The sequence below is a fragment of the Polypterus senegalus genome, chromosome 1 (genome assembly GCF_016835505.1).
Source record: "Polypterus senegalus isolate Bchr_013 chromosome 1, ASM1683550v1, whole genome shotgun sequence".
Classification (NCBI taxonomy): domain Eukaryota; kingdom Metazoa; phylum Chordata; class Cladistia; order Polypteriformes; family Polypteridae; genus Polypterus; species Polypterus senegalus.
The window spans coordinates 124,527,274-124,599,362 of record NC_053154.1 but is presented as its reverse complement, the minus strand read 5'-3'; the positions used below and the strand labels follow the sequence as shown (position 1 = coordinate 124,599,362).

Sequence of the window (72,089 nt, the reverse complement as noted above, 5' to 3'; positions counted from 1 at the left end):
TGTTGTATTGCATGCAAAATGCATTAGGATGGTGCTTATTCTTAAAGGTATGATATACGGTACAAAATTTACTCAGTGATAGTCTGTCAACATCTGATGACTTATCTGTTGTTTTCTGTGAATCTTTTATTAATGTTATAATCAGATATTAAATGCTAACTGGATTAGGAAAAATAAAATTAATTTGAAAAGTAGCTGTCTACCAATCAATACATATTTTATTTTATTCAGAGTCATTCATATTATGTACCACTATTAGGAATGTTACAGATGTAATAGATGGGACCTTGCCCAATCGGGACACCCTTTTGAGGAGTGGACATATAGCCCCCCCGATTTACATCAGGGCCACGGAAGTGGAGATTAGAAGCTTATCACTGTGGGGGCCCACGGCCACCACCGGGGGTACCTGGACAGTTCTGGAGCTGTGGCCTACAGCACTTCCGCACATCTGGAAGTGCTGCCAGAAGAGGAGCCGGATTCCCATGCAGCACTTCCACCACAACCGGAAGTGCTGCCGAAACATGATTGAGGAGCTCCTGGAGCTCTTCCTGGTGTGGCATAAAAGAGGCCGCTTCACTCAACTCGGGGAGCCAGAGTCGGAAAGCGGTGGACAGAGCTTGTGGGAGAGAAGTGGAGGTGGCCAAATAAGAGAAGATAAGGACAGAAATGAGCATTGTGGGTGGTTGGTGCACTGTGTTGTGTGTGCAAAAGAACTGCGAATAAAAAGTGTGTGGTTTTGGACATTGTTGTGTCTGTGTCTGTCTGTAGCTGGGTTGATCTTCTGCATGGAGCAAAACTGATTACAAGGAAGAATCAAAATGACAAATTCAGTACAGAAATTATACAAGACAAGGCAAAAAGAACATGTGGTATTAGCACAGGGAAAAATGATACCTGAGAGCTAAAATAATCCTTTGTAGAAATTATGAAAAATCCAACCTATAGTAGAGTTAAGATGGAGTCCAGTTTAGAGCAAAGCTAGAAAAATGATTCTACTACAGAACACAAAAGTGAAGTGGGTCTGTATTTAAATATAACAATGGACAGTGTTTTGTAAGCAAGACCTTGGTGAATTAGTAGATGCAAAACTAAAAAAGTATCTATCAAAAGATCTGTAATAGAAATTTTTAACCACTAGAAAACTGGCATTGTAAAGTCATGTTTACGTCTCATGTTTAGAGCAGTGCATATATATATATATATATTTTGGGGTGTTGATGAGGAAACATTTTCAAATAAATTTCATATTATTCTGTCACAAGCAGGAAGTCAGCATAGGTGGAATATAATCACTGTGTTGGGTCTAGGAGATGAATTCTGTCAGTACATTCAGGTGGAAGAAGATAGAATTACAGCCAAGATAAGATGAAATGAAAGAGTGGCAGACACTGAAAAGGTGATACAAGGTGTTAATACAAGTATTTTCTTGCATTTTAGTAAAGCTACTTTATAAAATACTATTTGATTTTTTGTGAAAATTTCAAGAAAAGACAACAATCAAACACAGAGTCATTTTTGCAGGTTAGTTTTTTTTTATTTTCATGCTTAAAGTGACCATTAATTGAAACAAATCCTTTGATGTAACATGTCTACTACAGCAGGAATACCAGCAAACTTTCTAAGAAACAACTCTGCCCATTAGAGCCTTCTTAGTATTTCTTTCTGGCTTAAGCAGAATGATGTAACATTTTGGTGCAAAAATTGCAATGGTGACACCGAAACTTGAAGCCAAAATAGCAAATATCTCCACAGCTACTGTGTGTTTCCCAGGAGAGCTGATATAAGCAGGTATGAAAGTGATCCAGACAGAACAGAAAATGAGCATGCTAAAAGTTATAAACTTGGCTTCATTAAATGTATCTGGTAAATTTCTGGCCAGAAATGCTATAAGAAAGCATATGCAGGATAATAAGCCCACATAACCCAGAGTGCAGCTGAAGGCAATAAGTGATCCAATATCACATTCAAGTATAATTTTTGTGTTCAAATATTTGCTGTTCTTAGTTGGAAAAGGTGGGGCTGCAACTAGCCATATACAACATATCATTGACTGAATAAAGGTAAGAAAAAAAATAGTTCCTCTCTGCTGAGCAACCCCAAATAGCTTCATAATATTACTTCCTGGTAGTGTGGCCTTAAACGCCATTATTACAACTATTGTTTTCACAAGGATGCAGGAAATACAAAGAACAAAGCTGATACCAAACATTACATGCCTAAACCTGCAAGTTATGTCTGATGGCTGCCCAATGAAGCTCAATGAACAAAGAAAACAGAGAATCAATGAAATCAAAAGAAGAAAACTTAGCTCTGAATTATTGGCCTTCACGACTGGGGTGTTCCTATGGTGGATAAATATAATTAATATGCATACGGAAATGCTGGCTCCAAACAATGAAGCTATAGTTAATATTACTCCCATTGATTCATCATATGTTAGAAACTCAATTTCTTTCAGAACACATTGGTTCTTTCCTGCATTTGACCAGAGATCATCAGGGCACTTAATGCATTCTGTGGCATCTGTAAGAGACCAATTAGTCAATGAATAAAGTCGGTATTTGTCAAACACTGCAGCTTTCACCATGGATTTCATCACAGCATTTAACTTCAAATGAAAGGGTTTTCAGTGAAAGGGATACTCTTTGAATTTATACTACTAGATTTACTGCTGCTAAGCTAGGGTGGAGTTCCTTATTTTGTGCTGCTCTACTTCTTTGTGTACCATCCTGTATAATCCATAAGTTGCAGTCAAGTTGCTAAGATTGAGAAGATCCATCTGTTTTAAATAACATATTAGTTGTGCTAGCATGTCAGAAGAACAGACCTACAGCAGTATTGCTCTGAATACAAAATATGATTCTGTCTCTATAGAAACTTTGCAATTACAAGAAATGTAACACAAATATGTGAATTTCCCCTTGGGATTAATAAAGTATCTATCTATCTATCTATCTATCTATCTATCTATCTATCTATCTATCTATCTATCTATCTATCTATCTATCTAAATATTTTGTTCAAGGAATTAGCATACTGCATGAATGCATTTCCAGTTACAAAATATCCATAAAGTGATTAGTCAAATTTTGTTTGGTTACATTTTGTTCGGTCTTTGATTTGACCATAGCAGTACTTGATAGAAAAAAAGATATAAAAAAACTATGCTTACCAGTTATGTTGCTGATTTCTCCATCTGCGCAGGGTACACAATCGAAACAGCAAACTGGCTGGCCTTTTCTAGTCGTTTTCCTTGTTCCGGGAAAGCAACTTTTACTGCAGACAGACTCTGGAACCTTTAAAACAAACCTGTCAATTAGTTACTCTTTAACATTATCATTGCTTTAAATATACAACATAACATGACATTCTCAAACTTATTTAATTCACTTATGGGTCATGGGAAGCTGGCAGCAGGGGAAGCAAGGCAGTTACCAATCCTGGACGGAGGCTAAGTTCATCACATAGCCCACATATACACATGCCCATCTCTCTTGGCCACACAGTGTTATTTCACAACCACCAGTTAACCTAACAAATGTCTTTAACATATCTTTCAGTTCAGATGATGACTTGAGAAATATATTCAGGTCCACTTTAGAAACTTCAATTTTTTAATGCAAATTTCAGCAAAGATTACAGTTTTGCTGATGTTCATACTTGGAATGAGAGGACATTTAAAGAACAAAAATAGTACACAATGGAATTAGTAATGTAATTCATTTATTCAAAACCATAAAAGAAAAAGTTGGCTGGTTGGCACGGGGCACAGAGTGACACTACAGTGCTTTCCTCCCACTAATTTCACACTCTTTATCTGCTGCAGATTTATTAAATCAACAAATGATCTTACTGTTAAAGAGTTTGAATTCCAGAATATAAGATCTTCAGAAATGGTCAGTTTTTCTTCATCTCGGCTTGATGCATCAAAAATGCCAACAGTCTTAACAAACACTGTTCCGTCTTTAGTACGTTGCCAGTTGACTATGTCATAGAGAGCAAGAGGATCACCATTTTCATCAAAAGCAACACGTTCACCTAAATGGTTTGTAAAGTTCACTTTCCTCAGATAATGAGTGAGCTTGAAATAGAAATCAAATTTTTGTAATTATATCAGTGCAATGATTTTGTGGCTACATCAAATGAAAACAGCTCTATTCAGTTAATAGCCACATTAAATACATGACTACATTTTCATAACGATAGGTTACTATTAGCATACATTGTATTTCTTTTTTAAACTGCTAGGCTATAGAGTGTTCAGTTATTTGTACATACCGTGAAATTTAACTAAAATAAACAGTTTCCAAGCAACAGAAAATAGAGTGAATACATTGTTTTATATATGTACTAGCCATTAAATAATACTTTTGCTCATTATTTAAATCAGAGCATTGAGTGTGCCTCTAACAAAAATAAATGTTTAAGAAATGCTTAAAAAATTGTTCATGCACATTTCCATCAATCTATTCCCCTCTTCTTTGCTATATCCTGATCAGTATGTAGCAGAGGAGCAATACAGGTACCAGCTCTTTATTGACATTTTCTTAAATGTTTCTTAGTATGCAGTATGTAGAAATTATTTTTGGATTTATAAGAGACATTCTTCTTACCTGCCAAGGTTGCACATTATCTTTGTCTGCACAAGTATTGTTTTCAAATGGACCTTTTCCATTTTCACACTTTATCAAGTTATGAAGAGCGTGTGCCAGGGCATACACTGCTTTATAAATTGTATATGTAGATCTCTCTGCTGTTTCACTATATGCTGTTTTCATACTTTTTATGTCCTCTGATCCTGTGCATGGTTTACTATTAGTATTTTCTTGGCTAAGGTTTTGCTGAAATTTGCACTGAAACATTGTTTCCCAAAACTGAACAACTAAATTATTTTCAGGTCTTAAATTGGGACGAACCTGAAGAAAAAATTGTTCAAGTCCTGGGATTTCTCCGCTGCGGATGGCAATGCCTAAAGTCCCACCAAATGAGTTGTAGAATGCACTGCTCGCTAAAAAATTTGACGTACTCCATGCTTCACTTGCAATCCACTGTCTGCCAGTAATATTTTGAAGAACAACTTCATTAACCAAGTAATTTAATTCTTCTTCTCCAGCAAATGCAATAATAACATTGGCACTAGATTTTTTTATAGTTTCAGCAATCAGAAGAATTTTTGCTTTTTCATAAACTGTTGGGAGGGTTTCAACAAAAGAAAGGCAACCAAAAGATTTAAATTCTTCAATAAATAATTTCAGTGCATATTGACCATAATCGTCATCGGTTGCTATTACACCGACCCATACCCATCCATAATGTTTCAGAATTTTTATTATGGCTTTCACTTGAAAAGCGTCACTTGGGATTGTCCTGAAGAATGATGGGAACTCATGTTTAGCACTTAAACATGTGCAGGTGGCAAAGTAGCTGACCTGATGAAGATGAAATAAACAAACAAATGTATTTGTGGGCTTATGTGTCATCTCATCTTATCTCATCTCCTCTTCTATCCTGTTTTCCGAATGATTGGCACAGGACCCGTTGGCCAAGTTGATCTGACTGTCTGTTTTTCGTATAATTCAATTATATTGCAATTATATTGCAATTATATTGTTTACTCAAATTCTAACACCAATCTGTATTAAGCCTTCATAATGTGCATACTGTATAATATTTATAACTAACGATGAAAAACATACTCAAATTACAACCTCAAAGGAAATCTGTTCCATTCTTAAAGCTGTGATCATAATTATAAATGATTTTTTGTTTCATTCTTATCTAGCTTGCTCAATGCAGGCTACACTAATATTGCAACTGCAGTAAGCCAAAAGCTTGAGATCGTAACTAATGAGTCACCAGGTAATTGCAGAAGAGAAATCCCAGGGATATTTAGCAGTGCCAGTTAAACAAACCTCTTAGGTTTACACTTGAGCACAGTGAGAATATACTCAGAAATATAAGGCAGTCACTTCACTTCCATTCCATTCACATTTCTTTACAAAATGCTTAATGTCCAGTTTGTAATGTTTTTGTTACACATTAATATGTGTGACTTGTCTTGTTTTTTTGCACAGTAGATCTATTTTTCTAACACATTAATTTCCATTTACAGCAGCTATTAAAAATGTGGTTATTACACAAACAAAACATCCAGGTTTTGGCTCAGAGCTTTACAGAGCTGGAAATTCAACAATTTCCTTTATGACTAGCAGACGCTGGTTAGCTGACTTGATTCCCTAAACAACCAAGATTCTACCAGAGTGTAATTGTAAGTGACACAGCTACCAATGACAATAACTAAGATATTTTTAATTTGAAATAATATGTATGTACTGAAAATCAAAAGGCTCACTGCAAGATAATACCTTATTATTGTTGAGTGGCAAAATTATATTTTAATTCAAATTCGGTTAAAATTAATAATAATATATATCAAAATTAATGTAATTTATTTTACATTCAGTTACTAGGAGAAACTAATATTATCTCATATTTCACTGTGTGCTCTCTTTTACTCAATGCCTATGGAAAGATGAACATCACAAAAGAAAAGAAAGGATGGAAAATTCTATGAATTATGTAACAAAGTGTGTGGAAATACTAATAATTGAGTAAATAAAGTTATCTTTAAAACAATAACAATGTTCATATTATAGTATATTAGCTTGAAGAAACGTATCATACATTAAATAAGTAACACTTGTTGAACAATTCTAAAACTTGCTCCTAATTTTTTCAACTTCATGAAGAGTTCTGTACATTACCAGAGGCATGTGGAAGACCCCCATTGTCCTAGATATAGCAATTGAATGTGAAGACCTGGCATCACCAACAATGGCAAGCACAGGAGGGCTCCCCAAACAGTTATCATCAGAAGCAGTGTTTGTACCGCTTACTCCACCAAACAAAGCGGTGCCAGCTCGATGAGCAACCGCAATGTTATTGCAATTGTCATATATTTGAAAACCTAATGTAATATTAGGAAGAATATTTGGATTTTGATTAATCTCCTCAATAGCAAACACCATTGCCTGGGCTCTTTGAAATACTGACACTTCATAGCTGAAATTAGAAAAAGACAAAGACAAAAGCTGAGAAAAGTTATTAAGATTTGTTTTTGCTGAATATTTCACCATGTCAATGCAAATGTTGCCCATATTACAGAACAGATATGGATTTATCTGCAAGAAGGTATCTGTGGATCCAAGTTCTATATGTATTGTATAAATGGCATGAATAACAGAGAAAGGTTTATTATTTCATGGATCTGCTTCAAAATACTAAAACATCACCGATTGCAGTTTCTCTTTCTTGTATGTTATGATTAAAAAAGAGACATTTTGTTTAGGATTATAAGTAAATTAGCCAGTGGCTAGAGGCTACACTACACTACACTATACTTAACTGGTGTATTTTTATTTATGCTAATGGCATAATATAATAAACATGATTTAATTCATGGACACCTTCAATACATTCCACTAACTATACAGTACTTTTGCATAATATCTACAAATTTACAAGCTATATTAATAGATGTTACCTCTCACACTTCCATTGTTCAGGCTTTGCTTTGTAATGTAACGCTGGAGCTTTTGTTTCAAAGTTCATAACAAATATTCCTCCAAATATAAAATCCCCAGCTTTAAACAGTCCATTCAAATTAAATTCTTCTAAAAATTTACACTTGGATGCAGTAACAGAAAACAGAAAAAGAGCAAATACAGAAATCACTAATTCCTGCCTCTTGAATTGCATTGTTGTCACTTAAAAACAGCACAGACTTAAGCAGCCAGAGCTTTTATATGCAAAGTTGGATTCTCCAGAGATAAAAGTGTGAATCAGACATTTAGACCAACAACAACATTTTACAGTATATTCACTTTACTGTATATCAAACTGCCGAATATCACATATTCCAGTTCCTCTGTGAAATGTTTAATAAATGTTCTATTTTCGGTCTGTTCAAATAGTGAATAAACTTGGGTTCACTGCACTATGCTGAAAAGAACTTATATTTTTTCATGTACAGTTTACTTCACTTCAGTGCATTCAAACTTAAAGTTAGGAATTACACTATATTTGGTCCCCAAAACCTGAGGGCAATTTTGCTTTTAGAAGCCATCCAGTCAGCATCATTATATTACAGTATTTATGTAAAAGGGTAACCAAAAAGCACACATTAAAGAAAACACTGATGAAGAAGGAGCATTCAAATACCTTAAAGCTTTCAAATGCATGTTTATTACTTATACAGTATATCTTTGTATTTTTCTGACTCATTTTTCCTTTCCCCCAGCAGCTCTCTTATACAGTATAAACTAATGGGAAAAGTAGCTCTTCTAAATAAAAAAATAACAAAATTATTTAATATTTTTGGAAAATTTAAAGAGATTTAGGTTTAAGTCAATAAATCTAAATATCATTTTCAGAAAAAAAAAATTAATTTGGCTTTATGCTGTTTAGGACTTTTGTAAAAATATTTTTCTTTTTTTCAGCTTTTTAACCAATAATTCTGACAGTGCCAACCTAAATCTATTCCGTTTTGTGTATAGTTTGGATTAGCCACTGGGGGGAGCTATGACTTCTTTTTACATCAGGAAACCAGTGCGGGGTTTAGTTGCTAAATATTTGTTAGTCACAATGTGATCATTTTTTTTACTCTACTTATTTGTAGCAAGTTTTTATATTTTTTAATTTTTTGTGTATGTGTTAACTAAGGCTGTTATGATAATAAAGAAACAGTTTGAATAGGCTGACAGAAAGTAGTAGCAGTAGCTGTAGTTGTAGTAGTGCAGGCAGTAAAAATAACCTTGAACTGTAACTAACGTATTAATTTAATGAATTTATTATTTTTCATAACTTGATTTTTATCTTTTTACTCATTTTCCAACCCGTATATCCTAACACAGAGTCATGGGGGTCTGCTGGAGCCAATCCCAGCCAGCACAGGACGCAAGGCAGGAATAAACCCTGGGCGGGGCGCCAGCCCACCAGAGAGCTAGAAACATTTTAACTGAATTGAATTTGAGTTTATAGTTGAGATTCAAAAACAGGGCATAGTGCCCAAGAATCATGCACAAAGGATATTAAGCTTACACAAAGTGTTCAACAAGAATTCAGAGTCTGGAAAAACACAGATTAAAGACAAGACAACAGGACATTTCTTGAACTAGGGAGAAGAAGATTCTTAAACATTGGATATGAGGAAATATAAAATTACACTGTGCAGAAGGTTAAATGTAGCTGCTGACTACACCAACAGGAAGAAGACTGAATGGCTGCCCATGCAAAAGAATAAATGGAATATGTAAGTTGACTGTGGTCCAGCAAACCTCAAGAACAAGACAAAGGAGAGGCAACTGCTGTGCTTAATAGTAGACCTGACCATCGGCCACATATTCCTGAATGGTGCAGCGGTAAGAACTGCTGCCTTATAATCCAAAGGTCCTGGGTTTGAGACAGGGCACTCTGCGTTTTGAGTAGTGAGCTGCTATTATTATTAGTATAATATAATAAAAACATAAATTTGATTTGAGTCTGTAACATCCAATGTAAATTTTAGGTAGTTGTAAAGGTTTGCACTTGTTTTTTTTATTATTCAGTTTAATTTTCTTAGTGACATTCATGTGGTACAACGAACTTGCCTCTCCCTCTTTGAGTTGATGGCATTTATTTCCATTCTTTTCAGAAGAGCAGCGATGGCCACAGTGGTTGCTGTGGCTGATACCTGCTGAGAACTATTTATTGTACCGGCAATCAAAGATACGATGTTTCGTGACCACTATCAGACTGGGCAAAGGCAGGACCGTAACAACAGACAGCTTAGTAATAATAATAATAATAATAATAATAATAAATATAATACCAGCTCACTACTCAAAATGAGGAGTGCCTAGTCTCAAATCCAGAACCTCTGGGTTATAAGGCAGCACCACTGAAAAACACATCTAAACTCCCAGATGATTGACATTTAAGTTTGAGTTTTTAACTCATTGACAGAAATCAAATGCTTTTTTTTTCTTTGGTTATATTCTTGAATAAAAGCACACGTTCATTTGATATTTGTACTACAGTTTTCACACATTATACTCTTCACGTCATTATTCGAATAACGTGGAAAAAGTTTCTGCTTTAAGTATGTGTTCAGCATTTCTTGTCTAGCATTTCCTTTCATCCTACACTTACCCAGATCTCTGGAGACACGGAACACCCATGAAATGCATGTATTCCAAATGAGGATAAACTGTTTTATTTTTACCCTATACAACTCAAGGAACCTTACACACAAATAAGGAGCCTTGGCTTGAGCTGGGAGAACTTTTTGCCCGAGTTGACCTCTGTCAAGGTGGGGAATGGGACAGCAGGCTGTTTGCTGCTTGTGGTGATGGACACATTTACAAAACAAAAGACGCTGATGGAGAGGTGCGAAGGGATTTAAGGTGGGCCGGGATTACGAGTTTTTTCATAAACTTCAGGGATTCTAGTGTTAAATCTGAAATTATGAACATTTTTATTATGCATTCAGGGATTTTGTGATATGGATAATTCAATTCAATCACTCATGTTTACTTTCTTCCTTTAAGTACGGATGTACTGAAACCATTTTTCTCAGACCGTGTTTGACTTCCAATACTTGTTTTTTAGTACTGATAGCTATACCATTTTAGTGATACTGTAGGATAGAAGATAGTGTTTGTTTATTATGTCCATCAGTTGTCATCTTCACTGTTAACATCAAATGGAAGACTCATAATTTGGAATAAAATAAAATTAAACATTTAACCCAAAGTAGGGTATAATACATAAAATAAATTACAACTACAAATTACTAATTTTTAAAATGGCTCAAATTTCACAGAAAAAAAAATCAAAAATCACTTACACACAATTAATGTATGTAAACCAAACTAACATTGTTTCAGGTCTTTCAACATTGGATGTAATAGTACAACATCGAGTTCACAGGAATTTGACTACATTTAATAAAAACATTTCTCTTGCTGCTATCCCATTTTTATGATGGCTAGCTCCAGTGGTATAGTTACACAGGCAAAAAGTCACTGAGGAACATATGATACTGGATAGGTCTATGAAGCAGATCCAGGCAGGTGGTGACATCACAGATGTTAAGGTTGTCAGTCTTCCAGTCTGCAGAAGGAGGAAGAGAAAAGGTATCAGTTAACAGCACACTCTGGTGTTCTGGTGGGAAATTACTATAATGTTAGCCATTAAGCTGTCCCCTGTGCGCATGCGTGTGACAGAACCCGCTCTCAGCCCAGACCCATTGAGTTGGCATGGAGAGAACCTTGACAATGAAAGAACTACCTGATCACATAAGGATTTGACTCATCATGAAGAGCCATTCACTGTAACGGAGCATGGTCTGTCACCAGAGTAAACTCACAAACAAGGAGGTAATAACACACCTGTTTAATAGCACATTTGTTCACCAAGGCTTCTCTTTTCCCGACGCATACCTGGTCTCCCAATCCAGTAGTTTCAAGTTCAGGAACATAATAGCATGTTCAATACCGCCGACACTTTTTGCCAATACGGGACCAAGACCTGTGTCTGAAGTGCCAATCTGTAAGATAAAAGGAGAACAAAAATCAGTAGTTATCAAGACCGATGGTGACATAAGGGTCTTTTTTAAGCCACAGAATGCGGCCTGTTTTCTCATCCCATATCAACGTGCTCTCAGAAAAATTATAAACAAATCGGCAGTAGTAGCCCACTAGTCCTAAGAAAGCTTGTACCTTCTTCTTGTTTTCTGGACAAACTGTACTCCTGCCCACCAAGTAGCCTAAATATATGGACTTGGTGCATAAGCTGACTTCACTTAGTGTCAGGAGCATGGCGCATTCTAGCTGTACATGCTCCTCCAAGGTGCTGGAATAGATGACAACATCATCCACATAGGCAGCACTATAGGCATTGTGGGTCTGAAGCACTCTATCCACAGGACACTGGAAAGTTGTGGGTGCCCCATGCAACCCAGATGGGGGAACACAATGCTGCCAATGACTTTTAGAGGTGCTAATCATGCTCTTTAACTTGGCAGATTCCATTAAAGACATTTGTAATTGTGAGCTTGGTCTGACTGCTGATGGCTCATATTATCTTTTAGAGTTGGCCGAATTTGAATTTATTGTATAATTGCGTGATATATTCTAAAATGTTAGTGAAGGGCAGGGCCTGCCCATCCCATCCTTAGTTTCGAATGTCTAATAAGCCTCTGATGTGCATAACGTAATTCAAATGAGGAGAAGCCAGTAGAGGCTTGTGGGACTTCCCGATAAGCAAAAAGTATGACGTTGAATAGCTGGTCCCAGTTCTTCCCATCCATGGTGACCACATTGTGAAGCATTTGTTTGAGGGTTTGATTAAAACCAGCATGGTTTGATTAAACCATCAGTTTGAGGATTGAGATTTTCAAATGCTTGATGTGGAGTATCTTTGCAACTTCCCTGAACGTTTATGAGGTGAAATGTGACCCTAGCCTTTAGGAAAACTGACACAAGCAAAGAGCCCTACCAACTTTTGTGCATTGATTTTTTAATTGGCAAGTCTCAGGGCTATTTCCTCTGGGATCATGTTACATCATCAATGATTACCAAAATATACTTATGACCATGTGTAGAGGGCTCTAGGTCACATTCTATAGAATTACAGTGAATAGCAGGATGTTCTGAATTCTCAATTTGTGAGGCTGTGCAATGGTGCTAGACAATTGCGATCAGATCTTCCAAGCTTAGAGATGGAATGGGTGAGAAAAGTGAGGCAAACATTCATTAGGAAGTCATATGCTACCTAATCCATGATTTTTTGGGAAGTATTATTTTCTGGTTTCAGCTAGTGCCCAACTCTGTCCTATAGGTTGAAAGCCTGGGAGCATGCTGGCCTCTTAGAGTCAAAATGCCACTCTAAGCATACCCTTGCCTGCTGATCCAGGTTGATGCCATATCTTAGCAACATGTTGGCCTTGAGTTGGTCATAGTCACCAGCAGCCTGCTCATCAAGGTCATAATAGGCCTGTTGTGTCAATCACCTCAAAAACTGCACCAGTATATGTGCCCACTCCTCATGCTCCCAGTGATGACAGGTTGCACTGCTTTTGAACACTACAAAAAATTCTCAATCTTGTCATTGGGGTGCGATGGAAGTAGTAACTGGGATGGTCCCAGTGATCGTTCATGTTGGAGAATAGCATGGTTTTGATTATGTACCTCCATCTCAGTGAGCTGTGTCTGTTGCTCCCCTACCAGGACTTTCAAAACCAGGATTTGCACCGTCACAGTGAGTAATGTGGTTACTGTTGCTCCATCTGCCAGCAACTTTTAAGGAATCCTGATGAGTACGTCACTGTAGTAGCAGAGACAATGATAAATTTTTGGGGCACCCAAAGACCAATTCAAAACAAAATGCAGGTTTATAAACATGTTGAAAAAAAGAAAATAAACGTCATGTAGACGCTGTCATAGGAGGCTGAGGGACAGACCCATCCAGGACACCTGGATGGACCAGGAGGTGGCATATATGTCCTCCGGGCCACGAGGGGGCAACCACCCTGGATCTAGAGAGGACCACGGGAGAGGAGCAAGAAAGCTCAAGCCCATTGGGACCCGTTGCCACTGCCAGGGGGAACCCCAAGCCTCAGAGACTCCAGAAGTGATGTCAGAGATGTTAAGATTCTGAATCTTCCAGTATGTAGAGAGACGAGGAGAAAAGGCATCAGTTAACAGCTCCCTCTGGTGTTCTGACAGGAAATAACTATTATCTGAGCCTTTATGCTGTCCCCCATGTACAAGGATGTGACAATACTTCTATCTATCTATCTATCTATCTGTGAAAATGAGATATATTCCATTAGATTAATTTTTAATAGTGAGTATATGGAATTTTAAAATAAAGAATTGGAACAGAAATACATCTTTTTTTAGAGAAAAGCAAAAAAAGCATTGCTCCAGTAAAATAATTAATTGGAATGAGGATTCATCCACAATATTGATGCAAACACACATACCAATAAAACAAGTTTTATGTGCAGTGTTTGTTTGCAGTGTCACAGTAAATAGCAAAACTCTACACCAATAATACTTAGTATTTTGAGACAATAATGAGGTAAAACAGAGATTCTATTCAGTGTTTTGCAAAGAAACACACTCTTTATGTCTATAAAAAACACATTTACTTGTAATGTGATCAGCCAAAATTAGTATGCATATTAAGTGACCCTTGAGTGTTTCATTTCACTGATTAAAACACAAAGTTAAAACTGAGTGTTTATCATGTTGGAAACAAACTCTTCAATTACAAAAGGCTTAGAAGGTAATAAGATGAAAGTCAAAAGAAAACAAAGCCCTAAATTGTAACCATATGTTTGATAAACAAAACGTTCTTTCCATTTTATTGCCATTGCCGTAACATTGCTAAATAAGAAGAAACCTTTGCAGTGGTATAAAGGTCAGCACTGTGCACTTCCTGCTTACCTGAGACTGTGGATAAAAACTTAAAAGTTTGTGAGAGCTTGTATTGGTTTTTCAGACTTTTTTGCTTCACAGTTTTCCAAAAAAGTATTCTGACTAAGTTTTTGTTTAGTTATTTGGTTGACAATCACGTTTTTGAAGTCAGTTTGTTTTGTAAATTTTATGACATTTATTTTTTCCAATCTCTGTTCAGGAAAAAAAAAGCATTTGCCTTTTCCATTTGTAGGCATTCAAATCTGATCAGAGAGGTGCACGATAATATTGTTCATATTAATTTTAAGAAAGCCTTTCATAAATTACCACCTGAGAGAATACTGGAAAACTAAAAAGAATTGGGAATCCAAGGAGCAGCATGCAGATGGGTGCAGAATTGGCTTTAACATAGAATTAGGTGATTTTCCTCACTGATTAGAGCTGGGAGTGCTCTTGATAAGACTGAAAATAATTAAGATAAGTAAGCATTCTGATTTTTCTAAATCACAATGTAATAGCAGATAATCTAGAATTGGTTGACTTACTACAGATAGCTCTTGAGAGAAGGAAATTTGTGGCAGGTAAAATTTAATGTAAATAAATGTAAAGTGTTACATATAGGAAGTAGAAATTTTAGTTTGCATGTGTAGAGTACAAATCAAGGGAGGTTTTACCTAACTTATATATAATGCACTGTATTCGGATTCAGCGGGTTAGAAAATGGATGGATGGATGGATATATAATGCACTTATGAGGAGTTCTGTGTGCTGGTTTGGTCTTTCTATTACCAAAAAGACACAGGAGTGGTAAAAATAAAAGTCGATATAATAGCGACTAGGCTGATTCTGGGACCTAGCGATATGAGAAGTACAGAAAACCTGTACCTGAAGCAGAGCCTTTTCAGTTTTAAGCAAAGAGACTGACTGGTGATATGAGTGAAGTATTTAAAATAATGAAGGATATTCCAGCTCTTACTTTAAAATTAATTCTTCAACAAGGCCAAAGAAACACAGATTAGAGATACATTTTTTAAGTTTTAGGTTTTTCTTCACACAGAGACTCATGCCATAAATTGCTATTATTTCACATATTGACAAATGAGACAACATGATGCATGCATTTTTTACTCAAATAAAACCAATAGTTTAATATTGTAAATTAAGAGTAAATTATTTATTTATTTTTTGAAGCATATGGGTACTAGAGAATAAAAATAAATAAACAATAAAAGGCAGAAAAAAAAACAATTATTGCAATATTTATTCATAAAAGGCTTACAACTTCAGACTGGTGTTTAGATAATACTGTATAGATTTGTTAGGCTGTTATTTTTGTGTAATTTACTCATTCAATACTTTCTGAAATATTGTAAAAAACAACATTCTATTTTGTTGTAACAGCTCTGCCCATGAGAGCTTTTTTAGTATTTAATTCAGGTTTAAATAATATAATATAACATTTTGGGGAAAATATTGCAAAAAGAAGACCATAGCTTGAAGCTAAGATAGCAAAAACTTCTACAGCTACTGTATGTTTTCCCGGAGAGCTAATATAAGCAGGTATAAAAGTGATCCACACTGCACAAAAGATGAGCATGCTGAAAGTGATGAATTTGGCTTCATTAAAATTATCTGGCAGATTCCTTGCAAGAAATGCTAAGACGAAACAGGCACCTGCCAAGAGTCCAATGTATCCCAGCAAGCAGCTAAATCCTGTCACAGACCCAACGTCACATTCAAAGATAATTTTGGCCGTTTGATACCTAGTGTTTTTTGTTGGAATTGATGGGGTCATGGCCATCCATATAGTACATACAACAGACTGAATTAAGGTAAAAATCAAAACAGTACCCCTCTGTTGGGTAACACCAAACCATTTCATGGTATTATTACCAGGCAGAGTAGCATTAAATGCCATTATGACTACAATAGTTTTTACAAGAATACAAGAAATACATAAAACAAAGCTGATTCCAAATGCAACATGTCTGAGGATACAGGTAATGTTTGAAGGTTTTCCGATGAAGCACAAAGCACAAAGAAAGCACAATATTAGTGACACCAACAAAAGGAAACTGAGTTCAGAATTGTTGGCTTTTACAACTGGGGTATGTCTGTAGTGGATGAATATAATTAACACGCTCAATGATAAGCAAGCTCCAAATGCAGAGATTGTGGTTAAGGTGACCCCCATTGCATCGTCATATGAAAGAAACTCAATTTCTTTTAAAACACACTCAGTTTTTCTGTCATTAGACCAAAAATCATCTGGGCATTTGAAGCATTCTGTGGAATCTGGAAAAGATGAAAATATTTATTTTTTAAATACCATCATGCAAGCTGAAGGAAGCTGTGTAGTGGCTGAAGTACGAGGGTGTTACAATCTTGAAGGATGAGTGCAAAGGATACATAGCCATGCAGCATTCTTGACTTATAAGTTAGTTATGCCCATATTTGTATGAGCTCAAAACTGCTTTTAATCCACATTTGCTTAATTTTATCTGTTGCCTTAGCTTATACATTGATTTATGACAAATAATCCACCAGCAATGTTAAAACCCTTCAGTCTCCTTCTGTGGTTTGTACTAGCAAAAAGCTGCCTATGAAAGCTTGTTTTTAAGATCCTTTTGTTCTTTCAGAGAAAAGTTTATAGGAGATAAATGATGATGTATGTGTGAACTTATAAACGTAGTCTGCCCAGTACAGCACACACACACAAACACACATCTAAGTGACTGCAGCAGGGCATTTGTGTGTGTCTAGCAATGAAATCTTACTTCAGACTGATCAATGCTAAAATATTTGAATAATGTTTACATAGGTAATAATTTTAAATGCCTCTAAACTGTTACATAAATTAGGCAGGTTATAGTAAATCAAACGTGGTGTGTAAGAACATTATTACTGCATGGAATATCTTCATTGAGAATTGAACAAGCTATGAGAAAAACTGACTTAGTCTGTCTTTATTAGATATTAATATTAACTTGCTTAAAATGAAATATTCAGTGGAAAAATATAATACACCATGCAGCAAAAGCATAAAATGTCTGTTTTCCAGTATATTTGTACAGTAAGAGCATGGTTCTGGGAAGATTGTTGGATCAGTTGAATATCATTGATTGTTATTTGAATAAGCACTGACCTTTCTATATACGTTGTATTTAGTGATGCTTCTCACATTTTATACTTCATACGTTGTTCATCATTCATGTAAAGAGTTATGTTAACAACAGTGATAAAGGTGATATAACAAAAATGTTGGGGCACTGTGTAATACATAAATAAAAACAGAATTCAAATCACTTAAACTCATATTTAATTGAAAATAGAGCAAAGACAACCTATCCAATGTTGAATCATGAGATATTTTATTGTTTTATAAAAATATATGTGCTCATTTTGAATTTGATGCCAGCAACACGTTTTGAAAAAAGTTGGGACATGACCACAAAACACTGAAAAAGTTGTGTAATGCTAAAATAACACTTGGTGGATCATCTCACAACCAATTAGGTTAATTAGCAACAGGTCAGTAACATGACTGGAGCATAAAGAGTATCCCAGAAATATGGAGTCTCTCAGAGGGAAAGAAGTGGGAAGGGTTCACAACTCTGAAAGACTGTGCCTGGTATTTTTACATAATTCATCAATCTTTATATATAATACGCTACCGTGGCTGTTCATTTGTCCAGGATTTTAAATCACCTGTAGCTTGCAAACCGTTTGACCTATTGACCTGAAATTTGGTACACATATACTATGTGACGTCTACTATACACTTTTGGGGTGATGATTGACCTCCAAGGTTATTCCTGTTTTTATTTTATTTTATTGCAGAATCAACTCTCGGCAGCAGCCAGCTGGGTGGCCATGCGGTGCATGTGTATGGGTACCGTTCTTCTCCTTACCACCTTCGCCGTCACTTCCCCTACCTCTTAATATTTTAAATCATTTTTGAGGCAGATTGAAGCCTCAAGTGCCAGTTTAAGTGAAAAATTTAAGAAAACCTACTAAGTAATTGCAACACAAACACTGACTTAATCAGTTTTAACGTGAAAAGTTGCTGACGAAAGAAGACAAGAAGCAGGCTGCTAGGGTGGAGAAAAGAAGAGCTGCTCAGGAAGCAGCAAGCGCATCAACCTCTGAGCAAACGAATGCTAAACGTACAGAAAAAGAGGTTGAAAACTATGAATGCTCAAGTCAAGTGTATTCGCTGCACATTATTGTGCAGTGTGCCATTACTGTTTAAGAATAATGTTCCTAAACCTAAATTATAAAGAATTTAGGGATTTAATCATATATGGTACATCATAACATTAAAAGATTGAGAGAGTCTGAAGAATTCTCTCTATACAGGAGGACAAGGCTGAAAACCAATATTGGATGGCCACGATATTTGGGCTGTCAGGTGGCAATGCATTAAAAACAGACACAATTATGTAGTGGAAATCATTGCACGAGCTCAGCAACACTTCCTTAAAACGCTGTCTGTGAACACAGTTTGTTGCCACATTCACAAATGCAAGTTAAAATGTTACCATACAAAAAAGAAACCATATATAAATATAACCCAGAAATAACGCTGCCTTCTCTATGCCCAAGCTCATTTAAGATGGACTGAGGCAAAGTGGAAACATATCCTTTTGTCTGAGGAATCAAAAATTTAAATTCTTTTTGGAAATCATGAATGCCACATTTTCCAGGCTAATCAGGAAAGGGACCACCCAGCTCGTTATCTGCACACAGTTCCAATGCCAGCAGTAGTGATTGCATGAGGTTGCATTAGTGCACAAAGTATGTGGGTAGTTTGCACATCTGGAAGGGCACAATTAATACTAAATCATATATACAGGTTTTAGAGCAACATATACTGCCATACAGACAACATATTTTTCAGAGTATTTCAGCAAGATAATACTAGACTGCATTCAATACATATTAAAACAGCACAGCTCAGCAGTAAAAGACTACAAGTGCTAAACTGGCTTCCCTATAATCCAGACCTGTTACCCATGTAAAACATTTGGCACATTGTGAAATGAAAAATAGGACAAAAGAGACCCCAAACTATTAAGGAACTAAAATCCTATACCAGGCAAGAATGGGAGAACATTTCACTTTCAAACTACAGCAGTTTGTCTCCTCAGTTCCCACACATTTACAGCGTGTTGTTAAAAGAAGAGTTGATGCAATACAAATATTTTAAAATGTTTGGTTGACATCAAATTCCAAATGAGCATATGTTTTTCAAAAAACAATCATATTTCTTAGTTTCAAAATCTGATATGTTGTCTTTGTACTATTTTGAATTAAATATAAGGTTTACATGATATGCTAATTATCACATTGTATTTTTACTTGCATTTTATACTGCACTTTTTTGGAAACAGGGTTTTACCTGTGAAGAAAGGGTGATTTTTCTTTAATTTTATACATACAGAATATAGGTACTAGCTTTCAGATCACTAAGTAGAACATACCTAATGCGATGCTTACTTCTCCATCTGCACACGGTATACAGTCAAAACAGCAAAAGGGCTCGCCTTTTCTAGCTGATTTCCGAGTTCCTGGTTGGCAGCTTTCACTGCAGATAGACTTAGCAACCTGGGCGTTGGAGGAAAAACAGAAGGAGAAGAAATGAGAGAGAACACAGTTCCTCTAAAACATGCATAACATCACCCTAAAACATAAACTGTACTGTATTTTCTTTTTCCCCATATTATAATTTTTTTAATTAAAAGAGGAAAGGGCAAAGTGCATTTTACTGAATGATAGTTCTTTTAGATAGTTTTCCATAGACAAGCCCTTATTGCACATTTCTATTACTAATCGGTAAATCAGAAACTTTTTTTACATGGAATACTCTTTAAAGTAATTTATGGGCAAACAATTCTATTTTTACCTCTTCCTAGTTAGTATATGTAAATATAAAAAACAGTTCTGGGGAAATACTCATTGTTAAAAAAAAGACCTACAATGTCCACAACACATTTGTATTCACAGCAGAAAACAACATTGAAAGTTTAAAATGATATTGGTAGCTAAAATAATATTATGAAGAAACATTTAGATTTGCTTGCATTACTGAAATATTTAAGATTCATAAAGAACCTACTGTTTTGTTTGTTTAAGATAGCAAGTAACATGAAATATAATACTTACAAATGTTTTTTTTCATAAAATTAATACATAATTTCTTGGATGCATCTGTTTTCTGGGAACAGTTTTTCTAGTAACTGTTTAATGGGAACTGGACCCTGTCAAGGGAGTAGTGGGCAACAACCTGGAATGACCCCTGAACTGGATGTCGGTTTGTGGTTGGATTTGATTTTGCTAATCCACACACCAAGTGACAATTCTACTCACTTTTGTCCAGTTATACAATACACTAATATTATCAATGCTCAGCATTGTCTTTTTATTGTTAGAATAGTAAATGTTATGAATACACTTTTTCATTATCTCAGTATTAATAATATAAATTATGAGAATTGTATCATGTCACTTTGTTCTGGTCTTATGGAGTAAGAAGAAAACATCATGTTAGTTTATTGAATCATAATTTTTAAATAAACAATAGAAACTGACAAAGCTAGAAAAACCTAATCATTAAAAATTTGTCTTATTGTAGAAGTGAATGAAGTCACCAAGTAGCAGAGGTTCACATGTGTATGCTGATGACACAGCAAGATATGATGATTTAAACATTAGGATGTTTAGAATTTTTCACCAAAGTTAACTGTTGCTGAGAAAACATGAATGAATAACCCTAATCAAGTTCATTCTTTACTCTTGACTTCATGGCAAACAGGTCATCGTTTAAACATGCAGAGCAGGTTAAAGTTATCAAATCTAGATAGGACTACCTATGTTCATAAACTCTGAACATTTATCATTCAAGATGTTTAACTTTTTGAACACTTAGTTAACAATTTTTCATTGGTTTGTCTAAAACAATTTTAAAGTTTGTCCTCAGGAAATGCTTAAACATTTAATTTCTCCTATATTCCCTCTGTCTCTTTGGGCCCTTGAGCAAGGCCCTTAACCTGCAATTGCTCTATCCTGGGTATGATGTCAATCTGCATCCAGCCCTGCATGTAGGCCCTCCAACCTGAAGGAAAAGCCTAGGGGGTTGGTTGCAGAATTGGCACTCCAGCCACCATAAGAAACCTCACACAGTTCCATCTGAACTAGTGTGGTGCTGAGGTGTCACCCGTTGCATGGCTGCACTTGGGTCCTATTCTGGGATCCTGAGTTGGTTTGTCATGTGGTGAGCGCGGCAGTGCGCTGTATCTTCACATGCTCCTATCCTGTTTGTCTGTCTGACTTGTGTAAGACTTTGCCATGTATAATAGGTTTGTTTGTATTCACACAAACGCAGGTAAAGTTATATATAATATATATCATTAATATTTATATATTCATTTAAATATTTTTACAGGAAAAAAATCAAAGATATTACTTAAGAAAGTGAGCCATCTTCCTCTAAAGCTGGCTCCTTTTAGGTCACTAATTAAATTCAGTTCAGTTTGTTCATGTTTATTTTAAACTTTCACTTAATTCCTTTGAAAGCATAATATTCCTAATTACTTTGTAATACAATTTATTATATACCACCTGGCTTCCTGTCCAGGGATGGTCCCTGCATTGCACTCAGTACTGCTGGGATCAACTCTGTCCCCACAAACCTGAGCTGGACTACATGTGTTGGAGGATACAGTCTTACCAATCCATATTCAAAATTCCAAAAGATATCCTCTTCATTGATTAGGAGTTCATCACCAGTAGTGGATGAAGCATCATAAAGGCCAATGGATTTAATTTTAACAGCTCCTTTTGAATCTTGCTGCCAGTTCACTATATCATAAATTGCAAGTGGGTCTCCATTTTCATCAAAAGCCACTCTTTCTCCTAAATGATTTGTGAAGTTTACATTCTTTAGATAGTGCAAAAGCTAGGAAAAAATAGTATCACATTTACTTCAGTAATCGGAGATTAATTGATTTGAGAATTAAATACAGTCCATCACTGAAGAGTATAATAAGCCCAGAGAATATAGATTTACTATGAAACATATTGGATATTCTTTCTTGAAACTGATTTATAGTATATCCTATTGAAGGTTTGTTGACATTAACTTTAACTTTACAATGTTTTAGTTTAAGTATCTAAAATGTTGGAGATCGTAAGCAAAATAAAAGAGAACACACATATAGTACTTATTTATTGTCTCTTGCCTTGATGTACATAGCAAAGAAACTTCAATGGATCTTTGCAGTAACAAATAATGAGTAATACTTTATAGTAACTTTTATTATTGTCACTAAAATAAACCTTTGCAAACCTTGACAATGGATGAATAGATTCAACTTTGCATCAGATACTACAAAACACTATGCAACTAATGAATAAATAATTTGTAAAAGCATTGCATAATACTATATCTGTTAAGGACATAATTAATGAATGTTATAAAGTATTACCAATAGACTGTATGAATTACCATTTCATACTTTAAGAACTAATAATCTGTTAAGCAATGTATAATGTTTGTTAATGACTCGTTATAAAAATTATTTCAAAGTATTAAGAAACAGTAGAATTAATTTACTAACAGCACATAATATACATTGAATTCTGAGAAAGTTATTCTGTACCTGCCAGGACTGTACATTTCTAATATTTGCACATGTATTATTTTCAAATGGCCCATATCCATCATTACAGTTCATCAGATTATGAAGAGCATGCGCTAATGCATATACTGCTTTATGCACATTGTATGCAGATCTTAATTCTGAGACATCATTGTAAGCTGTGTAAGTGCTGGTTATATCTTCCAATCCTGTACAGACCTTAGAACTGTCATTTCTGGATGCATTTGTTGTATTTTCATTTTCTAAAAATTTACAACTAAAAGTTTTTTCCCAAAAATGAATTATCAGATTGTTTCTGAGGTCATAATCTGGGCGGATTTGCAGTAGAAAATCCTGAAGTCCAGGAATTTCACCCCTGCGAATAGCAATGCCTATGACTCCACCGAATGAGACAAAATTTTCTTTAATGGCTATTACAGAAGAAGTGCTCCATGCCTCACTTGCAATCCATTGTTTGCCTGTAATATTCTGTCGAACTATTTCTTTAATTAATGGATTCAGTTCTTCTTCTGATGAAAACACAACAATAACAGTTGCAGTTGACTGCTTGATAGATTTTACTATGCGTCTAATAATATTGTTTTCCGTGACAGATGGAACTGTTTCTATGAAAGAAACACATCCATACTTCTGGAATTCTTCAAGAAAGATTTTTATTGCATATTGCCCATAATCATCATCAGTTGCAATAGCACCAACCCAAGTCCATCCGTAGCGTTTGATTATCTGAATCACAGCTTTTACCTGAAAAGCATCACTGGGAACAGTTCTAAAAAATGTTGGAAATTCTTGCTTATTGCTTAAGCAGGAGCAGGTGGCATAATAACTGACCTGAAAAAAAAAGTATTGTATGTTTGTACATGTTTATATGCTACATATATATTTATATAAACAACGACTTATGTAAAAGATAGAATTTCTAAATGCTGAAATAGGTATTTTTAACCAACAAGAATAACATTTTTTAAATGCCACAGTTTGAAATAAATACTAGTTTTGGTAATTGGTTCTTTCATAAAGTCAAGAAGGCATTACCCACTCATGGAGTTTTCTAATCTGCTCAATATACTTCAAGAAATAAAGATGTTTTATTTCAATTTAATCATTAGAAACTTAGTTCTGGTCTTTGTGACTGAAACAAATAGTGTTAATTTAGCAGATTAGGCACTTGAATGCAGCAGGGTAGAAAAAATAAGATATTCAAAAATAAATACTATGCATTAAACTGCTGTCACTGTCCTGCTCCACTGACAGACTGAGGAGATCGTTCCTCCCCCATACTATACAACTCAGTTCTACCCGGGGAAGTAAACTTTAACATTATACAAAGTTATTGTTTGTTATACCTGAATTTATATCACTCTTTAGTTTAATATTGTTTTTTATCATTATGCTGCTGCTGAAGTATGTGAATTGCCCCTTGGGATTAATAAAGTATCTATCTATCTATCTATCTATCTATCTATCTATCTATCTATCTATCTATCTATCTATCTATCTATCTATCTATCTATCTAAAAGAATAAAAATCAAAACACATTTCATTTATAGAAAGAAAAAATATAGTATTGTATGTGTCGAGTTAGAACTGAAACCACACTAAAATATTGGTTAACAAAGGTTGTACAGTAGGATCAAATGTAACTTACATAGTTAATTGTGCAAACTGTGTGATTTGTCACTTTCCACTTGGATTATCAGGTGAGAATGTGGATGGATGAATGTGTGTCAGAGAATTAAACTTCTGAGAGTTGATCATATGAGTAATTAAATGTAACAGGTGCTATACAACACACACAAACAGATTAATTTCTGTGCTTGCTTGCTCATGAGTGGCCAACAATATTTTAGATTCTACCTTTTGATATATATTATACAATAACATCTCTCTAAAGTGATTTGCTATAATGCTCAGCATGAAAAATATTTTATAATACATTAATTTTTGTCTGCGATACGGAAATGCAGCAAAGCAGTTACGTTTAATTGGTTTCCTTCCTGCATTATGCCAGTTCTCAAAAAAGAAGAAATAATTCAAAATGTTTACTTCTTTAATTTTCAGGCATTCATTTCATTCTGACTGTTTTAAAATTTTAGGGAAAACGTATCTACAGGGCATTCTAGTTTATGCATGTACACACTACACAAAATTAATGCCTGATATATACTGTATATACTGTAATCTTTCAAAAGAAAAATAGTTAATCAAATTATAATATCCTATCCAAATTATAATATCCTTCCTAAATGCTAGTCACTAGTACAGGTTATGTTTTATAAAAGATATATACTATGTTAAGTAACTGAATGTATATGTATGTGTATGAAAATATATGTGTTAAATATTGTGCCATAGCTCTGTACTTTTAAAATGCCTTAAGATGTTTGTTAAAGAGTGGCACTATTTAAAGAAATGTTTTTGGTTTTTTTGTATGTGCATTGGAAAGGCACTGGTAGACGTTACCATAGGCATCTGGAAAAGGCTCAGTATTCTTGAAATAGCAATGGAATGTGCTGAAAGTGGATCCCCAATGATGGCGACAACTGGAGGTGGTCCATTACAGCTCAAGTCAGGCACCACATCTTCCATTGTACTGATCAAAGTAGTTGCTACTCTCAGTGACACTGGTAAGCTTACACAGTTATCATATAGTTGGTACCCAAGTGTTATGTTAGGAAGAAGATCTGTCCTTTTGTTTACTTCCTCAATGGCAAAGGCCATAATTTGTGCCTTTTGAAATACAGAGAACTCAAAACTTTAAGAGAGAAAGAATAGAAAAGAAAATTAATGCCATTTCCCTGAAAATTACAAATTAAAACAAAATTGCTGGACATTAATGCAATACTTTTGTCTCCATTGTCGGTTCTCACAACTGTCTATAAAAAGGCATCATATTTGATTTTAGTAAAAGTGAAGAATTAAGCACAATTCTCCCCCAAAATCATCAATTATTGAAACTGAGTGACTTTCATTTAAATTTCTAATAAAAAGTACCTAAGTTAACATTAACTTACAGGTCTATTGCATATACAGTATGCATGAAAATGTCCCCCAAAATTAATTTGCATATAGGAGAAATATTCTTTAGAATCACTCACCTCTCACATTTCCATTGTACAGGTTTAGATCTGAAGTCTATCTCTGGAGGTATTGTTTTAAAATTAACTACAAATATCCCTCCAAGCATAATATCTCCACTTTTGTATAATCCACTCAGTTCAAATTTTCCCTGTAACTTACACGGTGCTTCTTGTGTGTTAGATAGGATAAAAGTTAAACATAATAGCACAGAAATGTGCAAGATACATTTCATTTTTAGTCAGCTGAAAACATATACAGTATCTGATGTGATTCAACAAATCCACTTTAAATAAATAAGTCTATCTCCCTTAAGGTATTGTGATGCTCTAATAAGAAAAACATTAATTAGAATCTGAGGTGGATTCCAGGTAGAATTCACAAACCAGTACTATGGAGAAAAACAGTGGAAGAATTCACATAAAGTAACATCTGAGGGCAAAACTGACGTACAGCTTTAGCACCTGCAAGTCAAGTGACTTTCTTTGGGTCACACAGTAGTACGGAGAAAGGAATTAAACTGCCAATTTTATTTTTTTAAAGTTCTTTCATTTCCTGCTTGTCCACTATACTATGGTCAGAAAATAAAGAAACAGAGCCTTTCCTTTCACAACCACAAAAGACTTGCTACCATAATTAAGTAAAATTGTTTAAAAAAAATCAGAGGAAAGCATGACAATCTCCCTAATATGATCTTACATATGTTATCAATTCTATTAGAACATATTGTAGCTAAACTATTCACTGGATTGGCTTCTTATAAAAAGTTCATCTTTAATTCATTTGTATGAAGGGAGAATTTTGTGGGATTAATGTGATTATTTATTTCTCGTGTTTTGAAAATCTATTACAGGTATTACAGTCTGAAAAAACACCATAATGTTAGATTTGATGTTAATATTTGTAAATCTCTTAAATTAGTGTTTCTCTTCCAGCATTATGCTGCTATGCAATATACTAGCCAGGACATCACGTCCTGCCATCCATGGAAAGCAAAGGCAAAAGGATGAGAATATGGATAAATAACTTTTATGCTTACATTCTATACGTAACTTGTATGCTTAAATGTGTTTCTGTGCTCATACTTGTATATTTAAGTAGCTCCTAATTGAATTAAATAACATCGAAACAGAATATACTTCATCAATAATGGTGCACGGCACAATAACGTGCAGTGAATACTGTACACTTGACTTGAGCATTCATAGTGTTCATAGTCTTTCTCTGTACGTTTAGCATTCGTTTGCTCAGAGGTTGATGCGCTTGCTGTTCCCTGAGCAGCTCTTCTTTTCTCCAAACTAGCAGCCCGCTGCTTCTCTTCTTTCGTCTGCATCTTTTCACATTAAAACTAATTAAGTCAGTGTTTGTGCTTCAATTACTTAGTCATTTTCCTTAATTTTTCACTTAAGCTGGCAATTAAGTCTTCAATGTGCCTCAAGAATGATTTAAGAAATGAAGAGGTAGGGGAAATGACAGCGAAGGTGAGAACGGCCCCCGTATGCATGTGTCGTATGGCCTACCTGCTGGCTGCTGCTGAGAGTTGATTCTGCAATACAATAAAATAAAAAAAGGAATAACCTAGGAGGTCAATCATCACCCCAAAAGTGGATAGTGGACATCACATAGTATATGTGTACCAAATTTCAGGTCAATAGTTTAAATGGTTTGCGAGCTACAGGTGATTTAAAATCCTGGTCAGACAAACGGACAGCCACGGTAGCGTAATATATGAGATTATACACAGCTAATTAAGAAATTTGTTTTCCTTTTCTGCATCAAGAACTTTTACTTTAATTTTTGCTCTTGAAGTTCCTCTAGACCAAGTAATATACATATGTTTGACCATGTGTAAAATCTGGCAAAAATACATAAATGCTAAAAATACCTAAAGTGTGCTGAGCAGTGGGAATCGGCACATGTACTTACACTCCAAATGTAGTACAAAAATGAATACAGTAATATGGTTGTAAACAAACACATCTCCATCAGACTTTTTATCTATATTCTTTACACAGTTTGCCCAGTTTGAAGTTTCTGCTGTGTGTTTATTACTATCTACATATTCACTGCATTCATTTTAACATGTTGTACACTGCACTCATTTCCAGGTGTTCCTTGGCTTACTGCTATATACTGCTCAGGAATATGCACACGAGATTCAAATCCGTGAAATCTGTGTCATCTGTGAGCCATACATACATATAAAGACAAAACAGGGGTGTAGTGTTGCGATACCTTGCAAAAGCATAAAACCAAAATCTACAATCTGAAGCAGTATTGTTCACGGGCTACAGTAGGAAATTATTTTATTTATTAAACTATTAAACACAAATTTAGAAACAAATCTTCTCCTTAATTTTATTTGGCCCTGAAGTAAGAATCTGCCTTTCTTTATCCTGCATTCTGACTTTGCCCATTGCACCTCATTTTCGGAAAAGTAAAAATGTTGGCTGTTTTTGGGTATACTGGGAATGGCACAGCCACAATACTTCCAATTATACATGACAGTTAGCATGTATTCAGTCAGTCTTTATGTTAAATAGTGACTAAAGCTTATGTCTAATATGATGATGATGATGATGATATACTTCATTAATCTCTGAGGGGAAAGTGTCTTTTCATGTGAACTTTGGTGGTCTGAGTATGGATCAGTCACTGTACAGTGCCCTGGAGCAAATTTCAGGTTAATAGCCAATTAAGGGCCAATGGAGTAGGATGTCTTCTGGCAGTAGCAATATTTGAATCACTATGCCACTAGACTTGCCTTAAAAAAGCATATTGATGTACAACTCAAGGGCAATAAGATAACTAAGTGCAGGAGAACATTATTTAGGTATATATAAGTTACAGGAAGACAGCTTATAACAGTAAAATGAAAAGAATGAAATAGAAAACAATTAGTAAGAACTGAATGATGGCAGAGTGGAGTCAGCACTAGTATGAGGCATGCAAAAGGGAATGCAAAAGCTTCTCCAGGTCAGTTGAATCCTGGGTTTTGCTGAATCATTCATTTGGGGACACAAGCCAAAAACTCTTTAGTCTTTTTAACTAACAGACCACCGTGTTGTCCTTAGATCCCTAGTTAAGTGAATAGATGCTAATAATAAAGAAAAGTTAGTATGTACTGTATAACTAAAATTGGACAAAACAGAGAAAGAGGTTGTTATTAACTAAAATCGATTTTTTACCAGACAGAATAATAACAACTAAAATATACTATATTATAACACTATTATATCAACAAGCCTGTAAAGGAGCTCCTCAGATATAATTTTGTGTGCCCAGAAGTAGTTATCACTGGCTGTTTTGAGCACAACTGAGAGGCGGTCACATCACAGAAGAATCATTGTGAAGAACCAATGTGAAGAAACATTGGAAGAGGCAAAGACTGCTGCCCACACTTGAAAACTGGTAATTGTTAAATTTGGGATGACAGATACCATCTATAATTACCAAGACACAAAACTATGAATATTTTAACATATCCACATCTTTGTTTATCTTATTCTTTCTTTCAAAATAGTTCTTGTATAGTCATTAATTGTTCCATTCAACTATCATCCTTTACTCTAGCACTTTATGATTTGAAACCCGTGCCTGGACAAACCTATTGCGATAAAGCAGGGATGACCAGTTCTACTCCTAGTGGCTGTAGGTTTTCATTCTAACCATCTTGTTTAATTAGTTAGCCATTTTTACTGTTCATTAACTTGTTTTGCTTTAGCTTTAATTGACGTGACTCAGTCCCCTTAGTTGTTTCTTTTTCTTTAATGAGCAGCCAAACAATAATGAGACACAAAATAAGCCACCACATTACTGGCTAACCTGAAAATAATGAAAGGTGAAGGTCTTGGTCATGTTGGTCTGCTCAGGTCACCAAAAAATCTTGATGGTGGTCTTAGAAAAATCAGAACATCAACAGTCTGCTATGGCAAAATGAGAGCAGCAACAAGTCATGATATTCAACAATGGTTTTAATTAACAGCAAGAACTGGTTTCTCGTTAAGAAACTGGTTGGAGTGAAATTTGCTGGAGTTTGACATTCCAATTTAGCTGGTTATCTGTTGGCTCATTTCACATCTCATTTCTGTTTGGCTGCCATTTAATTAAGAAACACAGTAATTCAGAGGACTGAATCCTTAAAAACAGGGCTATTATAATGATGGGTTAAGGAGTTAATTAACAGTGAAAACTGCTTGTTGATTAGGAACAGGGTTAGAATGAAAACCTGAAGCCACTGCAGCCCACCAGGACCGGAGTTGGACACCCCTGCTATAAAGTATCAGGCATCCTTCTCAATTTTTGTTGTAGCAAACAGTGAAATATTCAATAAGCAGAAATGCATATGTTACTAGAATTATTGCTCTGAATGACTTTACACACCATAACAGTAGCAACAATTTACTCCTACGCCTACTGTGAGGAGATCAAAAAATATAACACTAGCCAACCCGCGGCGTAGCATACGCCGCATAATCAGGCCGCTGTTTAAATGATTTTTAAGCACAGAGGAAAAAATAAACATTTGAAAAATCCGTAATTTAATAAACCACCAAGAAAAGTAACATTGCAACAATGCACGCTACGAACCAACATACAATTGTCCGTGACTGAAAACCGGAGGAGCGCCGTCGCACCTTCTCCTTCCAAAGCGAAGGACGGGGTTGAACAGCGCTTGTTCAGTACGCACTGCCCGCTTATGTGCCCGCCCCCAACTCCCTACCTGAGTCGCTTTTGTCTGTGTACAGTCCACACGCACCTGTGAGTCACGTTGACAGTTAATTTTCCAAACACCGCCTCAGTCGGTTTCCACGTTGATTTTTCATTGTTCTTTGCAGTTCCAGCTGCTTTTTTATATATAATCCACCAAGTCACCCGACCATGGGGGGGGTTGTTTACAAAGGGTAGGGATGTAATCAGTGCGAGCGTATGACTCGCACGTACTGGGAATTTCTCGTTCATGGGGAACAATTGCAAGCCACGCTCTCCATCACGAATGGGGTTCAACGGCTTACGCACGGCTCCCCGCGCCGGGTAGACACGCGTTGATCCATTCAGTGTAGCGCGCGTGCAGTACCGGACATGAAAGCCACTTGTCCGTCTAAGAATTTGGACGCCGACCGCTGTTGGGTCGTGTAACTATTTGGCAGGTGGGAGTCTCGTTCGTTTTCGGAAATAACCAGCCAAATCGCTCCACCAACTAAGAACTGCCATGCACCACCACCCACAGAATCGAGAAAGAGCTATCAATCTGTCAATCCTCTCCGTGTCCGGGCCGGGTGAGGTTTCATGTGTTGAGTCAAATGAAGCGAAAGGCTTCACACCTGGTGGTGCCCTTCCGTCAATTCCTTTAAGTTTCAGCTTTGTAACCATACTCCCCCCTGAACCCAAAGACTTTGGTTACCCGGTTGGCTGCCCTGTTGCAGGGCCTGCATTGGTGAAGCAGGTGAGACGGTAATGAAACAGAGGCACAGGGCTTATTGGTTTTTAAAGACTGCTTCCTTCATTGGGTTTTAACCAATGCACGGAACGAACCAACACACAATCGTCCATGTGGCGCGGAGGGTGGAACGGGAGGAGAGGAGACGAACATCCACTCCGCTCCTTCCGTCATGCTAGTCTGCTGATTTCTCGTTCAATATGCACTGCTTGCTCATGTGTCCACCTTCAACTCGTCACTCAAGTCGTTGTCGTCTTTGTATAGTCCAGATGCACCTGTGACTCACATAGACTTTTCATTGCTCTGTGCGGTTTTGGTTGCCTTTCTATATATAATCCACCAAGACACCCGACCACGGTAGTAGCGAGGTGGGAGGGGAGTGTGTACTAAGTGCAGGAGCATTTAAGAAGAAGCATGTTTGTCGCGGATGCGAATTGCTGTATGTAGCGTGTAAAACAGTTTGCCAGGGTGCACGCAGTCGTGCGTCGTAACCAAAAACTCGTTTTTTAAAGACTGCTTATTTTATTGTGTTTTAACCTCAGTTGTAAAGGAATGTTTTAAGGATCCCATGGGATACCCCTCGCAAACCGTTTTACACGCTGCATATGGCGATTCACCTCCGCGACAAACATGCCTCTATTAACAGTCAGCGTGGGTCGGAGCTGCATGTTGCCTCTACGACAGACGAATATAAATTACGCCATTTTTTCTGTGTCGTCGTGTCTGAGTTGGTGGGCGTGGCTCTGCGAGTTGTCGTCGTATCCAATGGTCTTGGAGTTGGTGGGCGTGGCTCCTTCCTGCGTGCGCCATAGGTGTCTAACTTGTCGGCGGCTTAGTGAATCGACGCCCCTTCCGGCGTGCTTTCCATGGTCGCCTTGCCTTAGTGAATTATATATATAGGTAGAGGTTTTTATTGTAAAAGTGTTAAATGCTGCTGCAAGAAGAATCATGTGCTTTTCTTGAAGATATTTATTCTCTTTTTTGTTATAAAAGGTGATTGACTTTTAAACAATACAATATATCTCAGTTTGAAAATTATACTTACTGTACTGTACAATAATACATTAAAGATAATAAAGCCTCAAGAATTCAAATTTATCAAATTAATCAGAAAACAGGCTGTGGCAATTCTTTCATGTTCAAAGCATTTGTGTGATTAGGGTTTGATGGCTTCCAAAGCTTAAACTGTATGGCCAAAAGTATGTGGACATCCCTCCAAATTATTGAGTTCAGGTGGTTCAGTCATACCCATTGTTAGCAGATGTATAAAATCAAACACACAGTATTGTAGGTCATACTGAACACTTTAAGTGTGGCACTGTCATAGGATGCCACATTTGCCACAGTATGTAAAATTACTACTCTACTAGATCTGCCCCAGTCAACTGTAAGTGGTAATGTTGTAAATAGGAAGTGCCACAACAGCTTAGCCAAGAAATGGCAGATCAAGCAAACTTGCAGACTGATTCCCGCAAGTCCTGAAGTGCATAGTACGTAAAAATCACCTCTGTTGTGAGTGATGCAACAGAGCATACAGTCAGATCCATAAGTATTTGGACAAGTCAAGTCAAGTCAATTTGACTTGATTTGGACAGTGAAATAATTTTATTCATTTTGGCTCTGTGCACCACAACAATGGATAAGAAATACAGCAATTGTTATATGATTAAAGTGTAGGCTTTCAGCTTTAATTGAAATGGTTTACCAAAAATATCTTATTAATGACAGATATTTTTATACATGACCCCCTCATTTTCAGGTTGTAAATCCTTTATAGGTAACGACTGCCTGAAGTCTGGACCCCATTGCCATCTCCAAATGCTTTGTTTTCACTCTAGTGATACTTTGCCTGGCCTTAACTGCAGCTGTCTTCAGTTGCTGCTTGTTTGTTGGACTTTCTGACATCAGTTTTGTCTTTAGCAAGTGAAATGGATAGTCCAATTAGGTTGAGGTCAGTTGATTGACTTGGCCTTTGAAGAATCCTCCACTTCTTTGCATTGAAAAGCACTTGGTTTGTTTTCGCAGTATTGTACTTCTGTACTGTGAAGCGTTGTCCTATAGGTTTTGCATTTTTTGGTTGAATCTGAGGAATCTTCATTTGCTCAAACTATACTTTGTGGTAAACCCTCTATATTTACTTTTATGATGTACTCTCTTGATTGTAGACTTTGGAAATGATAGGTCTACCTCCCAGAGAGTGTTCTTGGTTTGGATAAATGTTGTGAAGGGTTTTTCCTTCACCAAGGAAAGAATTCTGCAATCATTTACCTCAGTTGTTTTCCATGATTGTCCAGGCCTTCTGGAGTTGCTGACTTCACAAGTGTGTTCCTTCTTTTTAAGAAATTTCCAAATGCTTGATTTGACGACTGTCAAATCTCTCTCTCTAAAGGGTTTATTCTGTTTTCTCAGCCTAATGATGAACTCTTTTTACTTTCATGGACAGCTCTTTGGACATCATATTGAAAGTTCTCAGTGACTGCTTCCAAGTGCAAATTCCACACTTGGAATCAATTCGTAACTTTTCAACTCCTGAATAGTTAATAAAATAATAAGGAAACTGTTCTTACATGAGAACAGTACCAGGGTACTACTAATAGGACCATGTATAAAAATGTCTGTCATTCCTAAATGGCTCATAAAATTTTTTAGGTAAACCCCTTAAATTAAATCACATAAGGATTGTTTTATTTCAAATCCATTGTGGTGGTGTACAGAGCTAAAATTGTGAATATTGTGTCACTGTTCAAATACTTATGGACCTGACTGTAGGTGTTTTTTACGAGCTACACACTTCAGGACTTGCCAGCCTCCAAACTGCTTCTGGAAGCAACATCAGCACAAGAACTGTGCTTTGGGCAAATAATGAAATGGATTTCCATAGCTGAGCTGCTGCACACAATCATATGTTTGTGCGCAATGTGTAGTGTTAGCTGGAGAGATAAAAAGCACATTCTCATACATAGAACAGTACCATTTGTAGCATCAGATGTAGTATTGGATCCTGAAGGGAGATATGTGATGGTCATGGGAGACTTATCTAACTGTAAAATGATTTTGATAAATGTTTATGCACCTAATGTTGATGATAAGGAATTTATACAAAATTTATTTGCATCCATTCCCAATCTGAACACTCATAAACTTATAATGGCTGGGGACTTTAATTGTGTTCTAAATCCACTTTTAGATAAGACTTCCTCCACAGGGGGAACGGCAACTAACACCGCAAAGATAATTACAAAGTTTATAACTGATCACAACTTATCAGATCCCTGGAGGTTTTTAAACCCAAATTCAAGAACATATTCTTTCTACTCACCAGTACATCATTGCTACTCAAGGATTGATTACTTCTTTATAGATAATAACTTCTTGCCTAAGATTAAATCTTGTAAATACGATGCTATTGTTATTTCAGACCATGCTCCGATGATCTTGGAGCTGAAATTACTAAGCCCCATACACTCACCCCAAGAGATGGCGCCTCAATCTGCTTCTATTAGCTGACGAGAATTGTACTGAAATTTATATCCAAACAAATTGAATTCTTTCTAGAGACAAATACATCCCCTGAGATCTCTGCAGGAATACTCTGGGGAACTCTTAAGGCCTTCTTAAGAGGACAGATTATCTCATATCTTTCCCACAGAAATAAATCCGAAGCGAAGAAAGTAGCAGAGATAAAAAGCGAAATTACTAAAATAGATGAAGAACATGCCAGACTACCAAGCGAGACTCTACATAAGAGGAGGCAGGCTCTACATTCAGAATTAAACCTCTTGACAACTAAAGAAACTGAACAACTAATTTACAAATCCAGACATCATTATTATGAACATGGAGAGAAAGCTAATAAGCTTTTAGCGCAACAAATTCACAAGCAAGATGTACGCAACGCAATCTCGTAATTACTAACACTAATGGAGATAAAATCATCGAACACAAAAATATAATGTACACTTTTAGAGACTACTATAAATCCCTATATACTACTGAGTTTAAAGAAGACAATATACAATCTAATGCATTTCTGGATAAATTACAGATACCACAAATTGACGCTTTTAGTGTGGAGGAACTCGATAAACCTCTGTCATTATCAGAATTACTGGATGCTATAAAGTCACCCAAGGTGGAAAAGCAGCAGGCCCTGACGGCTACCCTGCAGAGTTTTACAAGAAATTCTCCGCTCAGCTAGCTCCCTCCTATTAGCAACATTTACAGAAGCCAGAGATAACCAATCTCTTCCACAAACCTTTCGCCAAGCACTAATCACTGTCTTTCCAAAACAAAATAAGGACTTATTACAATGTGCATCATACAGACCAATTTCACTTCTGAATAACGACGTTAAAATACTCTCTAAAATCATAGCTAGAAGGATGGAGAAAGTGCTCCCTCAGTAATATCACAAGACCAAACTGGATTTATTAGGGGCCGACACTTATCTTCAAATCTTCGACGCCTGTTTAATGTAATATACTCACCAACTAAATCAAACACCCCAGAAATATTATTATCATTGGATGCAGAAAAGCATTCGACATGATTGAATGGAAATACCTTTTACTATTTTGGAGAAGTTTGGGTTTGGCCCAACATTTGTGCATGGATTAAATTACTGTATACTAACCCAGAAGCTTCAGTTTGCATCAATAACATTTGTTCAGACTACTTTAACCTAGAACGTGGCACAAGACAAGGATGCCCTTTGTCACCACTGTTGTTTGCAATTGCCATTGAACCACTGGCAATACATTGTCGAAATACTGATCAGATAAAGGGGATTAGCAGAGAAGGACTGGAACAGAAAATCTCATTATATGCAGATGACATGGTACTGTATATATCGGACCCAGAAAATTCTGTGCCTGCAGTCTTAGCAGCACTCACAGAATTTCAAAAGCTCTCTGGTCTCAGAATTAATCTGAATAAAAGTGTACTCTTTCCGTGAATTCTCAAGCATATAATATTAGATTAGACACCCTTCCTTTTATCATTGCAGAACAGTTTAAATACCTCGGGGTAAACATCACAAGTAAACATAAAGCTCTTTATCAACAAAATTTCGTCGCCTGCATGGAAAAAATTAAACAAGACTTGCATAGATGGTCAACCCTTCATCTCACACTAGCTGGAAGAATTAACACTGTTAAGATGAATATTCTTCCTAAGCTCCTTTTTATTTCAAAACATACCAATATACATTAATAAATCGTTCTTTAAGCAATTAGATTCAACAATAACCTCATTTATTTGGAATTCTAAACATCCACGCATCAAAAGAGCGACCCTACAAAGACAAAAGGCAGAAGGCGGCATGGCTCTACCTAACTTCCAGTTTTATTACTGGGCGCAAATATACAGTCGATAAGAACCTGGACACAAATAGAAGAACATACACAGGCATGGACCGCAATAGAAGTAAAATCCTGCAGTACTTCTTTGTATTCCTTGCTCTGTGCTCCAATAAACACACGCTATCGGCAATACACTAATAACCCAATTGTGCTCCACTCACTTAGAATCTGGAACCAATGTAGAAAGCATTTTAAGACGGAGAAGCTTCTTTCTGTGGCACCCTGCAAAAGAACCACCTCTTTCAACCTCACAAACATATGCAGTTTTTAATATCTGGAAAAATTTGGAATTAACTTGCTTAGAGATCTTTATATAGACAACGCCTTTGCATCCTATGAACAATTACATTCCAAATTTAACATTCCAGCTACAAATTTCTTTCACTATCTTCAAATCAGGAACTTTGTTAAACAGAACCTTCCAGATTTTCCTCATCTTGCACCCTCATCCACGCTGGAAAAATATTGCTCAATTTCAAGGAGTTAGACTCCATCTCTACAATATATAAAATCATTTTACAATCCCTTCCTTTCAAAGATCCAAGAGGACACTGGGAAAATGACCTCTCAATTAATATATCAGAAAAGGAGTGGAAAGTAGCAATGCAGAGAATTCACTCAAGCTCCATATGCGCAAAGCATACAATTATACAACTCAAAATTATATATCGAGCACATCTGTCTCGACTAAAACTCTCCAAAATGTTTCCAGGGCATGATCCAACCTGCGAACGTTGCAACCAAGCCCCAGCCTCACTAGGTCACATGTTCTGGGCCTGCACCAAATTAACATTATTCTGGACAAAACTTTTTAATTACCTCTCAGACAGCCTTGGACTCACAATCCCTCTTAACCCATTAACAGCTGTGTTTGGGGTTCTTCCAGAGGGTCTTAAAGTGGAGAAAGACAAACAAATTGTGATTGCATTCACTACACTGTTGGCACGCAGACTTATTCTGATAAACTAGAAGAACCCAAACTCTCCTCTTTAAGTCAGTGGGAAACTGATGTGTTATATTATTTAAAATTGGAAAAATCAAATACTCAGTTAGAGGATCTGTGCAGACTTTTTTCAAAACATGGCAGGATCTAATCAGTAATATTTTGAAATAAGTTTATAAAGCACAGAGAATTTGTTGATTTAGGTATTTTTACAAGCCTTAAATTTTACACCGTTTGGCTTGCTCTCTCTCTCAAGGGTGGGGATCGATCTGTTCTTAATTGCTATGTATTGATTGTAATAAAATTAATAAATAAAATAAATAAAAAAAAAAAAAAAAAAAAAAGCACATTGTAGTAGGACTCTGGATCAGTGGAAATGTGTTCTCTTGAGAGATGAATCACACTTCACTATCTGGCAGTCTGATAGATGAATCTGGGTTTGGCAGGTGCCAGGAGAATGCTACCTTCCTGGACTGCATAATGGCTATTGTAAGGTGTGGTGGAGGAGGTATAATGGTCTGGGGCTGTTTTTAAGGGTTTGGTCTAGTCCCCTTGGTTCCAGTAAAGGGAACTGATAATGCAACAGCTTAAAAAGACATTTTAGACAATTATGCACTTTTGACTTTCTGACAACAGTTTGTAGAAGGCCTCTCTTCCAGCACGACTGTGCCTCTGTGCACAAACCCAAGTCCATAAAGGTATGGTTGATGAGTTTGGGGTTAAAGAACTTAAATAGCCTGCACAAAGCCCTAAGCACAATTCTGTTGAGCTCATTTCAGATGAATTGAAATGCCAATTGCGAGGCAGGTCTTCTAACATCCAACATCAGTACCCAATCTCAGAAAAGCTGTTTTGACTGAATGGGCTCAAATTCCCACAGACACACTCAAATACTTTGTGGAAAGCCTTCCTAGAAGAGTGGAGGCTGTTATAGACACTAGGGTTGGGGGGCAACTCCATATTAATATATATGCTTTTGGAATGGCACATCCAACAAGCTCATATACACATGTGATGGTCAGGTGTCCATATACATTATTTCAGCTGAAGACAGGCGTTATCTAAGATCACATATTAAAAGTGAAAACAAAAGGAGGCATTATGTTTGAAAAGAAAATGTATTTTTTAATTCACAACATAATCTAAATATAGCACAGCTATTGGATATATACACTTCAATGCAATAAAATCATAAAGGGTAGAAAATTTGTTAATATTTTTATAACATAGTGTAAAAAGTACTCATAATTAGAATAAATTATATGAACATTTTCTAACTTTATAATTACATTTGTAATAAAATATATCTGTTATTCTGTGAGATTTCTGATAACAGTATAAAATAATTGCACATTTACTTCTTTGAACCTGCTCTGCCCATTAAGGCTTTCTTTGTGTTTAGTTCTGGTCTCAGAAGAATGATATAACATTTAGGAGCAAAAATTGAAAGAAGAAGACCAAAGCTGGAAGCCAAGATTGCAAATATCTCCACTGCTACGGTATGTTTTCCAGGAGAGCTGATATAAGCAGGTACAAACGTTATCCAGACCATACAGAAGATGAGCATGCTGAATGTGATGAATTTGGCCTCATTGAAGGTATCTGGTAGGTTTCTTGCAAGAAAAGCTAAAAGAAAGCAAATGCAAGCCAGCAAGCCAACATAACCCAAAAGGCAACTAAAACCAATTAAAGACCCAACATGGCACTCAAATATTATTTTGGAATTTTGGTACTTTGTATTTTTATTTGGTACAGGGGGAGCAGTCGTTAGCCATATTAAACATATAATGGACTGAATGAAGGCTGTAAAGAATACAGTGCCTCTCTGTTGAGAAGTACCAAACCATTTGACCATATTATTGCCTGGAAGTGTTGCCTTAAAGGCCATAATTACAACAATAGTTTTGACAAGAATGCAAGATATGCACACAACAAAGCTGATGCCAAATACCACATGTCTTATCATACATGTTAGCTCAGAGGGTTTTCCAATAAAACACAACGCACAAAGAAAACAGAGGGTGAGTGACAACAGCAACAGGAAACTAAGCTCAGAATTATTGGCTTTGACCACCGGGGTGTGTCTGTAGTGGATGAATATGACTAACACCCCAAATGATAGGCAAGCTCCAAATGCTGAGATAGTAGATAAGGTGGCTCCCATTGCATCATCATAAGAGAGAAAATCAATTTCTTTTAAAACACAGTCAGTTTTTCTATCATTAGACCAGTAATCATCTGAGCATTTCACACATTCAGTGGAATCTGAAAGAGAAACAAACATTGATTAAAAAACAAATGAACTAACTCTAACTCACATATCCTTGTACGTTCTGAAATCCTTTATGGTTTTTTGATTTTAAAATAATTCCCCATTGTGTACTCAATAACTATAGACAGAAGTAAGTGGGAAAGTAAGTGGCCACCTAAGCTGACACCTTCTATCATGTATTAAATAATTGGTACAATCTCATTGTTACTCATCTTTTAAATTTGTTTCTATCTGTCATATGATATGTTCAATCAGTCTCTACATTGTTATTTCTGTGTTTTAACAAATTATTATTTATATTTGTAACAGTTCTGTATTTAGTCAGCATAATCTGTACTTGTATTTTCACAGTGAATTGTTCACAGCGCTCTGCACTTGCACACAATGAAAAAGCGCTATAAGTCAAAATAAGTTGGATTGTACAGTATTTTATTGTGTATTATTCTTTTTTCTTATTCTTTCGACTGCTCCCATTAGAGGTCACCACATCGTATCATCTTCTTCCATATCCTCCTATCCTCTGCATCTTGCTCTGTTACACCCATCACCTGCATGTCCTTTCTCACCACATCCATAAACCTTCTTTTTCTCTTGCATGGCAGCTCTATCTTTAACATCCCTCTCCCAATATACCCAGCATCTCTCCTCTGCACATGTCCAAACAAACGCAATCTCGCCTCTCCATCCAACTTGAGCTGACTCTCTAATGTATTAATTTCTAATCATAACCTGAAAAACTTTACTTATGATGTTTGATATTTTTGTTAACAAGCACGTATTTATTATCCTTTTTTCATCCTGTGATATCTTTTTTATTTTTGCAAGTCTGTTCATCCTCAAATTCCCAAAGGATTTGTCTGCACTTGATCAACATATTTCATTACTTTCTGTTATCACCGCAATTCTTGAAAAAATTTGCTTTGTTTCACCATCTGTTGATTCCAACAAAGGTTTTCATATAGAGCCTTCCCCTTTCAAGAAAATGTTCCAAAGACCTTTTGTTCTCCAATAAAAATCATGCTTGGCTATTTTCATTAGAGTTCTACTTTCTTCCTTAAATCCTAATTATAAATAAAGACAAGTGAAGCTTTTCTGTAAACTATGCTGCACTTCTCACTGCTGTTCTACAGGAAGATTCACTTGAAAGATGCCCCGAATATTCTTTTGTAACTTCCGTTAGGATGAAGCAATCTGAACCAATACCCTGACATATGTGTTATTGATTGCATTACATACAATGCTAGAAGTGGTTTCTGTTTTCAGCCAAACACAATTCAATGCGGTACTCCATTTTCCTGAACGTATCAGTAAGAGTCACGGGGGAATGGCAGCAATTTCACGTTGGATGTTTTCCTTCAAATCTTCCACAATGCAAGTAAGTCTGATAGACTTTTTCTTTGAGCATACCCCAAAGGAAGAAATATGGTGTTGTCAAATCTGGTGACCTTTGTGGCCAAAGCCCCTTTGAAATTACCCTGTTGCTGAAAAAGGATTCAATCCTTGATGATGTATGACATGTTGCTCCATCTTGATGGAAGTAACCTTCCATTAACTCACAATCATCCAGTTGATTCTGACATTGCTTAAATGAATTGGTGACCCAATAGGTTTGCACCTTGAAGATGCCCTGCTCAATACTGCACACCACCATCCTGATGAGAAGTCGAGTGGCTGAGTGAAGGGGTAAGTTTGCAGAAGTTGCAAATAGAGGTTAAATGTCACAACAGCTATCTGGCGCCTACCTTATTGTTCGACTCAGGGGTATCCCAGCTTGTTCGAATCTCCATATACTTAGGAGCACATTGCACGTTGTTTTGTTCAGATTGCTTCGTCCTAGCAAGAGTTATTACAGAATTTTCGGGGTCTCTTTCGAGTAAATCTCCCTGTATGTTTTTGAATTGTTATGATGTTCATTCTTTCTGCCAGTTTTCCTTGCTGCTGAAATGTTTAGCCCCTGTTCTTCTCTTTTACTTCTTTATAAATACAATCTCATGCTGAATTTTCAAGTTAAACAAAAAAAAATGGTAATATGTTTAACCAGTACAACAGCTAAGTACATCTTTAAAATGTTCACAGGAACAAGACATGAGTATATTGTTGCAGATAGAGTTACAAGTGACCTAGTGTCAAGTAAGGATGGTGGATCAAGGCAGTGAAGGAACTGTACCACTTATAATGTATGAAACAGTAAGATTAAAACTGATTCTTTGTTAGCTAGCGTAACTAATTGTGATTACAGGACTTCATATAAAACATCTCAAGCAATTTACATGAATTAAACAGGGAAAGTTTTATAGCGCCTAAATTTAAGGACATGTCCTACACCTATTGTGGCACACTAATCCATCTATCTGAATTATGTCATAAGAACACAAAAATGCCTATACAAGAAAAACAAAATTAAAATAACTCTTGAACTTAGCTCTGACATTCATAAAGTGCAGACAGACATCTTTTTTAATGTCACTCTTCATCTACTTTGCCTTTTGCCACTGTTCATCAGTATGCCTTTCTTTTCGATCATCTACTTCAGACCTCTCTCAGCTATTTAATTCATCTGCTTTAATCAAAACAGTCCTGGGCAGGACCCAATAGCCCAGGGGTGTCCAGTTCCAGTCCTGGGGCCTCATGTATAAACGGTGTGTACGCACAGAAATGTTGCGTAAGAACTTTTCCACGTTCAAATCGTGATGTATAAAACCTGCACTTGGCATAAAGCCACGCACTTTTCCACGGTACCTCATACCTTGTCGTACGCAAGTTCTCCGCTCGGTTTTGCAAACTGGCGACACCCAGCGTCAAAGCAATGCTACTGATCCTGTGTGGTTACTCCTTATTTTCCTGACGTGGCTTTATAAATACACTGAAACTAACCGCACATTGTTTATTAATGTAATGCATCTGATTGTAATTAACTTGTAACAATATAATGGTCCAGGGAATAGCCATAGTATACCACATACCATAACTGCTTTAGCGTTGTTACTCTAACTGCACCTTCTTCTTCTTTCCGCTGCTCCCGTTAGGAGTTGCCACAGCGGATCATCTTTTTCAATATTACTGTCACTGCACCACTCAGAGTACAAGTATTTATATCACTGTATCTGAGTGTGAATCACAGCAGCAGCTGATCGGAAAGAGAATTATCGGTATATGGCATTAAGCACACGCTGTCTCGGCCATGGCCAAACGTTTCAAAGCCTTACCTGTAAGGATCTCGCAGTTCAGAAACAGTTTCATCCCAAGAACTATAAACACACTCAATCAAGCGCTCCTTGTAGAACTGTTTGTACTTATAAGTACAATTACCTCACTGTAAACTTGCACTACAGTTATAATATTACACAACCTGCGCCACTTTATAAAGAGAGTATTTACATATGATGACGATATCATTTTTAAGATGAAATGCAGCAAAATATGTTTATTATATTTTACAGATAAAACTTTAACTTCATTTAAATAATCTAAATTCTTCACTGGTACTGAAGGATAGAATAATTAAACATGTACTATGAAGATATTTCAATGTTCCTTTAACGTTTTGAACAATCGGCGCTATAAGCTTACAGATGGCTTAACGTCTATTACAGAGCTGATTGTGTGGTGATCCACCATGTATAAGATACCATATTGACACTGGACTTTTTCTATTGGACAAAGAGCCGCCCCTGAGTACTGCTGCAATAAATAATTTCATCGAAAGTCGCACACAATCACTGCACTGTGAAACTCATGTTTAATAACGTGCTTTAACTCCTATCATCATAAAAATGATATCACGTATACATCTCAGTATTTTAGTTATTCAGAGAGCTGTAATATCACGAATGTAATGGATTCTGTGTCCAGTTGGAGGAAGAGAGCCGGTTTAAGAAGCAAGTAATGATTCACACACATAGAACACATTGAAGATCAAATAAAAAACAAAGCATTTAACGTGCTACTTTAATTACGATGTGATTTGAGAAACTGGTTAATTAAACAATTTTAAGATGAAGTTTATGATGTTCTACTTTAATGACAAAATAAACTATGTGATTAAAGTGGAAATGTCGAGATTTAAGTTGACATTTCGTGCTTTTTCCCCACTGTTTGCCTTTGTTTTCTCTGTACCCTAATAAACTTTCATATGACACTCAGACAGTGGGCTACAACACGCCTTTTCACGGCGACTTTTATATGTGAGTTCTTTTATATTTCCAGCGCTGTGCGATTTTGTGAACGTGAGCTTTCAAGTTTCTCCAACACGCTATGTCACTCGATCAACTTCCTTTTGTTGATTATACCACGGTTTATTTGAACAAATAGTATGTTTTTCTTTTGCCTCCACTTGGTATTCGCTGAAATTCTAATATTTTCCCCCGTGCTTTTCCCATTGTCTTTTCACAGAAGGCTGAGCTTAAGGGCGATTTATATTTATTTGCATATTCAAAGAGGCGTAATTCTGGGAGGAGTTGGGGCGTTACATAAAGCGCGTGCACGAGCATTACTTTTCACGCTGATCGGGATTTATGTAGCGGAAGAAGTTGGAGTACGCACAGATTCCTGCATCTGGATTTTTTTGTGCATAAGCACATTTCGGCTTTTGTGCTTACGCCATGTTATAGTGCGAGTTCTACGCACTGCATTATACATGAGGCCCCTGGTGGGCCGCAGTGGCTGCAGGTTTTCATTCTAACCCTTTTCCTAATCAGCTAGCAGTTTTCACTGCTAATTAACTCCTTTTCCCTTCATTTTAATAGCCCTGTTTTTAAGGAGTCAGTCCTCTGAATTGATTTGTTTCATCATTAAATGACAGCCAAACAGAAATGAGATGAGAAATGAAACAAATGATGAACAGCTAAATTGGAATGTCAAACTCCAGCCAATTTCACTCCAACCAGTTTCTTAATGACAAGCCAATTCTTGCTGTTAATTAAAGCTGTTATTGAATATCATGACTTGTTGCTGCTCTCATAAGACCACCGTCAAGATATTTTGGTGACCTGAACAGACCAACATGACCGAGACCTTCACCTTTCTTTATTTTCAGATTAGCTGGTGATGTGGCGGCTTGTTTTGTGTCTCATTATTGTTTGGCTGCTCATTAAGGAAAAAGAAGAATCACAAAAATAAGGCAAAACAAGTTAATCAGCAGCAAAAGTGGCTCAATAATTAAGAAGATGGTTAGAATGAAAACCTGAAGCCACTGCGGCCCACCATGACCAGAGCTGGACACCCCTGCAATAGCTGAAACATATTTCTGACTTTTTTTAAATGTAGAATTAACTTTCAATTAATTTTGCACCTTGCAAGTGTACACACTTGAGCATGATTGTGTGTGTTTATATGAAACATAATACTGTATGTGCCATGGAGTAACAAAACTTTGCATCATCATAATACCATGTCTTATCAAACTGACATATGTTAGATATAGTAGTAGGTAGCCTGTAGAGTTGCAGGCTAGATGTGGTAATACAAGACAGGAACAGGACCGAGCTGTGCAATAAGAAAAATAGGAATAAGAAAATGTGTGCCAACATTTTTAATAGTGAGTGACCCGTGCACTAATTGGACGGGACAACCATGTAAAAATTATATGAGAGAAGGAGCAATCCCTCACATTGTTAGATGGCAGCAAAATGTTGAGGCACTACTGTATTGTAAACTATTGGGGGAATTGCTGTGGCCTTAAGAGCAGAAGTTATCTGAGGAAAACCAGGGCAGTGGCGTAGCTATTGAGTTAAAGAAAGGCTAAAGCAGACAGACAAATGAAGAAGGAAAGAGAGAAAGAAAGAATTAAGAGATGCAAAATTTAGTACTTTAAAGTTACAGTATGCGGGTAATTGGGTGAGCCTCCCTATCTTACAGAGTGTGATCAACGATTATTTTGAGCAAAAGCATAACCAGCAGATGATTCTGGAACCAAAAGATGTGGTCAGAAGTGAACAAGGGACATGGCCAGAGAGACAGAACAAACACTACAGAAGGACAAGGCAAAATCAAAGTTCAGGAAATAAAGCAGAAGTCAAAAACAAAAGCTATTGCTAGGGTCTGCTCGGAAAAGAAGCTGAATCACTAAAATGAAACTGCTTGGAATATCCACTGGGGGGTAAAGAAACTGTTCAATGTATTATACTCAATATTGAACTACTGGTGACATCACTACAATAATACAAACAGAAATGTGACAATGCATAAAAACATGGCTTCATGAAGATCACATATATGACAGCAAAGAAAAAACACCAGAAACAGAAGGCCAAAAAGTGGAAACTAAAGTGAGAAATGAATTATCCACGTATAAAAACCCCAAACTAAACAAAAATTATGTGTAAAGGTGATGAACATACTTTATAATGCAGGTTCTTTATACAGTACTTTAAAGTTGTATAGTTAAGTTGATCAGCCACCAAGTAGGAACACAGGCCCGGAGAATCAAACAGGTGTGCTTTAACTTCTTTTACTGCATTTGTTTTTGTGTGTTCTCTCTATTTTAAATGAGATTACTGTGGAATCAACACACATTTCTTTTGTTACTAGTTCTGTTCTTTTTGGTATTATTCTAGGTATTGGTAAATATGTGACCCACCCAGAAGAAGACTGTGACTACTTTCTTGAAGCGGCTACAGAATAGTATGTGGTTTTTCTTTCTGCCAGCCTTCCTAGGGCTTGGTCTCACACAAAAGCTTAAAATATTAACTTGGCTCATCCTATTGGAAAAGAAAACACTAATGCAAAGCAATCCACCAAATGAAATACTACAGTTATATTAAAAATGAATCAAATAAATACACACACGTATATATGCAAAAAAACTCCATACATAAAAATAGGCAGCCACAGTGGAATATTCTGCCATGCTGCAATATAGTACAAATTATAGGAACAGAGGTCTCTAGAATTCTGTAGCCGTTTATAACAGTTGTTGCCTATTTTCTGCAAAATGAAAAAGCAGTGGAATGAAAGGAAAAATGATCAGTAAATGAGAAGGTTAAACTTGAATGTCAAAAATGGGCCAAGGCCATCAACTAGAAAGTAAAAAAAAAATCTAAAACCCAAAACACCAAGCAAAAATAATTTCTTGTAGATTTCATGTCCAATATCTTGGCCTCCAAGACAGGGACATCTTCATAAAAAATACCTTCTGGCCAAAGCCATTATTATGTACTACTGGTGGATATCACATGGCAGCAACAGGGCCATATAGCAGTCAACAACATGGCACCTGGATTCAAAATAACCACAAAATGACAATGCCCGTGGTAAACAACATGGCAGAGAAGAGGTAAGCATATTAAACCAATAACCACAAAAAATATGAAAATGTACAAAAAGACAAATTATTGCAGATTGGCCAAGATTCCTTAAAGCATCCCTCTAGGAAAACAATGCTTATAAGTTGTTATATGTCTGGAATTACTTTTGTGTAGTTCATTCAGCAGGGTGATATTCTGCACAATGATGAATTCATATTTTACAAATTATTCAGAACATATTACTTCTGGAAATTTAAACTGAGCTGATTAGTGATCATTTTCAAAGCATCAGTTTTCAAAATACCAAGTGCCATACCTGTTTTACTGCTGATTTCCCCATCCGCACACTGTATACAATCGAAACAGCAAAATGGCTGTCCTTTCCTGGCTGATTTTCTTGTTCCTGGTTGACAGCTTTCACTGCAAATTGACTTTGGTATCTAAGAACAACAGGTGGAAGAGAGACTGAGAACTTTATTTTCTTTTGAATGTCATTCAGATTAATATGTAATATGTCATATGGGGCACAGATGGCATAAAATAATACATAACTTTACTGTTCTGTTTCACATACTGGAAAAACTATTGCAAAAAATAATTCATAGATCATTGGTCAGTATTTTTGAGCACAGAAATGTGTCTGAAACGTCAGCAGCTTTTTAATATTTTGTTGTTTTTTAAGAATTTCTAATACTGTAGTCTGTGTTTACAGGAGTTAAGAATTACACTTCTGCAATTAAACTTCAGAAATATGAACTGCTAGAATAAAAAGTATTATGATCTTTGAATCTGCCATCTACTGTTTCCTATTTTTAACAATGTTATCGGTTTTTTAAAAATTAGAAGCCTTTAAAAATGTCATTTTGCAATAACTGTTTTTGCACACTATTTTATGAATTAGTACAATATATCTTTGTTTTTCCTTGCATTTCAGTTTTAGATTCCTTACTTTGAGTTTAAAATACAGTGCCTATGAAAAGTATTGCACTCTTTAGAAGTTTTGTTGTTATACAAATTGGATCACAGTGGATTTAGTTTAGTTTTTTGACACTGATCAAAGTGGTCTAAATTAATTATAAATATAAAACACTAAGTTGTTGATTGCTTAATATTTCTCTCCTTTAATATGCCACACTTAAATTATCACTGATGCAGTCTGATGGTATTATAAGTCACATAGTTCAATGGAGATCAACTGTCTGTAGTCAGGAGTTTTAGTTGATTGTATTATAAATGCACCTAATCTGGCAGGTGCAATGTGTAGTGAGTTAGTATTGTGGCCTAACCACAATGAAGACAAAAGAACACTCCAAGTAACTCCGTGAAATAGTGGCTGAAAAGCACAAGTTAGGAGAGGGAGACAAGTCTCTGAATATCCCTTGTAGACCAGTTAAATCAATCATCAAGAGATGAAAAGACTCCGGCACAGCTGTAAGGCTGCCTAGAGTGGTCATCCACAAATACTTAGTGATCATTTGAATGAAGACTAATGATGTAGGACACCAAGAGGCCAATGATACCTGTGAAGAAGTTACAAGTTGCGGTTCAAGAAACTGTACAGAAAAGAACTGTTATCCTGGTGCTTCACCAGACACAGCTTCATAGGAAAGTAACAAAGAGAAATCCACTGTTAAAAAACAAACAGAGAGTTTACCAGAAGGCACCTGGGAAACTCTGATGTTATAGAAGAAGATTCTATAGTCCGATAATACCAAAATTGAGCTTTTTAAGAAGTCAGACTAAATATCCATGTTTGGCATAAATCATACACTTCCCATTATCAAAAACACACCATCCCTGCCATGAATCATAGTGGTGGCAGCATCATACTGTGGTTGACACCTCTGTGCAGCTGACACAGGATGGCTCAAGATAGTAGAGGGTGAAATAAATGTAACAAAATACAGAAAAATCCTTGGAGAAAAACTGATGCAGTCTGCAAAGAACCTGCACTTTGAGTGAAGATTTGTTTTCAAGCAAGACAACATCCCCAAGTATAATGCCAAAGCTACACAAAAATGTATTAAAATAATGTTAATTAATTGAAGTGGCTGATTCAGAGTCCAGATCTCAATCCAACTGACAGTTTATCACTGGACTTGGAAACTGAGCTTGTGCAGTTTTGCAAAGAAGAATGGGGACAAATTGCAGTGTCCATATGTGCAAAACTGATAGAGAGATTTGATCACATAGACTCAAGGCTGTCACGGCTGCCAAAACTGCATCTACTAAATACTGACTTGAAAAGAGTGTATACGTTTACAATCAATCAGTTAAATTAGTTTATACCACTTTGCATTGATCTGCTTTGACATTAAAAAGTGTTTTCTGCCGATTGATGTTAAAGAAGCCGAATTAAACCTACTGTGATTCAATTTTGCTTATGGATGAATACTTTTGTAGTGCAAGCTGTCTAATGGGTCTTAAGGTATACTGCTTTTCTATAACATGTTTAAACCTTCTAAATTATTCGAAATTCACTACAGCGGGTTGGCTAATGGATGGATGGATGTTTCATATTCATTAATATAAACAGAAATCTGCAATAGTAGCGCCATTGTTATTAAACCTACCCTAATATGCTCAATAGCTGTAACGTAAAATTCATCTTTCATTAACTGTAACAAATCTTTCATGATTATATTTGGAGTAAACATGAATGTAGTATTTTCTTCATACTTAATGGCAGTTTGATGCAACAAAAAGGCAATTTAAAGAGTGGACTTTCTATTCTGCTTAGATTACTTTCTTTTTAAAATGAAGCATTAAGCTTAATGCCATTTGTGGATATAAAATTAACAAGCTACATTTGCAAGATATGGATAAGGTTTAACACAATCAAATAATACTTAAGGAAGTCTTACAGCTCCATGTTTAAAATTCCAAAAGATTGTATCTTCATTAATAAACAGCTTGGATCCGGTTGTCTTTGATGCATCAAAAATTCCAATATTTCGAATTTTAATAGACCCATCTCTATCCTGCTGCCAGTTAACAATGTCATATACAGCAAGAGGATCGCCATTTTTGTCAAAAACTATTGTTTCTCCTAAATGATTAGTGAAGTTCACTTCTTTTAGGTAGTGAAAAAGCTAAACAGAAACAGATACATCATATTAATGTTTGGTCCAGAATTTCTACAAATTCTCTATTTCATGTCTGCAGTTATTAGCAGTTAAATTCACGAAAAAAACTGGTATAAGACATGGACAATACCATCTGATTTAACACTGGTCCAGCAAAGGTTACAAACATGCATGCAGGCACACCTTCACAACAGACTAAATTAGAACTATCCATGTGTCTAAAACCAATTTCACTGTTTGATAACATTCTGATTGAAAAAGACCCCCCTTGAAGAAGATTAACCAGAGTGCAAAAAATGTGAGGCAGCAGCATTACACAAGACATGCGATGTTGTAGCCACAGTGTGGGTCTCTGAGCTACATCCAATCCAATCCAATTTTATTTATAAAGCACTTTAAAACAACCAGCACAGGACCAAATGGATATTTAGGTTAGGTTGCTGCCTCCATCTCACTTTGTGACTCTTTTACATTGTTTCATGGAAACTTCATTAATATTTTTGGTTACTTCAGAATGGATTATGTACTTTTTTTTGCATTATCCCTACCACAACAATAAACAACCACACTCTTAACATTCATGTTTACCTGCCAGGATTGCACTTTCTTGATATTTGCACAGCTGCTATTCTCAAAAGGCCCGTGTCCATCTTTGCAAGACATTAGGTTATGTAGAGCATGCGCCAAGGCATAGACCGCCTTATGCACATTATATGAGGATCTTAGCTCAGATACATCACTATAGGCTGTTTCTTTACTTATAATGTCTTCAAATCCTGTGCATGCTTTAAAACCTTCCAAGTCAGACCAAGTCACATCGCTTCCATTTTCAAAAAATTTACAACCAAACACTGTTTCCCAAAATTGAATCAACAAGTTATTTTTGGGGTCAAAATCTGGACGGATTTGCAGAAGAAATTTGTGAAGCCCTGGGATTTCTCCTCTGCGTATGGCAATGCCTATTACTCCTCCAAATGAGGCAAAATTTTCTTTGATGGCTATTACAGATGAAGTGCTCCACGCTTCACTGGCAATCCACTGTTTGCCTGTAACATTTTGACGAACAACTTCTTTTATTAAAGGAGTTAATTCTTCTTCTGAAGAAAATATAACTATAACAGTTGCTGTGGACTGTTTAATAGATTTCACAATTCGCAAAATAATTTTACTTTCAGTAAGTGATGGAACAGTTTCTGTGAAAGAAATGCATCCATATTTCTGGAATTCTTCCAGAAAGATTTTGATAGCAGATTGCCCATAGTCATCATCTGTTGCTAAAGCACCCACCCAAGTCCATCCATAACGTTTAATAATTTGAATCACAGCTTCAACCTGAAAGGCATCAGCAGGAACTGTCCTAAAGAATGTTGGAAATTCTTGTTTATTGCTTAAGCAGGAGCAGGTTGAAAAATAACTGACCTACTAAAACAAAAGGGTTTCTGTGAGACTTTTTCATAGATAGGAATTTTTATATTATCATCAATCAATCCATCATTTTTAAGGTGTAATGGAGCTGAAGTCTATTCTGGTAACAGTGAGCACCATAACACTCATTGCTGCCAGGAAAGGCTTCAATTATAATAAATATTAGAAATACAATTTGTGCAATAGTATACTTTACCATAGGTATTTGGAAAAGAGTCAGCAGCCGTAGAATAGCAATAGAATATGTTGACACGGGATCCCCAACAATGGCAACCACTGGAGGAGGTCCCTGACACATGAAATCAGATTGAACATTGTCTTCACCACTGATGAGAGTAGTTGCTGCTCGAAGAGCTACTGGAAGACTCACACAGTTATCATAGAGCTGGTACCCAAGTGTTATGTTTGGCAGAAGGTCTGGGTTCTTGTTTATTTCCTCAATTGCAAAGACCATAGTTTGTGCCTTTTGAAATGATGAAATTTCAAAACTAAGGAAAGACAAAAATATATTCTAAATAATTTACTAGCCTACATCTCTTAGAAAAGTATAGATAATCGAACATCAGAAAGCCAGATTTCAGTAAGCAGTTTCAAAAAAGAGATACAACCTAATAACAGAAAAATTGTTACATGGTCAATGGCTAAAACAGACATGCTGACTGTGTTATACAATGAATGTGTTGAGTTTACACACCATTACTGAAATTAATGGAAATGTTTAAAAGAAGCCAAGTCATGTCAGATCTTTTTGATATTTAATGAAAGAATATAACAAACCATATATAACTGGAATTAAAAAAAAATATATATGGCATTTATTTCCTTAAGTATAATCAAGCAATGGCTTAAAAATTGGCATTCTGAAATGGCTGATTTGGAGCCTCTGTCCTTTAGAAAGTGTCTGCTCTCACCATAAGGTGTTTGGGCAGAGCAGATCACCTCACCTCTGAACTTGATCTACTCTCGAAAGAAGAGTGGGATAAAATTTTGAAATTGAAAAAGACCCATTCAAGCACATTTAATACAGTAATCAAATAATTTTTATAGGTGTAGATGTAACATTATTTTATGCAGCAGAAGCCATGTCATTTAAATTTAGCCAAATACTTTATGCAATAATTTGATTATTCTTTTATAGATTTACTACATGTTGAATTTTTTAATGTTATATTTTAAAATATACCTCAGAAAGACATTTTTTAAACATAATATCCTGAAATATTTTGTTGATCATGTTCACTATAACTTAAAATTTTCATAGAATACTACTGTTTTTTCTAAAGCACAAGTACTCACAAAAATCACTTACCCTTCACATGTAAGTTGAGTAGGTCTGGACCTGAAGGACAGCTCTGGGGGTATAGTTTTAAAATTTGCAGTAAATATTCCACCTAACATAATGTCTCCATTTTTATATAATCCTCCCAGCTCAAAAGTGGCTTGAGCTTTACACAAATCTTCTTTACCAGCAAGTATTGAAAATGCTAGACACTGGAGTACGTAGGCAAAGAGGATGTATTTCATGTTTAGAGTGCCTGTGAGAAAGGCAAATATGATGCAAGTTTTCCCTTTAAATAAAAAACCACAACCCATGAGATATTTGCAGTGGGCTTCTGCTCAGTTTGCAAAATTAATACACCAGAGGCACTAAATTGCAGTTTGTAAAACAGCCAATATTCCATTAATCATTAAAACGTTGTCATATGCTGAACCCTTAGCCTGCTTTGCTATGATTTATTGTCACCATACAGCCTCTACACAACACCAGGCTTTCAGTTCAGGGCTTTTAAAATGTAATCAGAAAAAAAAGAGAGATGAAACTCCCTTATAAAACCATTCAATAGTTTATTTAACACATAAAAAAATCAAGTTCCATAACAGTAGTAAAAATTAATTAAAAGACAAAAATACATAAATATACAGTACAGAAATAGAAAACTTAATTGCAAGCCAAAATGGTTCTAATGTCTGGATTGGTTTACTTTATAAAATATTTTCAAATCATTACAATTGTATTTGCACTTAACATAAATGTGTAAAATAAACAAAATCTTTTTAGAAAAAGCTGACAACAATTCAACATTTCAGAATAATATTTATTACAATGTAATTTTGTGATGATTCCAGATAAATTTGAATTGCTTATATTACAATGCAGTAATTCATCAAATAGCATCTGATATACACAAAAAATGTATGTGAGGCTTGGCTATTACAATAAAAGTCAGCTTTATTTTGCAGTGTGGTTTAAAAACATAAAAAATAAGTGAGTTACAATGATCACAATTATAAGTACCTTTCAATATATGCCAAGGTAGGATGTAGCAGAGTCAAACGTGCAACAATCCAATAAAGTTAATTTAAAAAGAAATAACTAGAATGTTCCAGTAATAAGTTAGCTTGTAGGGGTAATAACGGAACCTTCCAATAACTATGCACTAATATATAAACAAACATCTTAACATTATTAGGAAAATACGTCCGTCAATTTAGCATAACCTCCCTAACAAACAAAAGGCTCTTACATATACAATATATGACAACAAGAAATACACAAAAATGACATGTTGGAATCTACAGTCCTTAAAATTGTAAAAATCTTCATTTTACAGTATTGTATGGTTCTTTCCTGCACCACAGAAAAAAACACATATTAGACAAGTGATTTTGTTTTGGTAGTAAACTTGGGCAACTGGATAATGAGTTGGATTTAAAATTCCAAATCCGCTTTACAGCTATAATATATACATTTTTATGTGTGTGTGTTGCGTATGTGTCAGTAAATAATACATCATAATAACTTTCTACTCTATACAAACATTTATAAGCAGATTTTTGTAAAACAGTCTCTTTGAAAAGTGGAAAATAAAATAAGGTTTCATATATTCTCCTAAAAAATTATTTTTTGACAACTTTCTCAAAAGACTCTTCTGATTTTGTAAATCTGCTTGAAATTCATTATTGTATTTTCATTTATTTTACAAACAGTCAAACTGTACAGGTAGAGTAGTTATTCACATATTTTGACTTGCTTTCCCCATTAACGCTTTCTTTGTATTTAGTTCTGGTCTAAGAAGAATGATATAACATTTGGGAGCAAAGATTGAAAACAGAAGACCAAAGCTTGAGGCCAAAATTGCAAATATCTCCACTGCTACAGTATGTTTTCCAGGAGAGCTGATATAAGCAGGTACAAACGTTATCCAGACCGCACAGAAGATGAGCATGCTGAATGTGATGAATTTGGCTTCATTGAAGGTATCTGGTAGGTTTCTAGCAAGGAAAGCTAACAGAAAACAAATGCAAGCCAATAAGCCAATATATCCCAAAAGGCAACTAAAACCAATCAAAGATCCCACATGGCATTCAAATATAATTTTGGAATTTTGGTACTTTGTATTTTTATTTGGAACAGGAGGGGCAGTTGTAAGCCATACTAAACATATAATGGATTGAATGAAGGCTGTGAAGAACACAGTGCCTCTCTGTTGAGAAGTACCAAACCATTTGACCATATTATTGCCAGGAAGTGTAGCCTTAAAGGCCATAATTACAACAATAGTTTTAACAAGAATGCAAGATATGCACACAGCAAAGCTAAGGCCAAACACCACATGTCTTATTGTGCATGTTATTTCTGAAGGTTTTCCAATAAAACACAAAACACAGAGGAAGCAAAGTGTGAGTGACACCAGCAACAGGAAACTGAGCTCAGAGTTGTTGGCTTTGACTACCGGGGTGTGTCTGTGGTGGATGAAAATTGCAAGCACACTTAGTGATAGACAGGCTCCAAGTGCTGAAGTTGCTGTTAGTGTTATTCCCATGGCATCATCATATGAAAGAAATTCAATTTCTTTCTGAATACATTCACTTCTTTCATGGTTTGACCAATAGTCAGGTGGACACTTGAAGCATTCTGTGGAATCTAAGAGATAAAAAGAGTTATTTATACACATTTTAGTCCTTCCCTTCAGGTAATAAATGATTTCTACTTGAAAAGATATACATTCTGCATTTATTTCAGATAACAGTGTTTTTTACATTATATATAGTGGGGGTACTAAGTATTTGATCCCCTGCTGAATTTGTAAGTTTGCTCACTTACAAAGAAATGAACAGTCTCTAACTTTATGGTAGTTTCATTTTAATGGACAGAGACAGAATATCAACCAAAAATCCAGAAAAAAACACATTATAAAAAAGTTATAAATTGATTTGCATATCATTAAGGGAAATAACTATTTGATCCCCTACAACCCAGCCAGAATTCTGGCTCCCACAGATTGGCTGTGGGACCATATGGCACACAGATTACAAACAATCAATCAGTCAATCAATTACAGATACTCCTGATCTTAATTTATTATGTGTATAAAGCACACCTGTCCATATAATCAATTTCCACCATTCCAACTTCTCCACCATCATGAGCAAGACCAAAGAGCTGTCAAAGGACATCAGGGATAAGATTGTAGGCCTGCACAAGGCTGGAATGGGCTACAAGACCATCAGCAAGAAACTTGGTGAGAAGGTGACAACCGTTGGTGTAATTATTCGGAAATGGAAGAAATATAAAATGACAATCAAATGCCCTTGGTCTGGATCTGCAATTAACATCTTGCCTCATGGGGTGAGAATGACCATGAGAAAGGTGAGGGATCAGCCCAAAACTACACAGGAAGAGCTTGTTAATGATCTGAAGGCAGTTGGGACCACAGTTGCCAAGAACACCGTTGGTAACACAATATGCCGTAATAGATTGCCATCTTGCAGTGCCTGCAAGGTCCCCTTGCTCAAGAAGGCACGTGTACAGGCCCAGCTGTTCACTGGCAAACTTAAGACGGAACTGCAAGATTTCAATCCATCACAGCATAGTGTGTAACCAATGGTGTTCTTAGCAACTGTGGTCCCAACTGCCTTCAGATCATTAACAAGCTGCTCCCGTGTAATTTTGGGCTGATCCCTCACCTTTCTCATGATCATCCTCACCCCATGAGCAAGATCTTGCATGGAGCTCCAGACCAAGGGAGATTGATGGTCATTTTATATTTCTTCCATTTTCGAATAATCGCACCAACAGTTGTCACGTTCTCACCAAGCTTCTTGCTGATGATATTCCAGCCTAGTACAAGTCTACAATCTAGCCTGTTACATCCTTTGACAGCTCTTTGGTCATGCCCATGGTGGTGAAGAAGTTGGAATGAAAGAAATTGATTTTGTGGACAGATGTGCTTTATACATATAACAAGTTGAGATCAGGAGTAGCTGTAATTGATTGACTGATTGATTGATTGTATGTTGCACACAGCCAATCTGTGGGAGCCAGAATTCTGACTGGGCTATAGGGGATCAAATACTTATTTCTCTCAATGATATGCAAATCAATTTATAACTTTTATGTAATGTATTTTTTCTGGATTTTTGGTTGATATTCTGTCTCTCTCCATTAAAATGAAACTACCATAAAATTAGAGACTGTTCATTTCTTTGTAAGTGAGCCAACTTACAAATTCAGCAGGGGATCAACCCTCACCGCTTATGCTGGCCATTTCTCTAAATCAAAGTGGGAATAGGATCAGAATTATAAAAAGACCATTAATGAAATATGTCAAGCATATAAGTTATAAAAAGTGAAAGTCCTGTAGTCAAAACTTAAATTAAAAGACCAGTCAAAAAGAAACTATGTTTTTCTTTCTCTATCATTATTAAACACAGAATAATCATCATAAGTGTGCTAACTATTTAACATTCGATTGATACTTTGGGACAATAATTTAAGATCAATTCGTTAACTGTACCATTCTGACTGCTGATTTCTCCATCTGCACATGGAATGCAATCAAAACAACAAATTGGTTCCCCTTTGCGGGTAGCTTTTCTTGTACCTGGCAGGCAGCTTTTGCTGCAAACAGATTCTGGAACCTGGAAAAGAAAAGAATACAACTGTACAGTATATTATGTATGTATAAAATTAATGGTGTAGTCAGTAATAATAATAGTATTTACAGTAGTATTATTAGCAGTTGTAGTGAGTGATACTTGTGCTGCTCGGCAGGGTCACTCACAGTACAAACCAGGGCCAGAAAAGACCCAAGACTAAATAATTTTGATTCAGGCAATAATGTTGATGAGGTTAAAGGATACTCTTTATTGCTGAGGACAACCAGCCTGGTTCTCACCAGTACAACACTAGGGAAGCACACAGGACACATGATGTCACAGGAGGGATCTCAATTCAGTCAGCACTAGGAGCTTTTAAGTGGTAATTGGAAAAATCTGCAAATATTTATGATGGATTACTGAGAAATTATAGTCCATAACCAGGATTAAAAGCTCTTCCAACTGGAGAAACATTGAGCTTAGAATTTGTTATTAGAGGCAAGAGCTTAATTGGCAAACAAAATGAAGGCTAGCATAAGAGAAGGAGATTGGCTTATTTGGATGTTGAGCAGGAGATTTTGAATTACAGTTGGGAAAGTGGACCAGCTACCTTGCAGGTTTAATCAGAGACTCCTTTTATATAGTTAAGATGCACAGAGGTTTAGGTTTTGCTGTTTGTCCTTTTGTGTACTGTTCCATTTTCCGTACTGTTTTTATTACTTTTTCTGTTAATAAATCCCTTTTTATTTGGTAGTTTTATAATTTGTATCCTATGTGACTTTAGGGTCAGCTTGCAAGTGCCTCAGAAACCAACAGAGTCAAAACATTGCACTGTAATTTGATATCTAATTCTGAGTAAATTACCATACATACTCACATATAAATCGGATCTTGAAAAAAATCCATCATAAAATCAGACCGTGACTAATTTGCCCGTTCAAAATGTGACACTTATTACATATATATATATATATATATATATATATATATATATATATATATATATATATATATATATACATACTATTATCTTCTTGCTTCCTCCAATCTCGCACCAGTTTCTGAGACGCATCGAATTTTGTTGCAGCAGCGCAGTTACCAATTTCATTTGCTACTTCAACGACCTTTAATTAAAAACCAGCTTTATATTTTGTTCTGTAGAAAGGGGATGCTCTTATGATAAAGGTGTATGAGGGTGTGAGATACAAAAAACATAAAAAAGTGCAAACATCACTTCGGAATAGTTTGGGTATTACCGTTTGGTCATGCAGGCACAATAGAGAGAGAGAGAGAGGTTAAGAGCACGCACTGATACAGCGTATTGCCACACCCACATAGAAAAAAAAGGCTGTGTGCACTGTGGTTACTCTCTCAGGTCAGCATTAGCATATCATAATCCCTTGTAGCAATAGCGTGAGTTTTCTGCATTCAACTTATACGACATTATAAAATACCAGAAATTATACGTAAAATCAAGTCCCAACTTATCCGCGGGAGAATTTATCCGCGAGTATATACAGAAATGCCATTTTCCTTTACAGTCTAAAATAGTTTTTATTTAAGAGAATTGAAGACTTTACAATAGTACACGTTAATTGATAACTATATGAAGTAGAGTATGCATTTAGGCTACACAATATAGATCCCGTTATTATTGCTATATGATATATGTAACAGTTTGAATCTTTTATTTAAATAAAGTCTAGGAAAAAAATGGTACAATTTGGAAGTAAAGAAATTGTGTTTACCGTTCCAGTAGCAAAGTTCCAAAAAAAGTTGTTTTCATTAAGTGACAGCTCTTTTCCATTCCTTAGTGATTCATCAAAAAGGCCAACAATTTTGAAATCCACTGATTCATCATTGCTTAGCTGCCAATTGACTATATCATATATTGCAGGAGGGTCCCCGTTTTCATCAAAAGTTACTCTTTCCCCAAGATGGTTTACAAAACTAACTTTTTTCAAGTAATATAGAAGCTACAGGAAAAGGAAATAATATTTGCTAAATATGAAGCATCACTAAGGACAATGTTATAATCTGGCACACATATAAACTTTGCTTAAACAAAAATGAATCCTTGTTTTTAAGCACATATATAAAACATTGCTAATACAGTTTCACCTTCTTTGTATGCATACCCTCATATGCTCCATTTTCAGTCACATATATTTTTTTTTTATTATCAGGTCTGCCAGTTACATAATAAATAATCAGGCTTTATTTTTATGGGCCATATGAGTATGCAATTATTTTGCAATAGTGACAGCATTTGGTTGGGGGGATTTACATCAAAAGTTAATTAGAAAGAACACATTTCATCATTAATTTATGAAGTTTATATTTTAACCTAGTGTCATGAACAGTGGTAATCAGCGTACATCTAATACATTGTGATGTGAAGGGTTCTTCTTGTTGACCAAAATTATGTTGCAGTTTACTGAAGTGCTGTAAAAAGTAACTACATTGGACTGATCTTTCTGAATGGATGTCCTGATTAGGAGCACTCATTTGATAATAATAAATGGATGCTGAAACTACGGAGAATCTAACAGAACTGTAGATATTATAAAAAGTCAGTGTCAATGGCAAATTCTAAAGTATAGTGTTAACCACTGCACTCTTGAAGTGCTATCTGCCTTGATTGGTATTCCAAACAATAAGGCATTCACTTTTAAAACCTGATTTTCAGTTTCAGCTTCTTTTTTAATCAAAAACTAGCAGTCAGTATTTGCTCACACAAAGAAATTGTGAAACTGACTTCTGCAGATGATTTTAAATATATAAATGACAACGACATCCCTAGAATAGGAATATGCTACCGGTGGCATTGTTGATGAAATGACCAGCTTGTAATGCAGTGAGCACCATAAATAAATAGAGTGAAGAAAAAAGACTAAAACAAATGTAAAAAGCATCCCCCCAAAAAAGTTTAAATAGCATTTAAGTACTTCTAAGTATTGACATTTTAAGTGAAAACTATGTATTACTTATCATAGTATCAAACGATCCCCATTATCCCATGTCCAGACTAACAATAACATTTCAACTTTATGTTATACAGGTATTTAAAAGTGGGAAAATCAATTACTATTTTTTATAAATGATTGACACATTTGATTAAAAGTTAATGGAGTATAAGCTGACATGAAAACAAATACATCAGTAGCTGGAAATTAGCTGTGTCTAGATGTAGAAATTTAATTTTGAGCATTAAGCATTAAAGCTTCCTAGGCTATAATAACGTATTGATTTTTCCATCCAAATGTGAATGTCAGGTGCTACAGTACAAAAATAATAAAACGTGTACAAAAGCTGCATGGTCCTCTGATTTACAACATGTACAAATTATATGTATCCTTAAGTTAAGTATTTGCTGCAAACTCTTACTTTCTAATGCTAAACAGTAAGATAAAACGCTTGTACTAAGCACTGCGGCTGAATATGAATGTTCTGCCTGCTAAAGCTCTGGCTCACAGAAACTGTAGTGGTGTAATCAAAAAATAGGTCATATGAGTAAAATAATATACAGGTTTCCTTACATAGCTTATTAACACATATTTAATAATAATATTTTTATATTAGTATAATATAGAATCAAAATATAACATATTCTCTGACTTCTATAAGAGGACACTACAGTTCATTTTATTTTCACTAGCATATACAGCAGATCAGGATGGGTCACTCAGGTAGTCCATTTAAGGATATCTTCCACACAGCACCATTCATCAGTATGTTTACCATAACTAACTAACATTCTCAAACATGCGTGATCCACTTCAGATTCATGGTGGGCCAGAGCTTATCCTGTCAGCACTGGGAAAAAGCCAGAAAACAGCCCTGTGTTTACATGTATATAATATTTGTAAAGCTTCACATTTTGAATTGCCATGATAGTGTCATGTGTCTTACCCAGCGTCTACAGTACAACTTGGCTACAATACAAGCTGGCTTCTTTTGTATCTTTTATTTTATCGCTGTTGCTTATTCTGTTTAATATTTTTAAAACAAAGCTGGGAGTTTACTTGACAATACAGAACTATAATTTATGAGCAAGTGAAACATGTCTATACTATCTTCTGTGTCTCCCTGTGTCTTTTCCTAAATACTTGACGAATGAACACTAACTAGTAAAGTAAAAAAGAGTAAAATGACTCTTTCTCAATAAACCAAAAACCTTCTTTTGGCAATGAAGAATTAGAACTGTATCCTCTTTTTAAAAATGGCGCATATGTATAATAGTCATTTTGGAGCTCAGATATGTGTTTTTCGTTTTCTTTTTATACACACCAGGGTTTCATTGTGCAGGATTTTAGTCTGTCAGTAGGAGATCAGGAATAGAATACAGCAGTGTGTAAAGTTTCTTTTTCCCATCTTAATCTTACACAAATGATTGCAAGCTTATGTTTCCTGTTCCCAACTCTTTAGATGCACCTTCGTCATCAAAACATGATTTAAAAAAACCTTAACACTAAATTGCTATTTTAATGGACAGATGGGTACAATTAATTGAAAATTTTCTTTAGCTAATTTATTTTTATTCTAGTAATTCTGGACACATTAAGCCATTTTTCAAATGTTTAAAGCAGTATTTCTAAGTTCATTATGCATGAATTATGACTGTTCACAAAAACTGCTAATTATTCATAGTAAGCTATCTTTACTCATTATGCTGTATACTGTTTTATACAGTATTTACAAGCAAATTGCCAAAATATGGGAGGCAAATGTGTCTTCATTTGAACTGGTGGGAAGAAATTATTTAAAGCACTGTTATACATTCTTTTTACTGTGCTCAGTTTCAAAGCAGAGCCAGATGAAACTAAACACATTTATTTTATTATCAGATTTTCAATATCTGATCTTAGTAATGTGAGACCTCCTGCTTGCCCAAGATTAAGTATTTAAGGAGTAGATAAATACTTTTGTCCACTTTTAGCTTTGCATAAAAAGGTATCAGCTACAATAATTTTCGCTTATAAACCTTTTGTTAACTGGTTGAATTGCATTTGTTAATTTACTTATATTTTGCCTTACCTGCCATGGCTGAACATTTCGGATGTTGGCACAGGAGTTGTTAAGAAATGGCCCCTCACCAGTTTTACATGCCATCAAGTCATGAAGTGAATGTGCTATGGCATATACTGCTTTGTACACGGTATAAGGCAGCCTTAAATCGTTACATCATTATAGGCTGTTTTTGTTGTTTTGATATCCTCTGATCCTGTGCACACTTTTGAAGAAAAGTTATTTTGATTTGTGGCATTTTGAAATTTACATTGAAATAAAGACTCCCAAAATTCAACCATTAGATTACTTTGTGAATTTAAATTAGGATTACTTTGCTGAAGAAATTCTTTAAAACCTGGAATTTCTCCTTTGCGGATTGCAATGCCTATTGTGCCACCAAAGGAAACAAAGTTCTCCTTGACAGCCAGGACTGCTGATGTACTCCATGATTCACTTGCAATCCATTGCCTTCCTGTGATATTTTGCTGCACAACTTCCTTAACCAAAGCGCTTAATTCTTCTTCAGATGAAAACACAACAATGACATTTGCACTTGATTTTTTAATAGTAGAGACAATCTTAAGAAATGTTACCTTCTCGTTAACAATGGGGATAGTTTCTGTAAATGCAATACAGCCAATCGTTTGTATTTCTTTAATGAAATCCTTGAGAGCATTCTGCCCATAGTCATCATCTGTTGCAATAGCGCCAATCCAAGTCCATCTGTAATGTTTAATTATTTGAACAATAGCTTTTACTTGGAATCTATCACTTGGAATTGTCCTGAAGAATGTTGGATAATCTTGTTTATTGCTTAAGCAGGAACATGTAGCAGAAATAACTCACCTAAAAAAAGAGCATTTTTACATATTTTTTTTTTACATTCCTAGTAGTCTCTACTATTTTAATTATGTAAAGTTTATGCAAAAGAAAAGCTTTTCTGTCCACCATGTGACATGCATTGCACCACTGACCTTCAGTTTTATTTGGCATTAACTTACCATGGGGATCTGGAAAACACTTAAGATCCTTGATGTGGCTATGGAATGTGAAGACAACGGATCTCCAACTATTGCCAGAACAGGAGGATATTCCTTGCAGTTATAATCAGTGATGTCATCTTCAAGGCCACCGGTCAGCGCTATGGTAGCTCTAAGGCCCACTTGCACATTATTACAATCATCATATAATCTGTAGCCTAATGTTATGTTTGGTAAAAATGTCTGATTTTTGTTAATTTCTTCAATTGCAAAGATCATTGCCTGCGCCCGCTGGAAAACAGAAATCTCAAAACTGTTGAAAGTAATGTACAAGAGTTATTTTAGATATTAACAAATATTCTGTTCTGGGTTTGCTGATTTGACTAGATGTGTCTAACACAGGCTGTCTGATAAAAGAACATTAATAAAATAGAAACATGAATGTACCACTGGAAACAAAGAACTTACCCATCACATTTCCAGTTTTCGGGTTTAGAAGTAAAGCTTAAGTCTGGAGGTATTGTTTTAAAGTTTAAAATGAATGTTCCACCTAAGATAATATCTCCTTTTTTATATAAGCTATTCAGCTGAAACTTTTCCCATATCTTGCATTTGGTTTCCTGAAGACAAAAAACCGGGAAACACAGTATTCCACTTGCAAGTAAAAATGTGTATCATTATCACACAAGTCTAAGATATGCTGCTGCTGTATACCAAGGAATGAAATTTATATTACAAACATTAAAATTCTCAAGGGGTATTCTGTGTTGACAGATATATTGATGTATAAATTTAACAAGTCATAAGCTGATGGAAGAAATGGAAATACATTTTATTGTTAAATTTATGTTAATGCCTAAATTGGATTTTATTTTAATAAAATAATCATTTACTGAAAGCTGATTTTAAAACAGCATGTTTTCCTTCTTCTTACATGAACCCTTGGAGATTTTATACTTGAAGCTTTTGGTACATGCACACATTACAGAAAAAAATATTCAGTAAAGGATCACTTCTATTTAAATCTCTAGGCATTTTTCAGTGATCTTTTATAATGTCACAGTATTTTATATTTAGAAACGACAGGTCAATTGGACTGCTGTAGTTTTTCCTTCAGACTTATTACTAGGAGTCATTTGTTCATATTCAAAAGAAAATATACAGTAAGATCAAAGAATGTATTCACTGAACTGCTCTGCTAAAATACACTTCATACAGCATAAAATAAAGCAAAGTTAATGTCACACATACCCATATGTCTGTATTCAATATATGCAGCATTAACAAGATAAAATGTAATGACTATTTAAACTGACATAAACTGCATTTTTTAATATTTATTTTGATTTGATGCAATATACTTTGTTAATCCTCTCTGGGGTTTAGAGCACAGAGTCAGTCATTGTACAGCACCCCAGCGCTATAAAAAATGTTGGTAAATTTAAACGATAAAAATACTCTATATGGTGAAAGTAAAAAACCTTTTTTGAAAAAATGGAAAGCTACCTTATGGTCTACTGAAAAAATTACCTGTGTGTCTTAATACTAGAATTCCTGAAGCCTATGCAAAAACTCATTTACTTATCGGGTTATAAGACAGCAGTTCTTACCTCTGCAACATTCAAGAATACATGTAAGCTCCCTGTCGATTGACACTTGAGCTTGGGTTTTTAACTCATTGATAGCTATATGTAAATACATTTCTCGCATTTCCTTTCATCTTACACTCGCGCAAATCTTTGTAGACACATGAAATGCATGTATTCCAAATAACGATATACTGTTTTATTTACCCCATACAACTCCAGATCTCACACTCAGATAAGGATCCTTGGGTTGTGCTGGGAGAACCTTTTGCCCATGAGCTGAGCTGTCAAGGCTTGTGCTGATCAACTCATTTACAAAACAAAAGACACTGATGGAGGGGTGTGAAGGAATTTAAGGTTGGCCAGTATTACGAGTTGTTTCATAGGCTTCAGGAATTCTACTGTTAAACAATACATTATTTTTTACAGCCAAGTTCTGTAAAAGCAATATTTTTCTACCTTCAAAATATGCCACATAGCGTTTACTGATACATTACAGTTACACTGAAAAAAATTGGTGTTAATTTTGCAGTGTGAAACTGTTAAATAGCGAAGATAAACAACTGTAAAGTGTAAAATGGTGAAGCATTGTTTAAGTAACATTGAAATTGCAATATTTGCATAAGGAAATTCCCCTTTTACCATATTCTTCCTGGTGAACCACATACCTTTGAACAGTAGGGAAAAAAACTTAAACAAAGTTAGCACTTATTTGAGGTTATGGAAGCTGATTTATGGTGGTATTCGTAAGGTGGCACACCTGTAGGACACCGTACACCACAAAAGCAAACTTTACTTCTCCACCAGACAATGTGCCATAACTTCTTTAAACATTGAATTCTTTTCAATTTGTATAACTAAATGATACATGATTGTTATTCGTTTTTGTTACTTTACTGATGCAAACTGGGTACTGATGTTTGATCCTGACAATATTTTCAAATGGTTTATTGATTGGCATATTTATTATAGTGAATGGGTTTCAGGTTATGGTTAAACATTCCCTTCTGTTGAAATGTGTTGTAAAGAAAAAACAGTTATTTACTACATAGTTATACCGTAGATTTAAAAATATTGTGACCTTTTTTGCAGTAAAATTCTGGCAACCACAGCTGCCATAAATTTAACATTATTTTTTTACAGTGTGGAGCAATTTTCACATTATGGGCCTTCTCAAGGACCCTACAGAGTAGTTATTATTAATCTTACAAAGTAATGGAAATCATGTTTAAATTACAGTTTTAGTAGATGGGAAAGTTCTTAGATTATCAATCATTTTATATACTGGGTAGGTTAACAATGTTCAAGTTTGACTTGTAATAGTTGCTTTTTAAAGAAATGCTTTAGAATAATTGCAACCACAAGTTAGTGACATTAAAATTTGTGAAAAAATAAGCAAAACCATTACAATTCTACATATTTATATATCCTAAACTGAGGGAGGAATTATCATTAGATGATCAGAGACAGAAGAGAGAGAGAGTCCAATATAGTACAGTAGTACCTGGAGATACGAGTGCCCCGACGTACGAGTTTTTTGGGATACGAGCCATCACTAAGTCGATTTTTTGCCTTGAGTTACGAGCCAAAATTCGAAATACGAGCCATCAAAGAGCTTGTCGCCACACATTCTGAGGAACTGACGACAGAGGAGTTGACGGAACTACAGATGCAGCAACACACGGAGGTTCTGCAGGAGATCGGTATCGCGGAGGAGGTTATCTCTTAAAGTGAGATAAAGGAAGTGTTTGCAATGTGGGGAAAAGTTTCGAACTTTAAAGAAAAGAAACACCCTGAAAAAATTGAAACTGATCGTGCAGTTGCGCTATTTAATGACACTTGCCTAACACTTGACTTCATTGAAAAGAAACACCCTGAAAAAGTTACAACTGATCTCACGGGCCGCGCTATTTAATGACACTTGCCTAACACTTGACTTTATTGAAAAGAAACACTCTGAAAAAGTTACAACTGATTGCCCAGCCGCGCTATTTAATGACACTTGCCAAACTAATTTCAGAAACCTTCTAAAGGGGAGGACTAAACAAAGCTACTTGGACAGGTTTCTATTGAAACGCCCTGTGAATGAAAGTGAAAACGTGGCAAAAAAAAAAAAAAACAACTAGTGAAGAACAAAATTAAGTTAAGCAAAAGTGAAGTGAAAGGAAAAACATTACAATACGCTAATCGGCTTTGCCAACATCTGTTTATTTCTTTAGATTCTCTTTTATGTATTAGGTTTTATTTTGCTTGTATACAATATTTGTTCATTATGAATACATTTTTCTTATGTTGAAAACATTTAACAAAAAATTGGGGTGGTTTTTTGGGGGCTGGCATGAATTAATCTCATTTCAATTAATTTCAATGGGGAAAACTGATTTGAGATACAAGCATTTTGCTTTACAAACTCGGTCACGGAACGAAATAAACTCGTATCTCAAGTCTTCACTGTATGAGAAACCACTGGGTAAAGGAATGTTATCTCATTAGTGTGGCTAGGCCAGAGAATGTTTATTTTAGGTAAGTAACTTTAAAATACAATACCAAATGAGAAGGAATTTTTGCATATTTAGACACTGTCCTGTTGTTGTTAGTTTCATGGGCCTGCGTTGTTGTTGACATAGTGAGTTTGTTTTAGAAAACTAGAAATTTCCCCTTAGGCCACTAAATGTATGTAAAGATCCTCAAAAGGAAATTACAGGCACCTTACTAGATGCCTACCATTTTAACAACTATTGCTGCCCTGGAGTATAGGGACACCTACTGCTTGGAAGGGAGAGTTGTAGTTGGATAGCCCAATTATATTATACAGAGTTCATCAAAAGTTAATAATTTTGTTTTAAGAACCTCCTTAACTACCAAAGTGCAGAGGGCAAAAGCTTTCAGAGCTGATTAATTCATATGACTCTAGTTTTTTTTTTCTTTTTCTTTTTTTCTGCATATTTTACAGTACATTCTGTATTTACTCATATAGGAATAGGCTTCTGATCCATATAGGTCAAAAGTGACTTGAATTTGAAGTTTGTTGATTATCATAAATTCAAGTTTTTGATTGTTCCTTGGATTCATTTTAAAGAGCTTGATTCATTTTTCTCCTAGTCTTGTTATTTGTATGGGAGTTTTGAATGATGCTAAATTTTAATTTCATTTGATACAATTGTTCATTTTTGGAATAGTTTTAGTTTATCATTTAGTTTTGAATTTTTCTTGCGACGCAATTTCTTACATCATGGTTGCCACAATTTTGAGTTCTTTTTTCTGCTGCTCCCCCTGTTGCTATTTCATGACAGCTTGTTGCTACAGGGCATGTTCTGGAATTCATGTCTCATGAGTCATCAGCTAAGTGGTACCTAAGCTGGCACAACACTCCAGACAGCATCCAAGATTCTGGATATTTTCATATTATCTGGAAAATTTAGGATTTATAACTTTTTTGCATGTTCTCTAACTACTTCTTTTTAACATTTTGGACTTTGGATGCTTCTTATAGTTTTTACCTCACGCTGCTTCTGATTAAAATATTTTCTTGTTTTATTCACCCAGTTTGTGAGATTCACTTTATCTTTGATGTCGCTTCAATCTCCTGATTCATCAAATATTTTTTCTGCCTTATCAAAATACTGATACAAAATTATCATATTAGCAATGATTAGCACACTGCCAAATTATGTGAGTCAATCAATCTATTGTTAAATGCTATCCAGTGAGGTTGAGATTAGGTACTCAGACTATAAACAGCTAAAATGATGTCACCTGCCAACAGAAAACAGAATTCACATGAGAAGTGCTCAACACTTTACCACCAAGAATGTGGAAAACACTAGATTAAAATGAAATGCTGGGCAGCATCTGAATTTGAGTTTTGTAGAGAATAAACCACATCTCGTTGTTGTTAATCCGTGGAAGGCTGAAGTGCTCAGTGTAAAGATTTTTGTTACAGCAGCTGATGCTTCACACATTTCACACAGCATTGTATATGACTAGTAAATGTCATTTGTGTTATTTGTTTTAACTCTGCAGCACGCACAGCATGCAGTGACACATCTGTCGAGGACTGCTTGTCTATAACCAAAGCAACTGCAAGTTCACAGCCTCCCCGCATTGTTCAATGTTTTCAACTTTTCTTGTCTTGCATTTCCTGTCATCCTACATTTACACAGATTGTTGTAGACACGGAACACACGAAATGTATGTGTTCCAAATAACAATATATTAATTACCCTATACAACTCCAGGCACCTCACACCGAGATAAACAGACTTGAGCTGGGAGAACTTTTTGCCCAAGGGATGGGATATTAGACTGCTTTCTGCTTGTGCTGATCGACACATTTGCAAAACAAAAGACGTTAATGGAGAGGTGCAAAGAAATTTAAGATGGTCAGAGATTACAAGTTTTTTCGTAGGCTTCAAGGAGTCTAGTGTTAATAGTGACTTTCTATATCATCTCTAAGCCTTTCCTAGAGGATATGTTGAAAACATTTCTAAAACATGAATTTATTAATATTATTTCAGAAAAAGCCTGCTGGCCTTGTGACTGACTCTTTTACATTTTACCATAAAAATAGTATTTTTTTCCTTTTTCCCTATGTCTCTCTTCATTTTCTCTTTTCTTTGAGTGGGGGTTGAATCTTCTTTTGGTTTGTTTTTTATTGATTTTATCTGTTATATTATTATTTGAATAAAACACAACTGTAATGTTCTGGATTTCTAAAATAAGTATTATATTATAAAGGATTCACCAACAAAGCACCAACTCTTTTTCTCTGTTCCCTTTTGTCTTCACATGTGCCAAAACTTTATTTTTTAAATTGATTAGTTTTATTTCATTGAAACATTAATTCAATTATTAGCATAAGTAATAAACGTATCATATATATTTTATAGAATTTAATAACAAAGTGGTAAACCTATATAAGTAATACCAAAAAAATGGCAAAATCCAGTATTTGGGCAAAATGCAACATTTTGATTTTGCCTTACATTTCAACAGCGAGACAAAAATAAGGGCTAACAAAAAAAAATCTAATTTTGTAATGGAGAAGGATTGAAGGTGTGAGATTCTATTACTAAACAAAGGTTGTTAAAGTCTTTGAGTTAATTTGAATTACTATACATTAAATGTATATTCCAGGACTCTTCACATAAAACCAGTGGCATTACTAGGGGGTTGCCTTTTAGATATGCAGGGAAGGGCAACTAAATGCCAAAATAAGACAAACTTTATCTTTACCAAATTTTCATTGAGTGGACAAACAATCTTTCTCTTTGGGTATTGACCAAAACCCGCCTCTCCTCAACCCCCTACATATACACATCCCTGCATAAATGTAATGTTCCTCCGAAACATCCACTAAGAAATACTGGACATTCTTTAAAGAACAATGTGTTGAAGAGTAAAACTGATACCAAAATCTTTGTAGACTTTTTTAAAGCTACTGGAGTTTCATTGCAGATTGAAGAATTTGCGACCTAGTCATCTCACATTAAGGTACTTTAATTTTTGCTTCCTCATATATATACTTCAACAAATAATCATTTTATCATTAGAAAATCTGAAGTTTAGACAAAAGTAGTTATTAATAGGTTAATTTCCTTATGTTGATTACATTCCTTAAAAATGGAAATTTTCAGTGATGTAGTGTTTGTTGATGATGCCTCACAGCTCCAGAGATTTACACTATCTGTGGGGAGTTTTCTAAATTCTCCCTGGGTCTACCTAGGTGGGTTATCTCTATGTATCATAGTTTCTTTAAGAATTCAAACATTGTCAGATTAATTGCTATTGTGAAATGCAGTTTAGTTTCATGTTAGGTGAGAGAACAATAGATGCAAACTATATTGTCAGTCAGGTACAAAAAAATCTTTTGACGGAGAGAAAAAAACTGCATTGTGCATGTGAAGATCTGGAGAATGATTTTTAAAGGGTGACATGAGAGATGTTGAGGTGGGCATTTACATGTTAGGTGAGGGGAAGTGGTGTCTCCGATGATGGCAACAGATGGGGATAGTGAATGTTTTGATTTTACAGTAATTTATAATAAAGCATTAAGCAGAGAGTGCATGGATTGCTACTTTGGAAGTGAAAGGCTTGAAGCTAAATGCATTGCAAGCAGAGACCAAGTGATAGGTGGAGGTGACAGTTAAGTATGCATGGAAGAAGTGGATGTATTGGTGTGCAATTTGAGTGGTAAAGGTATTGAAAGGAACTTAGGCCAATGCACTGGAACTGCATGTGTAAACAATATAGTAGTGTGAAGGGCAGTCTGCAGGTAGCATATGCGATCTTTGTAGAAAATGTGTGAAAAGAGCGCAGAATGCTGATGTAGTAAGTGTAATTTTAGATGCTGGCAATTGAGTTTTTTGAAGAAACTAGGAAGATTTGCTACCAAGATGACATTTTCAGTGCAGATGAAAGTGTGGGCAGTGAGGATGAGAGATGCTTGGATGAAATTTTGGGAGTGGTCCTCAATTCTCTAATCCAAATGAGTCTATCTGTCCTTGATGAGAAAAGTTTATGAAAGCTGTGAGAGTAGTAGCGTGCTCTGTGGGATGTGCATGATGAAGAAATCTGAAGTCAGTTTGAAAAGCACAGAGATAAAAAATGATCAGATAGAAGTAGTTGCAGAGTGACAAGAAGGTAAATGCTAAATTAAG

At 35.6% G+C, this 72,089-nt stretch overlaps 4 protein-coding genes and 1 pseudogene across 4 annotated transcripts; all 5 read right to left on the bottom strand.

Moving 5' to 3' along the window:
* Positions 1–1,621: 1,621 nt before the first annotated feature.
* LOC120530507 (extracellular calcium-sensing receptor-like) lies at positions 1,622–12,981 on the bottom strand. The gene is made up of 7 exons (XM_039754966.1): positions 12,940–12,981; positions 11,484–11,590; positions 6,768–7,065; positions 4,617–5,432; positions 3,857–4,084; positions 3,176–3,299; positions 1,622–2,526 (listed from the first exon to the last, which is right to left on the bottom strand). The coding sequence occupies exons 1-7, from the start codon at positions 12,979–12,981 to the stop codon at positions 1,622–1,624; spliced, it is 2,520 nt and encodes an 839-aa protein (XP_039610900.1).
* A 2,868-nt stretch (positions 12,982–15,849) lies between these two features.
* Positions 15,850–26,439, bottom strand: LOC120518220 (extracellular calcium-sensing receptor-like). Its single transcript, XM_039740901.1, has 6 exons — positions 26,225–26,439; positions 25,590–25,881; positions 23,126–23,956; positions 22,195–22,422; positions 19,949–20,072; positions 15,850–16,760 (listed from the first exon to the last, which is right to left on the bottom strand). Exons 1-6 carry the CDS (start codon positions 26,437–26,439, stop codon positions 15,850–15,852), a joined length of 2,601 nt encoding a protein of 866 aa, XP_039596835.1.
* A 12,862-nt stretch (positions 26,440–39,301) lies between these two features.
* On the bottom strand, positions 39,302–53,498 carry LOC120518214 (extracellular calcium-sensing receptor-like). Its single transcript, XM_039740887.1, has 6 exons — positions 53,284–53,498; positions 52,171–52,462; positions 51,138–51,968; positions 50,328–50,555; positions 47,780–47,903; positions 39,302–40,212 (listed from the first exon to the last, which is right to left on the bottom strand). The coding sequence occupies exons 1-6, from the start codon at positions 53,496–53,498 to the stop codon at positions 39,302–39,304; spliced, it is 2,601 nt and encodes an 866-aa protein (XP_039596821.1).
* Positions 53,499–54,988: 1,490 nt separating this feature from the next.
* Positions 54,989–69,535, bottom strand: LOC120530398 (extracellular calcium-sensing receptor-like). The gene is given in 8 exon segments (XM_039754912.1): positions 54,989–55,899; positions 57,773–57,896; positions 59,603–59,830; positions 62,892–63,031; positions 63,034–63,677; positions 63,924–64,157; positions 64,313–64,464; positions 69,461–69,535. Coding segments are annotated over 8 exon segments (2,508 nt in total).
* Positions 69,536–71,087: 1,552 nt separating this feature from the next.
* LOC120530335 overlaps positions 71,088–72,089 on the bottom strand; it is a 26,218-nt pseudogene continuing 25,216 nt past the window's right edge.

Excerpts from the sequence above, each read along its gene's own strand:
- LOC120530507 (XM_039754966.1), bottom strand. The coding sequence starts at position 12,981 with ATGTTGCTAAGATATGGCATCAACCTGGATCAGCAGGCAAGG. Across the intron at positions 4,085-4,616 it reads ATAATGTGCAACCTTGGCAG|CTCACTCATTATCTGAGGAA; the intron begins GTAAGAAGAATG and ends TTCTATTTCAAG. Across the intron at positions 2,527-3,175 it reads AGAAATCAGCAACATAACTG|ATGCCACAGAATGCATTAAG; the intron begins GTAAGCATAGTT and ends GGTCTCTTACAG.
- LOC120518220 (XM_039740901.1), bottom strand. The coding sequence starts at position 26,439 with ATGAAATGTATCTTGCACATTTCTGTGCTATTATGTTTAACTTTTATC. Across the intron at positions 23,957-25,589 it reads GCCTTTTCCAGATGCCTATG|GTCAGTTATTATGCCACCTG; the intron begins GTAACGTCTACC and ends TTTTTTTTTCAG. Across the intron at positions 16,761-19,948 it reads AGAAGTAAGCATCGCATTAG|ATTCCACAGAATGCTTCAAA; the intron begins GTATGTTCTACT and ends CATCTTTTCCAG.
- LOC120518214 (XM_039740887.1), bottom strand. The coding sequence starts at position 53,498 with ATGAAATACATCCTCTTTGCCTACGTACTCCAGTGTCTAGCATTTTCA. Across the intron at positions 52,463-53,283 it reads ACTCAACTTACATGTGAAGG|TTTTGAAATTTCATCATTTC; the intron begins GTAAGTGATTTT and ends GTCTTTCCTTAG. Across the intron at positions 40,213-47,779 it reads GGAAATCAGCAGTAAAACAG|ATTCCACTGAATGTGTGAAA; the intron begins GTATGGCACTTG and ends TTTCTCTTTCAG.